Source organism: Littorina saxatilis, linkage group LG6 (assembly GCF_037325665.1).
Source record: "Littorina saxatilis isolate snail1 linkage group LG6, US_GU_Lsax_2.0, whole genome shotgun sequence".
Taxonomy (NCBI): Eukaryota; Metazoa; Mollusca; class Gastropoda; order Littorinimorpha; family Littorinidae; genus Littorina; species Littorina saxatilis.
This window is the reverse complement of record NC_090250.1, coordinates 34,437,805-34,509,893: the sequence shown is the minus strand read 5'-3', so window position 1 is coordinate 34,509,893 and position 72,089 is coordinate 34,437,805. Positions and strand designations below refer to the sequence as shown.

The window sequence follows — 72,089 nt, the reverse complement described above, 5'->3', positions numbered from 1 at the left end:
GTCATACGGTCCATTGAAACTCTGTCTTGATGAACCCAGTGTCCTTAACTTATTGTCTCCGTACCCACTCATATGGCTCTATCTGACCTGGTACGGATATATCCGTACACACAGTCACTTCAGTCGCTTCCTGTAACATCGATCTAACGCCTGCATTCCATCGTGTTGATACACAGTTTCTACACAGTTACTACAATTCTGAATGACCGGCTGCAGCACAGCTGGTCTCGGCTAAAAAAAACCTTGGTCAACATAGGTGGGCAGGGCCGGATCTGGGGGGGGGGGGGGGGGGGGGTCCTGGGGTTCCGGACCCCCCCCCCCCCTGGCCATCCAATGTACCTCTCAGAGAAAAAAAAAATGTGGACTTTGGACCCCTGCCTTCAGTTGGAACCCCCCCCCCCCCCCCTCAAACGAACTTGGTCCGGCCCTGGTGGGGTAGAAAGTGTTAAGGCAGTTTTCTCGTGATGTTCAGTGTTTGTCTGGCTTTTGCTTCCGCATTCATGATGTGGTGTTTCCGTGTCATGTGTTTGTCGTGGGTGACCCTTAGGTAGGAGTGCTTGTCTTCAAAGTTCAGTGGTGTGTTACTCAACGTTTTTTATTTTGCAAACATGAACATGTCTGTCTCATACTTTCTCTACTTCATTCATTCGTACTGTAGGGTTTTCCCTATTTACTGTCTCTCTCTACTCTTGCCGCTCGACCTGTCTCTCTGTATCTGTTTACCTCTTTTTACCCACCTTGCTATTTCGTCTGCTCCTCTTGCGTTATGCACTACTTAACCTGAGTTATCAGATACTGCCCTCTTGCTCTCCCAATTAACTAGATCTTCAGACACACATGCATACTCACCCTTGACAAACACGCACACATGCGCGCAGTCACTCGCTCAACATTCACACACTCACTGACTCAGACATGCGTGCACACAGAGAGACTCACACGTACATACAACAATAAGTTTGAATGATGATGATACTTCAGAAAAAAATCATTCCTCCATCTCCAACCGTAGACACAACAAGGTTAATGTGTCCTTACGTCAAATCAATGAAATGACAAACAATCTTGAAATTAAACTAAATCGCACTCCTGTCATTTTATAGAATTTTAATTGACAATATTAACAAAGAAAAAAATAATACATTTTCAAATTCATATTCTTTGCCTGTTGACCTAAGCTCAAGGACGCTTTTCTATGACCGTCAATGCCAAAGAAACGAGAAGCCGATCCATTTCCTTGGTGCTATTCTCACGGAGACTTTGGAGGAAAGGCTGAGAGGAGAGTAAAACGTTTGCCCTTAAAACAGATTTATAAAACGCTGGCTTTTCTAAATAATCGATGATTTATAATTTCAAGCCACCAGCGGCATTTAAGGCAGATACATCTTGTGTTGGCTAATAGCCTGAAGACATGCCCGAAGTAATTCGTTTCTGCCCCCGTTTTTTAAGCCATTGTTTTCCCACGACCAGTTCTTAGCAAAAGAGCCGTGAATTATGGTGGGATGTAACCTCTTGCATTCTCGAATATATTTAGCATCAGTGCTGTTTTAATGATAACGTATCTAATTACTGCTTATCTGTTTAACAAAAAGTACAGGGAAGAGAGAGAGTGAGAGTGAGAGTGTGTGAGAGAGAGAGAGAGACAGAGACAGACACAGAGACAGAGACAGAGACAGACGGACAGAGAAAGAGAGAAAGAGAGAAAGAGACAGACAGAGAGAGAAAGAGAGACACAGAGAGAAAGAGAGAAAGAGAGAAAGAGAGAAAGAGAGACAGACAGACAGACACACACAGAGAGAACTCAGAGTATTTATTGCTCCCAGGCTAAGTGCAAATTGCGCATTGGGGAGGGGGGTGTAGGAGATACAAAGTCAACGGCAGCAAAAATCCGACCGAACAAACAAACGTAGAGCTATTTTAGAGTTTTGTGTGTTCCAGAAGTTAAAAAAACAAAAAGATACAATGTTTTCACTGATTAGCTATTCCTGTAACATGTGTAACGTCTAATTGAAGAATGGCTATAGTCGGTTTTTGGTAGCTGTGTTTTAACGGCCCGGACTGTTTGATCACAACGACCGTGATATTCTCCGGCAATGTAATAGGGAGATTAATTAGCCATTTCGCATTATATATAGAAACCAGTACGTAATGCGTTTATTCGAGCAGAATGCAAGTAGGCTTTTTCTCGATTGATATATTCACCAAATGAAAAACAAGCTGTTTGCTAATTGGCACAATAATTTCATTTTACATCAGAATTAAATCTTCGGGTTACTAATTTGGTATACAGTTGGTATTTAGCGTTGGCGTTAGTGTTTAAAGGAAGTCATAAGTCATGAAGCAGCCCGCTAATTGTAGAGACTAAAAGGCACACTCCTTCTCGTGGGCTCACCGTCTCAGATCTGGTCAGTCTTTCCCACGGGATACGACCATCCCTCCACTTGGTCACATACCAAAAACCAACACCCTAACTGCTTGTTGTGGTGAGTGGATATTTTTATGACATTTTATTTTTACTGTAAAGCCACTGGTGGGGTTTAGGAAATTAATTCATAACAAATTTCCACTGTGCAAACAGGGCAACACGGCTGTTAATTTTTGGTATGTGACCAAGTTGTGGATGCTCATAACCCATGAAAAGGCCTGGCCAGACGTGACCCGGAGAGCCCAACTTCACGGAAAGGAGTGTGCCTTTAAAGCTGTGGTCTATTTATGACTATCCGGGGCTACGAGTTTGAAAAGATAGGGCTGAAAATCATGTACAGAATTCTGTACAGCAAACGCTACCCGAAACCCCATCTATACGGCGTGTATGACCTTGAGAGCTTCATTCAACGCTTGAATTTTGAAGTGGTAACATCCGGTTTGCTCACGTTTGCTGTTCAGAATTCTGTACTTGATTTTCATCCCTATCTTTTCACCCTCGTAGCCCCGGAAAGTCATAAATAGACCACAGCTTTAAGGCAGCTTGAGATGCCTTGATGGTGTTTAGGGGGCCAGTAGCTCAGTTGGTAAAGCACTGGACTTGTGATCGGAAGGTCGCAGGTTCGAATTCGGGCCGGGACGGACACGGGTCAACTTTATGTGTAGACCCAGAGACGGAAGCCATGTCCCACCCCCGTGTCACCACAATGGCACGTAAAAGACCTCGCTCAATCTGCCATAATTAGTGCAGACGGCTGATACCACCTAAGCGCGCATACACTTGTGTATCTAGTCAAAAGCCGTGACGGCGTAAAACTCGAATCATATAACCCATATCTTGTCCTTAAGAGGCGAAATATTTAGCCTGTAGGACATAAAGCATTCTCTCTTTCCAGATGGTGTTCGTCTGTCTTGAGACCTGCTCAGAGTCACCGTCCTTCTCGTGATCGTGTAGTCCACCACAAATGTGACCAGGATTTTACAATGCATACGAGCATCCTTCCATTTTCATATATACAGTCGAACCTGCCTTGAAAACCTATTGATGACGACCACCTGTCCATTACGGCCACAGCAAAGGATCTCCGACGAGTTTCCCACAATAATGTACCTTTCCACAACCAAAAACCAAGAATGGTAGGTAATGGGAACGTTTATTATAGACAAAACAAAAAACGCCGGTGTAACACGAAATTTTTACTCCACGAAAAATTTACTCCGGAGTAAATATTTCGTACGAAATTCTTACTCCGAGTACACTTTTTGTACGAGAAAAGAACTCCCCAAGGCACGAAAAAATGACTCCCTTCAGGAAATTTTTACTCCCCATTTTTTTCACTTCCAGTAAAAATCTCGTACACAAAAATGGGATGCGGGCGAAGGGATAATGCCAATAAGTGATCTCGCGCACACGAATGTCGCGCTACCCTCCTTCCACCCCTTCCACCACCAAGACTAACAGGGGACAAGGGAGTAAAAATTTCGTACACCGGGCATGGGAAGTTAATTGCTTGTGTTTGGGTGAAGTAATTTATTCGTTATTTATTCGTCAGGGGAGTAACATTTTTGTACGAAATGTTTACTCGGAACTCACCTGTCTTGGGGAGTCATTTTCTCGCGTAACGGGGGAGTGCTTTTTTCGTAAAGGGAGTAACTTTTTCGTACGAAATGTTTACTCCGGAGTAAAAATCTCGTGGGGGTAATTTTCTCGTGTTACACCGGCATTTTGCAAGCGAGTAGTGCTCAACACGATCTTGAGATAAGTTCATTATCTGTTTCATAAGTATCTGTCTGTCTGTCTGTCTGTCCGTCTGCTTCAAAGACCTTGGGTCGACGTGCTAGTGAATGTAACGTATTGTTTTGTCTATAATAGACGTTCCCATTACCTACCATTCTTGTGTTTTGATTGTGAATTTTGGAACGTTGGCAGCTCTATCTGTTTTTTAAAATTTTGTTGTACCTTTTTCACAGCAAACACCTGTCTATAGTTTTAACCACGTTTGGTTGGCCCCTTGGCTGGTCGTTATACACAGGTTTAACTGTACTACAAATCAACGGACTGACCGTTCAATGTGAAGAGTGACCTATATCCACTTGAAGATTAACTCGGTCAAAACATGATCGTCTACTGGGTGGGTGGCCGAGTGGTAACGCACTTGCGCTTGGAAGCGAGAGGTTGCGAGTTCGACCCTGGGTCAGGGCGTTAGCAATTTTCTCCCCCCTTTCCTAACCTAGGTGGTGGGTTCAAGTGCTAGTCTTTCGGATGAGACGAAAAACCGAGGTCCCTTCGTGTACACTACATTGGGGTGTGCACGTTAAAGATCCCACGATTGACAAAAGGGTCTTTCCTGGCAAAATTGTATAGGCATAGATAAAAAATGTCCACCAAAATACCCGTGTGACTTGGAATAATAGGCCGTGAAAAAGTAGGATATGCGCCGAAATGGCTGCGATCTGCTGGTCGATGTGAATGCGTGATGTATTGTGTAAAAGATTCCATCTCACACGGCATAAACAAATCCCTGCGCCTTGAATATGTGCGCGATATAAAATTGCATAAAAAAAATAAAAAAATAAAAATCCCTGCGCTTAGAACTGTACCCACGGAATACGCGCGATATAAGCCTCATGTTGATTGATTGATTGATATCCACTTGAAGATTAACTCGGTCAAAACATGATCGTCTCCTGTGCTAAAAACCAGGCTGTTGAATGTTTGTTATGTGCCCGAATAAAAGGATACCCAGTGGCGCATGTCAAACCAAAACTAGTCATACCTGAGATGACGTACAGGACTGGAATCGAGGGAGGCGGGCGTAGGGTATGGGGTGTTCCTTGGTTGCGGAAGCCCCCCCCCCCCACCCCCCTGCAAATGTACCTCTCTTCTCAAGGCGAGACCTGGAATACTCCTTTAACAGGCTCAATTTTGCAGCTTATGGAGGGTTTTGCCCCCCCCCCCCTATCTTAATCCCCCTTTGTCCCTGCACCCCAACAACAGGCTCCTCGGCAGCCCCTTTAGGCAGCCTCATTTGGGTATCCCCTTCCCTTCCTCCTTTGTCAGACACTCCTCCGAAAACGGCGTATGGCTGCCTAAATGGTGGGGTAAAAAACAGTCATACACGTAAAATTCCACTCGTGCAAAAAACACGAGTGTACGTGAGAGTTTCAGCCCACGAACGCAGAAGAAGAAGAAGAAGTCAGACACAAGGTCCACCCCTACTAAACGTACATGATGGCTAACACTGGTAGGACTGATCTTTGTGATCAATCGGAGTAAAAATGCCCTGAGAACGAGATCAGACCTGAAGCCTCAAAATAATTGGACGAAATCTACTTCGCGAAGTCTACTTGACGAAGCTGACTGCACAACGCTTTGACACTGAATTTTCGGTAACAAGACTTCAGAAAGTCGACTTCGGGCTCAGTTAAGTGCATCCTTAAATGTGTACTCATCTTCCCTACATGTGTGCTTTATCTTGGAGCTACCATAAAAATACACCGTTTTTCTCTTCAAGTCATTTGACCACAACATTCTTGAAACAGACTAACATGAACTAACATGATTCGATTCATCGCTTTGCTTATTTTTTATTTAATAAATTTTCACTAAGTCAATCTGAAAGCCATGTTTTATGTGATCATATACTATTATTCTACATACACTGATAAAGCAAATACACATTACATTTTAACACAAACAGGTCGGTTTTAAGAATGTTGTAGTCAAATGACCTGAAGAGAAAAACGGTGTATTTTCATGTTAGCTCTTGGCCTTAAATTAAGAACATCCTTAAAAGTGTATATTAATTCATCTTCCCTACAGGTGTACTTTACCTGCACGACTGCCCAGCCAAGGTCAACCTGCCCGTCTACCTGGTGGCACTGGGCGCCGTGCTGCTCGTGCGCGTGATGTGCTGCGCGTGGCGCTATGGTGTCGCGTACCGCACGTGCTGCGGACAAGAAGGTGAAGGTCACGATGAAGGTGAAGGTCACGATGAGAGGCGTTTCGCTGTGTCTTGGCTGGAAGGGGTGGAGCAAGTGCTGGAGGTGACTCTCGTGGTTCTGCTGATCCTGGGTGAGTCTTGAGTCACGTGCAGGATATACAGTGGAACCCCCCCCCCCAACCCCCCCCCCCCCATTAAGACCTCCAAAATCCTGCGGAAATCAGGAGGGAGTCCTAACACATGGTACATTTCCCGAAATTATTAACACAAAATCTCAGAAAGGGGGGGGGGGGGGGTATTCTTAATGTCAGAGGTCTTAAAACAGGGTGTTCCATTGTATTTCGATCACAAACATTGAGGCATGGGGGAACATGATGAATGATCGACATGTTTATTGATTTGACTGACCAACTGATGAATGATTGCCCTATTCGTTGGTTTGGCTGACTGACTGGTTACTGATTAATGTGTTGTTATTGACTGACTAATTAATGATTGATCTATTATTGTTGATTTGGCTGACTGACTGATGAATAGTTGACCTGTTCATTGATTCGACTGACTGACTGATAAAGACTTGACCTGTTCATTGGTTTGACTGACTGACTGACTGATACAGAATTGATCAGTTCATTGGTTTGACTGACTGACTGATGAGTGACTGTTTAATGACTGATCTGTTTGTTCATTTCCAGAAAGCATTCAGGTGTACAGTCTGTACGGACACTCGGACCTGGAAAACACCGCCTCGGCGTCCTACTGCCACCATCTTCTGTATCCCTTCTCCTTCTGGAGTCTGGCTGCTCTTTACTTCCTCCTCGCCGTTGCTATCGTCGTTGTCGTCGCCAGCAGCCTCTGCTGCCCAACAGCCTCCAGTAAGATTTGCTGCATGCAGCCTTAGAACGTAGGTGGAAGGATTTTAGTGGTGTTAGTGTTCGGGATGTTAGAAAGTTATTATGTTTTTCGTTCTCAGGAAGCACAGATGAAAATAACGTCCTCCTTGTTGCTATCGTTGTTGTCGTTTTCAACAACCTCTGCTGTCCCAAAGCCTCTTGTTAGACTTCCTGCCTGCAACCCTAGCACGTAGACCGGTGGATGTTTAGAAAGTTAACAGAGGTTTTTCATTCTCAGGAAGTTCAAATGAAAACAATGTCCTCCTCCTCGTTGCTGTCGTTGTGATCGTCGTTAGCAGCATCTGCTGCCCAAAAGCCTCTTGCAAAACTTGTTGCATGCAACCTTAGCACGGAGGTGTAAGGTTTTTAGGGATGTTAGTGTTCGGGATGTTACTCGTTGCTATCGTCGTTGTCGTCGTCAGCAGCCTCTGCTGTCTCAAAGTCTCTTGCACGACTTGCTGCCTGCATCCCTAGCACGTAGGTGGAAGGATTTTTGTGGTGTTAGTGTTCGGGATGGTAGAAAGTTAACAGATGTTTTTCAACAAATGAAAATAACGTCCTCCTCGTTGCTATCGTTGTTGTCGTTGTCAACAACCTCTGCTGTCCCAAAGCCTCTTGTTAGACTTCCTGCCTGCAACCCTAGCACGTAGACCGGTGGATTTTTAGAAAGTTAACTGATTTTTTTCTTTCTCGGGTAGCACACATGAAAATAACGTCCTCCTCCTCGTTGCTATCGTCGTTGTCGTCGTCAACAGTCTCGGCTGCCCCAAAGCCTCTTGCAAGACTTGGTGCATGCAACCTTAGCACGGAGGTGTAAGGTTTTTAGGGATGTTAGTGTTCGAGATGTTAGAACAGTTTTTCTTTCTTAGGTAGCACACATGAAAATAACGTCCTCCTCCTCGTTACTATCGTCGTTGTCGTCGTCAGCAGCCTCTGCTGTCTGAAAGCCTCTTGCAAGACTTGCCGCATGCATCCATAGCACGTAGCTGGAAGGTTTTTAGTGATGTTAGTGTTTGGGATGGTAGAAAGTTAACAGATGTTTTTCAACAAATGAAAATAACGTCCTCCTCGTTGCTATCGTTGTTGTCGTTGTCAACAACCTCTGTTGTCTGAAAGCCTCTTGCAAGATTTGCCGCATGCATCCCTAGCACGTAGGTGGAAGGGTTTTAGTGATGTTAGTGATCGGGATGGTAGAAAGTTAACTGAGGTGTTTTCTTGATATAAGTCTATAAGAGTTTAACACTACATTCCTTCCCATGAAGGTGATCTTTACATCAGTTCAGATCTGCCCGGAATTGCACATGGGAGAAGAACTTTCTTTGACTTGAACACATACCAAAAATTAAGAGTCTGACTGCTTGGTGTGCAGAGTGACATGTGATTGCTGAATTGTGTTGGTGATACCTATGCCATCTGATAAATCAATTCTGACAAAAATTCCTTCTCTGCACAATTGGCCGCCAGGGTGTAGGTTTTTCGTATGTGTCGAAGTGGATGAATGCATTTATACTATGTATAATCCTGGGCAGATGTGCAGTTAGCGGTGTTCATGTTTACCTGCACGAGCTGGATGGTTGATTGTAAATATCACGGTGCTGCCAAATGTTGTGTTTTTGCGAAGATGATTATGGTCGTATCAGGACGTAACTGTTTTGTGCAGGCAGGGCGACTCTACCTATTGTTGTCAGCTGACCCCCCCCCCACCTCCCCCCAACCCTTATTTTTTTTTGTTTAAAGCTCTTCAGTTATGTATTGGAACCGTCCTAGATGAATAAATATTTTCTTCTTGTATGTCAAACTGAGGTTACGCTTATGACATGCATCGTGTTACAGAGAGGCAGACACAGCAGACAGACAGACCGCGCGCACGCACGCACGCATGCACGCACGCACGCACGCACGCACGCACGCACGCACGCTCACACGCACACATACACACACACACACACACACACACACACACATACACACACACACATACATGATATATTTCGATCGGTTGGTGTTCGCATGCAGCTCATGTGTAAAGTTCGCACATCATTTAGCCTAATGTTTAGAGCTAACTACAATGTATCAGGGATTATGTGTTTTCGCCGTTTTGTGGTGTTGGACGCACATTTCATGACGCGTTGTATTATGGTACATGCGCATGAATAGGATACTGCGCTCATAAAAAGACCCCCCGCGGGTTAGGGGGAAGAATTTACCCGATGCTCCCCAGCATGTCGTAAGAGGCGACTAACGGATTCTGTTTCTCTTTTTACCCTTGTTAAGTGTTTCTTGTATAGAATATAGTCAATTTTTGTAAAGATTTTAGTCAAGCAGTATGTAAGAAATGTTAAGTCCTTTGTACTGGAAACTTGCATTCTCCCAGTAAGGTCATACATTGTACTACGTTGCAAGCCCCTGGAGCAAATTTTTGATTAGTGCTTGTGTGAACAAGAAACAATTGACAAGTGGCTCTATCCCATCTCCCCCCTTTCCCCGTCGCGATATAACCTTCGTGGTTGAAAACGACGTTAAACACCAAATAAAGAAAAGAAAGAAAGCTCATAAAAAGTGCGTAAAGGCCGAATACGCCACGCATAACACTAATACTTGTGTTAGATTGATCAAAAATAATGATCTCATTTATTTTATGTTTGTAATGTTATACTAGTATAAGATGCTTGCACACTTGGTTTGGGTGAGTAGAAAAATGGGTGTGCTTGTCAATACAAGAACTTTTGTGTTTGATCAGTTTTTGTCTTATTGAAAGTCCTAATACTTCTTAAAACCCCTTCACTGCCCAGCACGTACTAGGTACGTGGTCATGTTTGGTTTGTCATACGCCCATACACGTACTAGGTACATGGCATTTACATCAGCACTTTTCAGGACATTTGTGAAAACTAAATGGGAGGTAACCACTGTCCAACTTCTTGTAGGGGTTTAAACACAGTTCTTTCCCATTGACCGTTCAGATAAGTTAGTACCACGTGGTGAAATGGCGGCCGAAAGTCGGACATCAACTCGTAGACCTGTTTTCAAATGATACAGTGTTCTGGAAGCTCTACAAGAAGTGATTTATGGATTACCACACAGAAGAATACTTTTATGGGCTGTAATGTGAGTACCTGATGTTTGACACCAGTTTTAGCTGTGTTTTCTGCGGTTTTACATGCTGCAGTGTGTGTGAAAGTTTGGAAACTGTAATTTTTGACAAAAATGGTCATTATAACGATTTTTACTATAACAATCACAAACAATGTCCATTGATCATGTCATCACATAATAGCAAAGGGTGTAAGCAAACCACATGCCAAAGATCTAAGAGATATCTCAATAAATGATTGAGCAGTGAACAGATTAGTGAACCTACCAAAGAAAGCGAAACTTGCCCTGGCGCACAGCAATACCAAAATGCTGTTATACTGTGGCAGTGAAGGGGTACGATATATATGTTTTATGATGGGGGGCCCGGTAGCTCAGTTGGTAGAGCACTGGACTTGTGATCGGAAGATCGCAGGTTCGAATTCGTGCCGCAACGGACACGGGTCAACTTTTTGTGCGGACCCAGAGACGGAAGTCATGTCCCACCCCCGTGTCACCACAATGGCACGTTAAAGACCTTGGTCATTCTGCCATAAGTGCAGGTGGCTGAATACACCTAAACACGCAGACACCTGAGTCGCTGCTAGCTTTCCAATGGGAGGAAGCGACCCGAATGTCCCAGCGATGGGACAATAAAGTAATGAAAATGATGTTTAATTTTTTTATCGTTGATGGACAAGCTCGATGCGTCGAGGAAAGTTTTCCATTGTAAAAAGTGCACTACACTGGTCTATTTCCGTCATTGTTACATGCACAGCAAGCAACACTTTAAGCTCCCCATAATAATAATAATAAGGTGAGCTTGGCAGAAGCTAGTCCACGTCTCTACCTCGCAATGTGTGTGGTTGGGTGCAAATTCCATTCAAAAAGCAGCTTTGCGCGTGAGGTTTGGATTAGTGTCAGCAAAACTTTTCACGAAGTATTTTGAAATGCTTAAATACAGCAAAAAGAAGAATATATTAGGTACATATTATATGCCTACTGCAGTTACAGCAGGCAGTTTCGGAAGCTGTTCGTGTGATATTTCTAGAATTACCTCCCTTCATTTGCTAATGCGACCCGTATCTTTTGTGTTATGAGAACAGAAAACGCTGTATCACTTCACCCGGCGCAGGGGTGAACATTAAAGGGTTAATGTTCATTTTAGTAAGGTCAATTTTGGTCATTTGTTTTTGTCTGAGCAACAGCTGCTCTTAATGAAGTGGAGGACATGTTGTTATAAGTATTGAATTTATCTTGTTAACATTCATTGGTATTGTTTACATTATTGAATTCGCATTTGTTTTAATTGTATTTGACCTGCATGGACTCCATAAGTAATGATCAAGTGCATATGTTTTTTATGTATTGATGCCCGGTCAGGTCTCTCTCTCTCTCTCTCTCTCTCTCTCTCTCTCTCTCTCTCTCTCTCTCTCTCTCCCTTCAAGTCTCAATGATTGAAAGTGTGTGTGTGTGTGTTTGTGTGTGTGTGTGTGTGTGTGTGTGTGTGTGTGTGTGTGTTTGTTTGTGCAGGGCCGGACTACCAGGGGGGTTATGGGGGTTGCGCACCCCCCCCCCCCCTAGCCTAAACATGTACCTCACTTATTTAAAACATTTTTTATTATTGTTTATTTTATGCCGTTTCATGCAAGGAGCGACCATTTTGCTATCTCAGAATATGACCTACCCATCAGCTTCAGGGGGCTTCGCCCCCTGACCCCCACTGGCACACCCCCCTCCTCTTAGCCTAGTCCGGCCCTGTTGTGTGTCTATGCGTGCGTGCGCGCGCGCGTTTGTGTGTGTGTGTGTTTGTGTGTGTGTGTGTGTGTGTGTGTGTGTATGTGTGGGTGTGTGCCTGAAAATAGAATAAGTCAAATATCTTGATCATTAGAAAATACACGATATGTACAGAGAATCACGGAACTTGTGACAGTGCACTAGATACTAAACTTCCATACATTTTCCACTGCATCACACACGCTCACTCACGCTGAAAGATATACCGTAGTAACAAAGCCGCAAACCCCAATACAAAAAGTCAGACATGAAGTCTCATAACGTCGACACGATCAGAACAATTGTAAATTTTGTGCATGTTTTGCTTCTGTTACGAATAACACCTGTTCTTGTTTGCGTAGAAGACATTTTGTGATGAATGTTAAATCTTCACTTCTGAGGTAAATTTGATGTTGACGAATTCGTGTTAGCTAGAGCAACGTTTGCTCTTAATGATTTTGACGACTTGTTGTGATTTATGTAAAAAAATCTACCTTGTTAACATTCGTTGTTATTGTTAATTTGGATGAACTTTGATGAATTTTGATGTGTTTTTGGAATATATTAAAGGACACAAAAAAACTTCCGCTGTTAAATGCATTTGATTTACGTGTGTACTCAAAATGTATCGATGCCCGGCAAAACTTCCCCCCTCCTCTCTCTCTCTCTCCATCTCTCATTTTCTTGTTTGTGTCTGTCTGTCTGTCTGTCTGTCTGTATCGTTTTGTCCTATAACTCGTCCAACAGCCTCGTCATGGACCATTAAGCAGTTCCATATTTAATCTGACTGTCACAAGTTATCAAGCACATCGGGTGTTTTCCTCGGAGGGCCTGCGGTGTGAGGCAACAAGTAACATACAGACCAGTCAAAGTCCCGGTGGTTGTCCGAGAAGAATGGAACCGACTTTTGAGGAAAAAGCTCGAACGGCTGTGAGCAGACAAGATGCAGGTATTTCAACCTGCAGATACCAAAACTACATAATGAGTTCTGCCTTTCAGGGGAATTACCACCGCACTTACCCTTCTTGCGAGGGTGGAGAGGGGAAAAGGCTTCATATTGATGATGAAAAGGGAGGAAAAGGGGGGGAGGGGAGGGAGGGGAGGGTAGAAAGGGACTGTCCCAATTTTGTTGCTACCATCTGGGGCAAACACGACTTGATAGTCTAATAAACAGTGCAAGCGAAGCATAACATACACAGGAAATGATGAGGTCAGGCTGACTGGACCTGCCGTCAAGTTTCACAATACGGACACCGGTCTAATTTACCGTGTTTATATATTCAATTAAAACAGCCAACTTTTCGCAAGCACACACTAGCCATGTAGTAGCAGGGGTGTTGGTAGACATTTTCATGTTGGGACATTTGGCCGAAACTGTCAGAAAGCTTTAGGACATCTTGGACAATTTTCGGCTATTATTTTGGCTCATACAAAGTCACCGCAACATTGAAGCCAAGACTCTTCTTCTTCTTCTGCGTTCGTGGGCTGAAACTCCCACGTACACGTGTTTTTTGCACGAGTGGAATTTTTACGTGTATGACCGTTTTTTTCTCCGCCATTTAGGCAGCCATACGCCGTTTTCGGAGGAACAGCCAACACTCAAGAGGGGAACACCAATACATACAATCGTTGTCTTAGGAACACAGATTACAGGGGCAGAGCAGTTAAGCCAGAAGGGGGGTGGGGTACAACCTGGAGTCCAGGGTCCCGCCTGGGGGTCTGGGGGGCAAAGCCCCCCTGAAGCAGAAGAATTTTAGCTATTTTATAAACAATCTGTGGCTTATCCTTGATTTTAAACATGATCAACTGGTGTCAGCAGACACTCATTATTTTTTTAACGTTAGTATTAAATAATGGCAATTTATCTTCACTGATATCCGCTCCCGACATCATATAGTATGGTTAGAAGGAAGACATGTCGCATACTGTGACAACTAAACAATTAACGTTTCCCCCGGCTTTACAGACAGAAAAAGAAAAAACAATTTCACAGACAGAATTTTTTTTTTTTTTTTTTGGGGGGGGGGGACCCCTGTAACACCCCGTGGATTATATGTTGCTGATTTAACTACATCAGACACCAGTTCTCTGAAACTTTTTCAAACCTTTATCTTTAATTTCTTGAAAGTAAACCTCTTCCGATCTTGTGCAAACCTTGACAAGCCTTGGGAAACATGACTGGTAAAACACCAAAAAGACCGTGTAGGGTGAGCCATTTTGCTTGAAAACCACGATTTGGAGGACGCTTTTCATTCTCTGGCTCAGCAGATTTCGAATTCGCGGTGACTATCGTCTGCTATGTCGTCTGCTTCGATCGACTCGTCAACACTACTACCACTCACACTGACACTGTCCACATTCGCGGTGTTCCTGTCATTTTGTCCGGAATCACTTATTACCTTGGCGAAGGGTAGCAAACCTTGACCAATTTAGTTTTTTTCTTTTCTGGTTGCGACATGATGTTCAAATCCAAATCGAAAGCACTGACTGACTGATAAACTATCGCGAACCGGCGAACGCAAACGCTGAGAGTGTGGTTTCCCTTGGACCCACTCTGGCATAACAAAGAATGGCTACGGCAAACAACATTTGGCAACGCCTACAAGCTACCACCAACACTGTTGTTAGTGGTCAGACGATCCGAAACCGCTTACACAACTTTGGCTTGCGTACAAGGCGTCCAGTCCGAGGAACAACCCTGACTGCTAATCACCGAGCAGCTCGCCGAGCCTGGTGCACTCAACATGTGAGGTGGCAACGTCAGCAGTGGGCTCAGGTGTTGTTTACAGATGAGTCCCGCTTTTGCTTGGAACCTGCTGATGGTCGCATCCGAGTGTGGAGGCGTCGCGGAGAGCGCTTCGCAGAACGCGCTGTTCTGGAACGACAGCGTTTTGGCGGAGGCTCTGTGATGGTCTGGGGAGGGATCAGCACACGTCTAAGGACACCTCTGTACCATGTAGTGGGCAACTTGACCGGTGTCCGCTACCAGAATGAGATCCTGCAACCCCTGGTCGTTCCAGCCTTCCAAGCGATCGGCCCTCGTGCGATTCTTCAGGATGACAACGCACCTCCCCATCGCTCTGCAGCTGTAAACACCTTCATCCAGAATGCCAGGGTCAACAGGATGCTGTGGCCAGCCAACAGCCCGGACCTGAACCCCATAGAGCACATGTGGGACGTGCTTTGTCGTCGGGTACAGCGACATCACCCTCCTCCTGCCAATCTGGGTCAACTGCTGCAATGGCTCCAGCAGGAGTGGAATGGAGTTCCCAGAGCATTCATATGCAACCTGATCCACTCCATGCGCCAACGATGTGTTGAATGCCTGGCACACAACGTAGGGCGCACGCGTTATTGACACTGATTAACATTGTTGTGAATTCCATTTTCGAGGGTTGTCACGTTTGACACACTATAGCTAAATTGTCGCTGCCGCGTTCGATCTTTGCTTTGTTTGTCATTACTCCTTGGTTGTTCAATTATATAATTTTTTAAAAAATGAAAGAATTCGGTCTTGTCTGTTTTGTGTGGCGTGCTTGTAAAAAAGTGATCCTTAACTTTTTTTGAAGAGTGTATATAGAAGTAGTTAGCATTTTTATGGGTATCATTTTTTACCGGTCACCCTGTAATTAGTATACATGATTAATATACTTTTACAGTCGGTTCATCCTGTACTCAAAACAGTCAAATAATACCATATATATATTTCAACACCAGAAGCTACTGGTGCTGTTGGCGTATAAAGGTGTTTGCATTGGCATTTTTCTCACATTAATCATTCTGTCCATGTGCATAATTATGTTGATTTTGCTTGTGAGGACACACATATTGACATTTATCTGTCCAAAAGGACATTAACTAGTAGGTTCGTTTGGTTTTGAGACTGTTTGTTCGTTTGGTTGGTTGGTTGGTTGGTTTGGTAAGTTTGTCAGTTTGATTGTGTGTTATTGCTTAGTTGGTTGGCTGCTTGCTTGTACAACTCTTAAGCCAGGGCCGGACTACCGGGGGGTTATGGGGGTTGCGCAACCCCCCCCCCCTAGCCTAAACATGTACCTTACTTATTTAATTTTTTTTTATTATTGCTTATTTTATGCCGTTTCATGCAAGGAGCGACCATTTTCCTATCTCAGAATATGACCTACCCGTCAGCTTCAGGGGGCTTCGCCCCCTGACCCCCACAACGAGGGGGGGGGGTGGGTTCTAGGGTTTCCGGACCCCCCCCCAGCCCAAAAATAAAAATATTGAATGAGGTATGCATTTCTTTATTTTACATTGAGTTTCCATTTTTGGGGTATTAATCAGTGACAAAATCTGCTGCCTGAAACTGGTAATGATCATCCTCAGAATGCACCAGATTGCACCATTTTGCATCCTTTTTTTCAAAATTTTCCGGGGGGGCATGCCCCCGGACCCCCCTAGCAAGCTAGGCGCTTCGCGCCGTCGGCTCGGCGCTTCGCACCCATATCTTCACAATATACTTTTGAAAAAAACCAGTCATAAAATGAACTGATCCGCCCCTGCCGCCAGGGGGGACATCCCCCTGGGCCACCACTGGCAACCCCCCCCCTCCTCTTCGCCTAGTCCGGCCCTGTAAGCGCAATTGATATCTGAGTTTGTGATGGTTGTTGTTATTCTCTCAGAACTGTCAGGATAGAAACACTGTGTTCATATTTTAATAACAGCGAAATGGTGTAAATTGCATTCTTGTTCTGCAGTTATAGATCAACGCGTAAATGACTTTCGTGTTTGTAACCCTGCCACATAGACAAGCTTTCTTTTTTGTTTTTTTCAAAAATGTTTTCTTCAGGCAATTTTACAATTTGTCATGCAATGCATAGAAGTCAGATAGTAATAGAGTGGATATGACGGATAAAAACATATTCATTACAATATCAAATAAATCTACATCTGTTGACCGAACTACTTCATATTTGGGGTACATAAACTTCATCGTATGCATGACCAGTTCACCAAGTGGCAACTTTTGTGCTCTTTCAGGAAAAAAATCTGAATTCGGGAATCGACTTTACAATTCCTCCCACCGCCAAGTCGTTTTTTTGTGGTTTATTTCGTATTTAGGTCCCAGGTAATATTATGAAGTTTTAATACGATCAATCGGACCTATTATCAAGTTAGTATATCAACTTTTGAACGAGCTGCGCCCAGTAGTTTCCCAGCAATAAGCTGTTAAGTCGAGACACACACACAGACACACAATTAAAGTCTGCTGGACCCTTGTACTAGCGTACTCGGGGATAACCCAAGAGGTAACAATCTGGAAAGCTTAAATCGGGCTTGTTTGGCTGACGCTCAATTCCAAACCTCGTACTGTAAAGTCGATTCCCGAATTCAGATTTTTTTCCTGAAAGAGCACAAAAGTTGCCACTTGGTGAACTGGTCATGCATACGATGAAGTTTATGTACCCCAAATATGAAGTAGTTCGGTCAACAGATGTATATTTATTTGCAGTTTAGCATATTTGTGGCTTGCATTTTTGTTGGTTCACCATGTACCTTGCTTTATTTTTGGTGTGGTTTTGAAATACATTCACAAGTTAGAAAATCTTAATGAATAGATTCAGTGCACTTGACCAGACATTTGTTCTGTACTCCGTGTAATTAAAGTTGAAGTTTGTCTGTGCGAGAAGTGCTCGTATTTTATGAGTATGCTTGTATGCTTTGTGCAGATGTATGTGAGTTCATGTGTGTGTGTGTGTGTGTGTGTGTGTGTGTGTGTGTGTGTGTGTGTGTGTGTGTGTGTATGTGTGTATGTTAGTGTGTGTGTGTGTGTGAATGAGAGAGTGAATGTGGACGTTTGTGTGTGCGTGTGTGCTTGTGTTCGTGTGTGTGTGTGTGTGGTAAATTAAAGTTATACTTTTTTTTAACAGAAATGCAGTCCGCGTACGCACATACACACACAATGATACACACACAATCATAGACACTCAAACAGACCCTCACCCCACACACGCAAACACACGCATACAGACACACATACAGACACACATACAGACAGACAGGCAGACAGACACACAGACAGACAGAGACACAGACAGACACCGACAGACAGACACCGACACACACACACACACACACACAAACACACACACACACACACACACACACACACACACACGGAGGGAATACAATGCAAACGTTCATGAAAATCGCATGTAATTTTATTATGTGTGAGTCCGCACGTGAGTAACAAAGAAAATCCCAAATCAGCATTTCTTGATTTTTGTTTGTTTGTTTGTTTGCTTAACCCCCAGCCGACCACGAAGGGCCATATCAGGGCGGTGCTGCTTTGACATATAACGTGCGCCACACACAAGACAGAAGTCGCAGCACAGGCTTCATGTCTCACCCAGTCACATTATTCTGACACCGGACCAACCAGTCCTAGCACTAACCCCATAATGCCAGACGCCAGGCGGAGCAGCCACTAGATTGCCAATTTTAAAGTCTTATGTATGACCCGGCCGCGGTTCGAACCCACGACCTCCCGATTACGGGGCGGACGCCTTACCACTAGGCCAACCGTGCCGGTAGCATTTCTTGAACATTCTCCATGCACTCTAGAGTGCTCCTGGTAATAGTAAAGAAAGAACACAGAAACGACTGGATTTTTTAAAAATTTTACCCACATAGTAGGAATAGTTAACATGGGCGCTCGCCTCATTTTCATAGTACACAACATTCGAAAGTGCGAATCCATCAAAATTCCACTGTTACCAAGTGAAGGCAAAATTGTCAAGGAAGAAGCAAAGCTGAGGTGAAAGCGTGCGCAGCTAAATTTTGTGTGTGGCAACAATGGCAGTACGTTACTTCCAGTTGAGTGACTTTAATAATTCACCCCGAAAGAGAAAAAAAAACCACACAAAACCCAACTACATCACCAAAAATATAACCACCAAACACCAACAAAACCGCACCACCTCCCAAAACACACAAACTAAACCTGACAAACAACAACAGCAAAAAAGGCTTGCGCAACTTACAAAATAATTGTTTTGGCAACAATCGCAGTACGTTACTTAGAGTAACTGAGATTATAGGCACAGTAAGCCTCCCGTAAACCATCACAGATACTGTCAGGCTTTTACACACAGTACAAACACCCTTCCATTTGAACGCTCACCAAACGGGAACATCCTAGATGCTCTACGTAAAGAGCGGGCAATTTTCAAAGAATTGATTTTGCGGAGAGAGTGTCAGAGACAATCGGACCGTGGTGCGTTTTGGCGCTAGACTTAACTTTTAAAGTCTAAATAATAAATTGACAGCTTGTTAGAATGTTACACAAACATTCTTAAATCATAAAAGAATTCTTTTTTCATCAAGACAAGATCAGTACAATTCGAAGTTTTGAAAGTTTGAAAAAAGAAAAGCCCGGAAGCAGGGTCACGCAAGGTCTTGGTTCTCGTAGCAGACGACGGTTTATACCTATCGCCAGTTCATCTGAACAGTCAAAAGCCATCGCTAGAGTTCTTGTGAACCACAGCCGTTTGTTTCGTGCATAGTCAGAGGTACTTAATAATAACGTGCTATTGCAAATAAGCTCACAGCGAGTCGCATTCAAATTACTAACTGACGACTACATTGTGGAAAAGGGAAACTTGATCACAGGGGTTCACGATGGCTCAGGGGTAAGATAAACCACGCACGAATAAATTCTTTGAAAATTGCTCGCTCTTTACGGAGGGCACCTCGGATGTTCCCGTTTGGTGAGCGTTCAAATGGAAGGGTGTTTGTACTGTGTGTAAAAGCCTGACAGTATCTGTGATGGTTTACGGGAGGCTTACTGTGCCTTTAACAAACATGAGCTTTTTCCTTGAGTTCCTGCTAGAGTGACCTTATCAATTCACCCCGAAAAAAGAATAACATAAAACTTACTACATGTACATCAACAAAAAATCCACCACCAAACACCAACAGAGGCCACAAATCGACCTACCCCCGCCGCCTCCCAAAAACACACAAACAAAACCTGACAAACAACAGCAAAACAACAACAACAACCTAAAAACTGTCAGCCATGTTCCTCTTGCAAATTTGTTTGAAGACACCACCATAAGCCGTAGGCTTGTTGTTGTTTTCACCTTATGTCAAAGTACATTATTTTCATGAACATGTAAAATAAGAATAAACATTGTTTAAACCAACAACCCAAAACAACAACAACATAAAACCAAAAAGCAAACACACAAGCATGCAAAAACACTGACACCCAGTAAGAACCTGAGAAGTACGGATAGTTTGTTATTCTTATTAAAGTAAGATAGATTCAAATCCAATTCCTGTGTTACTGATCTGCCCTTACTGTTCAAAAGGCGTAGTGGTCTTTGCACAGTTCTGGTGTGTCGATGCCAAATCGTACACACAATCTTTCCAGTGTATTTCGGGCATCGGAAAAACTCTGACCTTTTACCGCCAGGACGCAAAATGGCAGCTCGTCGGCTTGATCTATAATCGCCGCCTCCAATCGTAAGAACAGCAACTCCCCCTCTGCATGTAGTCTGTGCAGAGTTTCGGGCCTTGCCGTGGTATTCAGGGCGGCTCCATGTTTACGGGGATAGAGAGTGTACCCGACGATGAAGCAGCATGGTGGTGGTACCTTGAAAACTGGCGGGGAGAGTGCGTTTTTCTGTAAAGGTTTACTCGAAAGTACTCCGTCAGCAGTGATTGCTTTCGACGTGGTCATCGAAGTTTTTCTTCTGTTCGCGTCAGACCGTTCGAAGGTTGCTCCGTTGACAGTCTTTTCTTCCATTGCTCCAGTCAAGTTGCTTTTCCCAAATCGTCCCTGAGGGAACCAACTGATTTGGGTCTTTTTGCCGGACGTCAGGTCTGCTGAGGTGCTTTCTTCAGAGGTGGTGTTGTTTGAGATACCTCCCCAAGAGGTTGTGAGATCTGTAGTTGTCTGGTGTAATTCGGTTCGCATGGGGTAGTTCTTTGCAGGAGCTGGAACGTCGGATTCACACGTGGCCGGGGATGTGGACACGTCCATTTCTACAGGAGAAAAGGCGTCTGCGAACTGTGGTTTAATGCCAGACGCTGTCATGCAGGCAAGAGTGAAGAAATCCAGACAGTAGCAATGACGTGCAAAGTCCCGTTGGCAGTATCCTCCCATCCTGGCGTTGATCTCGATCAGCTTTGGCCCTGATGACGTCAGCATGATGTCCACGTCAAAGACACCGTGACGTAGCCCTAGAGCCTGACAGCAGTCCCAGGCGGCTGTGATGACATCGTTCTGCCTGTTTGGGCTGAGCAGCGACGGCATGATGGTGACGGTGTGGAAAGTGTCGGGCAGACACTGAGGTCCTTTGTCTGTCACCACAGCAAGCAGCAGTTCACCGTGGAAAGCCACCAGGTCCACGCAGTGCTCGGAGCCCTTGAGGAACTCCATCAGGACACAGTGGGTCTTGAAGCCCATGCCCATTGTGAGCTTCTGCATGCTGTCTACGCTGTTTGCACAAAGCTCCTGCAGGTATTGGAAGTGGTCCTCGCTTTCTTGTAAATCGTGCACCAACTTTGTGCCCCGGGCTCCCCCTCCGTACTCCATCTTCATGACAGCTGGGAATTTAACTGCCGATGAAGCTTCTTTCACATCGTCAACGCTTGCAACTCTCACGCATCGACTTGCGTACCTCGTCAGGTCAGTATGTTTTGTTTGTAAACGTATGTTGTCATTCAGCTCTGCTTCATTTTGTAGCGAATCAGTTTCAAGAGTTTTCATCGTCCGGCCATTGCCTGCGGTGCATAGTTCTCCGTTTTCGCCGAGTTTGGTGCAATCCGCTAAGTATAGTACTTCGTTTGCATCGGGTTTGGGTCTTTCCCATCGGGATGCAACATTAGGGACTTTCTCCTGCTGGCGTATTGCAGCCTTTTCTCTTCTTTCGTTGTTGTTTACGGGCTCTGGCTCGTTGCGATGGCCGTTTACCACGGCTCGGTCATTCTGGTAAATGTTGTCTTTGATTTCACCGGCATGGGGAAATTGTAATACTGCCGGCGAGTCATGTCCTTGATGACATTCAGTTCCATGAACCCGCATCATGTCGGGAGCAACATTTGTGCTGGAAGGCTTCGTTTCAGTCGTTTGCATTTCTTGGCTGATGCCATTGCTGACAGTGCTAAAGAAATCGCAGTTTTTTTAATGTTTCGAAAGTTAGACTCTTCTGCTTTGCAGCCATGGCCGCAGAGAATGGTATGCCAACTTTTTGCAGGCGTGTACAGATTAGCGCCGTGAGAGGGACGCAGTCATCATACATCGTAAGACAGCCGTCTATGTCTCCTATTTCTGACGTCACTAACCCGGCGATGGCGTCACAGTGTGTTTCATCTTTCGTGTGATCGACAAGGTCGTAGCAGATGTATTCAGCTATTCGGTCTTGTGCAGGTTCCTTCGGCACAGGCCCCACCACATAGCACTGGAACAAAACAGCCTGCTGAATAATTTTCACATGGTTAAAGCCGAGCATCTGCCTTCATGAGACAAAGCCTTGCTATAGTAGAAGGCCACAGAGATAAATGTAGCGTTGCCAGCGATACTGGATGTATTAGGGGCAAGTTATACCTGCGCAGAGTCAGCGGCACAGACGGCGCACTGCTGATTATTGATGCTGCGATAGGGATTATGACGAGTACTTGGCCTGTTTTCTTTTCACGCAGAGTGTCATAATCCCTATCGCAGCATCAATAATCTGCAGTGCCTCGTCTGTGCCGCTGACTCTGCGCAGGTATAACTTGCCCCTTACAGGCACGAAAAAACAGCTACATCTGTCGCGCCCGCGATATTGGCCTTTCAGGGGAGGAGCTACCTTAATATATTTTATAATTTGTACTAATTCAATCTAAATTTTTTTGTTTTGTTGATCATATACTATTATTCTACATACATTGAAGCAAATGCACACCACATTTTAACACACACGTAATGTAATGTTTCATGAATGTTGTGGTGAAATGACTTGAAGAGAAAAACGGTGTATTTTAAGGTAGCTCCTCCCAAGACTGTCCAAAGGAGTTCTTTCTTACACAACTCATATTCTGCCAAATTTTAAATAGTGGATTTCACAATCATCACAAAGACCTCGCTAGGGCACGTAATATAAGCGTTCGCTTGCGTTCGTGTCCCTATTGTTTCTCCTTTTATTACTGTACCATGTTCAACTGAATAAAACCTTGTTTAAACCAAAGACCTAGCTGCATACTTAAAGTTAATTTGATACATTGTTTTCTCTAATTTGCAATTCCGTGATTTCCAGGTAAACACGCACAGATGCGCACGTAAGCCGCAACAACTTCGCCCACAGCTAACACAAAGGCTAATAGAATGAGAATAGCTGCTATGCAAACAACAAACAGTCAACAAAAACCCCCCAAAAAACCACAAAACGGCAATCCAACCAGTCGGTCGACATATTGGCATGACGCACACACGCACACGCACACACACACACACACTCGCACGCACGCACACACACGCACACACGCACGAACGCAACACACCAGTCTCTCTCTCTCACACACACACACACACACACACATGTACACACACACAATACGCACGGAGAGAGAGAGAGAGAGAGAGAGAGAGAGAGAGAGAGAGAGAGAGAGAGAGAGAGAGAGAGAGAGAGAGAGAGAGAGAGAGAGAGAGAGATCAAATCAAATCAAATCAAATCAAATTTTATTTTTCGAGGGTTGTAGAGAGAGAGAGAGAGAGAACCTTCAATCCTAAATCCGACGCAAGCTTCCAAACATTTTTCCTAAAGTCAATATGTCCAATGAAAAGCAGCTTTCTCCCTCTGAGTTGACTGATGTTAACCAATCCAGGGGGTTTATGAAGACTTCTCAAAGCGGTTTCCATGGCTGATCCTGTGTCAAAAAGAATCAGAACGAAGCGATACAAAGCAATTCTGTTGTACGCATAACTAGTAAATGCCGGGCGTATTCCGACATGGGTAGGGGCGACTTACCTTTTGGGAGTAACCATCAACTTGAATTATTATACACGAATTATTACACTCAAAATCACGGTGATCGCGTAACAGCATCTCGCTTGTGGAGCCAAATAAGGTCCAATACAACCATCTTGCGTAGGCCTGATTAAGTGCAACTGAATTTCTTGAAGTAAACTACTGAAGAAGGAAGGAACTCTCGTGCTAGCCGAAACTAATCGACCATCAGGAGAAGCAATGCATTTTGCCTACAAATGGCTAACCGGATATATTTGCAGCAGAATGTTTGAAAACGCTATCACGCGAGATCTTACAACTACTACTACTTATTCTTTCAAAGCACTATTCACAACCAGACGGTAGTCTCGAGCTCATGGCGCTTACACCAATGCATTGGGCATTAAAATACAACATAACAAGTCGCGTAAGGCGAAAATACAATATTTAGAGGGCCCCAAAGGGGGGGTATCATCACGATCACGGGAAGGGACATTTTAGCTTTCACGATCACAGTTACCTTGATTTTTGTTTTCACGATCACGAACACCAGTGGCAAATCACGGTCACGGTAAAAGTTGCATGTACAGAAAGCACGTGTCAAAGTAAACACAACCACACAGTAATTCGCCCCTCTGCATCTATTGTTTATTCAACACAAAGTGAGATCTGTTGCACTTTCTTATTATTATTTTTTGAATTCTCTTTCATACACACATAGAAATACATATCATGATTTGTACTATGATCAGTAACAAGAATGAAGAATGTTGTTTTCATTGTTTTCTCTCTCTCTCTCTCTCTCTCTCTCTCTCTCTCTCTCTCTCTCTCTCTCTCTCTCTCTCTCTCTCTCTCTCTCTCTCTCTCTCTCTCTCTCCACTCATACACTGACATTCAACTCCCACACCCTCACCGTCTCACACACATGAATATATACTTGCACAATTTCACATTTCCAGAGCTAAATCTTGTAAACCTATTTTCTCAAAAACTATTGGGTGGATTGAAATTAAAGTACATGTATGTGTGATGGGTTCTTTATTTTCAACTTTGCCATACAATTTGAGGTACACCATCGCCTGGTTTCATGGCCTTGAAAAACAAACAGGAATGCTACAGGCCAAAAATGGTTTTACCCGAAAGAAGCGCGCAGTGCCAGTGGCGAAGCCACAAGCCTGAGCCTGCGAAGCAGGCGAGCCAACTAGGGGGGTCCGGGGGCATGCCCCCCCGAATTTTTTTTCAAAAAACGGTTAAAATCTGTGCAATCTGGTGCATTCTGGGCATCATTTTCAGGGCTGTAATAGTGTTGTGATCTTGTTAAAAATCCCATTTTAGCCTCCCCCCACCACCATTCAACACACCTCCAAACTGGTGAAAACAACACTACTGTGCGCTGGCTTCATTCAGACCGGCGCCCGGTCGCGTTGCGCGATATTCACACGGATCGTTTTTGCGGAAATTTTTCAACTTCACCGGAATAAATTTGACTTTACCGGATTTTGAAAACGGCTTTATCGAATTTCCGGCAATTACCGGAAAAGTAGCATGCCTGACAAAATCCCCAACGAACATGACTTTGATCGTCTTTGACATGACTGAGGATCAAGTGACCCAAACTGGCACGTCTCCCCGCCATTGTTTCTGAATTTAACCCATTGTTGATATTAAAGTTTACAGGCGCTAAAATAAATCCAAGCTTAATGCAAAGAAGCGACAATTAGAATCTATGCCAAGCGTGTCCACGTTGCTGGGATGAAAAAACACATTTCTAGTTTCGGTTTTGGCTACACGCAGACTCGATCTCGAGCCAGTCGAGGTCACACTGAGCGAGTGACAGCCGGACGTGGCAATGTCGACAATGTCAATGATCTCACTCAAACTCAAAGATCTTGAACAAATTTCAAGATCTTTGCCTATATTCAGAACAGTCATAGAGCAACATAAATCAACATACCTTGATATTTCGTCTTCGGAAAGACCGACCCGTAGAAGGAAGGCATTCTCGCCGCCTGCTTTGGTCTGGCTTGAATCCACAAAATATAACAGAAGTTCGATGACAGTACCGCTGCACGCCATTTTTGATCTTCGAATTCGAATTTGACTGAATGCACTCAAAACTTTTGCACGAAGCCCTTCCATTGGATGAAGTTTGGCAGACTTTTGCAATTTGCCTTCTGATTGGATCTCTGTCAAAATCATATTTCTGAATGTGTTGTTGCTTCCCTTCAATCGGGATTGGCTCCTTGACGAATAGAGGATCATAGAGTGATACAGCTGTGAAAAATGTACGTTGAAAATAAAATGCTTTGCAATAATGCCCATCACGATCACGAAAACAAATGACGATCACGATCACGAGACTTGATTTTTTTGTCATCACGGATCACGGGCAAAGTCCCATCACGATCACAGAAATGGAAATTTCGGCAATCACGGTCACAGAAAGGTCAAAAAACGCCAATCACGATCACGGTTTTAAACCCTTTGGGGCCCTCAATATTTAGTCAAGTAGCTGCCATTTTTCAGCAAGACCGTATACTCGTAGCATCGTCAGTCCACCGCTCATGGCAAAGGCAGTGAAATTGACAAGAAGAGCGGGGTAGTAGTTGCGCTAAGAAGGATAGCACGCTTTTCTGTACCTCTTTTTGTTTTAACTTTCTGAGCGTGTTTTTAATCCAAACATATCATATCTATATGTTTTTGGAATCAGGAACCGACAAGGAATAAGATGAAAGTGTTTTTAAATTGATTTGGACAATTTAATTTTGATAATAATTTTTATATATTTAATTTTCAGAGCTTGTTTTTAATCCGAATATAACATATTTATATGTGTTTGGAATCAGCAAATGATGGAGAATAAGATAAATGTAAATTTGGATCGTTTTATAAATTTTTATTTTTTTTTACAATTTTCAGATTTTTAATGACCAAAGTCATTAATTAATTTTTAAGCCATCACGCTGAAATGCAATACCGAAGTCCGGGCTTCGTCGAAGACTACTTGACCAAAATTTCAACCAATTTGGTTGAAAAATGAGAGCGTGACAGTGCCGCCTCAACTTTCACGAAAAGCCGGATATGACGTCATCAAAGACATTTATCGAAAAAAGGAGAAAAACGTTCGGGGATATCAATCCCAGGAACTCTCATGTAAAATTTCATAAAGATCGGCCCAGTAGTTTGGTCTGAATCGCTCTACACGCACGCACGCACGCACGCACGCACGCACACACACACACACACACATACACCACGACCCTCGTTTCGATTCCCCCTCGATGTTAAAACATTTGGTCAAAACTTGACTAAATGTAAAAATGTCATGCAATCACATGGCACTGATCATAAAGTCTAAATAAACATCACTCACGTAGGCCCTAAAACATTCAACTTTTGTATATTTCTTTTGGGCCGTTCGGCGAGGCAGGCGTAACTGCGTTTGGGGATACCAGAGACTCACACTAAATGATAAGCATAGGTACTATTCAAAGCTGAAATCTAGCTAAACTTTTCTCGAACAAGAAATACAGCCTGTTTCTATTACAGAACTTCCGCTGAGTGGTCAATGCCTCTGGCACAAGGGCAACGGTTCAACCTGAAGTCAGGGCAGGCAGAGAAGTTTCACGGAATTGACACACACTTTGCACGGTAGATAATTTACTGACCACATGTCATAATGTCGCGAACACAGCATTCACAAAGATCTCCGCATGATGAAATGATGTTCATTTCTTGACATGCAGAACTAGGCCCGAAGGCCACTGATTTTGAAACAGCTTTAAATTAAGGGAAGAAGAAGGCGTGTTCACGTGGCAGGGTTACAAACACGAAAGTCATTTCTTGTTGATCTATAACAACAGAACAAGAATGCAATTTACACCATTTTGTTGTTATTAAAAATTGAACAAATGATTTCAACCCTGCCAGTTCTGAATAAAATAACAACATAAACAAGTCGCGTAAGGCGAAATTACTACATTTAGTCAAGCTGTGGCACTCACAGAATGAAACTGAACGCACTGCATTGTTTCACAATGACCGCAGTCCGTAGAAGGCAGTGAAACTGACGAGCCTGTTTAGCGCGGTAGCGGTTGCGCTGTACAGACAGACAGACAGACAGACAGACAGACAGACAGACAGACAGACAGACAGACAGACAGACAGACAGACAGACACACACACACACACACACACACACACACACACACCACGACCCTCGTCTCGATTCCCCCTCTATGTTAAAACATTTAGTCAAAACTTGACTAAATGTAAAAACACACGTATCAATTGCGTTTAAGAATTTAACAAGCAAGCAAGCAAGCAAGCGAGCAAACAAGCAGCCAACCACCAACACAACACACCAACACACGGACAAACTTACCTAACCAATCAAGCAACCGAACGATCAAACGAACCTACTCGTTATTGCCCTTCAGGCAAGAGAAGAAGTAGGAGTATTTGTGTCCTCACCATCGAAATTGCCGCAGCAAACACCTTTATACGCCAACTGTTACAGTCCCAATTGCGTCTGCTGTTTATAAATTATATGCATATATACAGAAGGGTGACAAAAGTAATGCATACTCAGTCGAAGTCGACATAATACAATCTGAAATTTGGAGCGTCGCGCGAAACTTCGCTTCATCGAAACTAAACAGCGGAGCGTCACAACATTTCACATGGTGAATGTACATGATGTGACCTTTTTTGTCTGAGAATTGAATAACTGTTGTCTGTCAGCTTTCGCTGCGTGCTTGTGGAGTTATGAACATGACCAGGCAAAGTAAAACGCTGACTGTAAGGTGAAAACTACTTACTGTACTGGTGAGAAAAGTGAAATAATCTTAATCATAAACAGCAACAATATCTGAGAGAAACCAAGGGAATATTTCGTAACTGTTCAAACGACAAGAGTTGTGAAAAAGATTAAATAACAGCCTTAGATAAGTCTCAGTGAGAGCGTCAATTTTCGTCCATCGAGGTAGACTGTCGACTATGATTTCAAGCTTTGTGATCCAATTTTGAGTCGGACTTTTGAATAGTATGGATGGAAACGTGATCGGTAAATACAAAAACAGAAGTTTTTTCCCCTGTGCTAGTTAAACTAATTAAAAATTGATGACTGTTTGTTCATATCTGCTGTGCTCACTACCATGTCTATCAACACAGTCGTGACCAGAAGGCAGTTGTAAACAGAGGTAGAGTAGGCTACTTTTTGACCACCCCAGCCCCGACATTGCAATGTTATTGAAAATGTATGGCTTTACCTTCAAAATCGATTTTTCCAGCATTTCAAGCACCTGTAAGTCAAAAGCAGATAGCTGTCGGTCGTCGCTGTGTAGCATTGCAAATCCACTTCTTAAAGACTTATTATTAAAGCTCCTATCTTTCCATCTGCAGTAATGCGAGTCAAGCTCATTTTGAGCTGAATAGAATCTCTCCTTTCAAACTGTTACCGCAGGATGTAGAGCAGACTCTTATCAACGAGGGGTCTCGCAAAAGCAAGATGTCTTATGGGTGCACTGATAATTACGTATGTATACGACATTGCTTGGTAGACCATATCAAGAAAAGCCACCAGTTTTCTGTACACTTCTTCATATGCTAGGAAGCAATAAGCAGTTTTCAATCACACAAGGAAAACCCAGAGATTCTGACAAATGTGTTCTGTTAGTTGAATGAAGATACATTCACGACTTGATACTAAGCATCAGTTTCAATCACAATGTTGCAAGAAATGCACTGCATACCTCGATTTCACAATGAAAATTTGTCTCCATCAAAATGATATCTGGCAGGCACAACATGTACGGGTCTGTTTGCATCCTTTGCAATTAAGCCATACCTTTCTTGTTCTTGGGCGCATTAGACGTACTGCAAAGATGACGGGAACTTGATATTTTGAGGAAATATGATAAAGAGAGAGAGAGAGAGAGAGAGAGAGAGAGAGAGAGAGAGAGAGAGAGAGAGAGAGAGGAAGAGAGAGAGAGAGAGTTATTATTTAACTAATAAATACGTACCATTGCTTATATACTTTTGGAAATGTGAACAGCTCAGATCATGGGTAATTTTAACACCTTCACATGTAAAAGCTTATTTTATAGCCATCCATTGAATTGAGAAGAAAACAAAGCATACTAAACTGCTAAGCATGAATCAAACAATAAGAAAATAAAAAGAACCAACAACATCGTTTTGTATACTTATGTGTGGGTAGTAAACACGTTTTATTTACAAAACACGGCGGAAAATGGCGACAAATTTGTTGCACAGCGACAGGTCACTTTCTTCAACCAAGGCCAGTACTTTCATACATGACAAAGGAAAGCAAATATGGCCTGAATAATAAAGTTATAGTGTTCCTTTGCGTGTCTGAGTGATAAACTGTTTTAACCAACTCTCTTCTGAAACGTAATTGCACTCAGCAGATTTGTCTTCCGCTCATAACTTTCGTGTCACACGGTCTTTGCGACAAACAGATAGATCGCATTCTCGCAGAAAATCATTGACAACACAGACCAGTCATTTTTAGCATTGCATTTGGGAAGGGCTACTATTATAGTGTGTTTTAAGAAAGAAAAACATTATAGTATCGGCAGAACACGACCAAATGAGTTTTCGTGTCACAGCGTTATGGGCGTGAGATTTGTTAGACTTTTTGTTCTCACACTGTAGCAAAATCATTGACAACATAGACAAGTCAGTTTTAGCATAGACATTGGGAAGGGCTACTATTATAGTGTGTTTTAGGAAAGAAAAACATTATAGTATCGGCAGAACACGACCAAATGAGTTTGCGTTATGGGCGTGAGATTGGTTTTTTTTCACACTGCAGATCATATCTCAAAAACTACTGAGTGGATCTTTATGAAATTTGATATGGATATTTTTGACTGGATTTTCTCATAGAAGGTTTTTCCGTTTATTGATAGGACAGTTTGATGACGTCATATTTTACCGTTTGCCAAAAGGTCGAGGCAGCACTTTCACAGTTACAGTTTTTCATCAATTTGATCGAATTTCTTATCACACAATCTCAGATCTAGGCCGAACTATGGGATTGCATTTCAGCTTGGTCACTTAAAGTTTTGTTATTGAAATGTTTGTTCGAAATATGTCATTTTTTCAAATTTTTAAAAACTAATATTTGAAACAGAAAATTTATATTGGTGTATTCCCTATTGTGTCCTGTATCTAAAACTATTTAGTTTTGTTGTTTTGTATTGATAATTATGCTTTAAAATGAAGAAAACCGATAAATAACCATTATCTTTATTTATGAAAAAAGACACTTAAAAACAACTTCTATCTATTTCTTATCATTTTCTGATTCCAAATATATATAGTTGCATGGTGTTTGACGTTGAAAATAAGCTCAAACTTAACAAACTCGGATCGTTGAATGGAAATTATACTTCCAAGCTCCGTGCAGCTGACAACATGATAAAAGCACGTCATTTCAAGTGTGGAACACGCTCATGACGTCATACTGAAAGGTGATGAATTATGGCTTCACCTTGCGATGTTTCATTTCAAACATGGTAACATTTTTAAAGGGGTTTCTTTCTCAGATTTTTGTGTTTGCCCTTTGTCTGTATCTCTATGTCTCCGTCTGTCTGACTGATTCAATTAAATGTGTAATTACTTAGTTTTGCAAAAGTCAAACTAAGTATGATATACCTAATTGTTGTAAAATTGTGAGTTTTATTCAAAACAAATTTAATTGGTGTTTTAAACTCAATAATGGGGCATGCTGTGATGAGCAGAAGAATGTGTGTTTACGAGCAGAAAAAGCCCATCAAAGTCAAGAATCGTGTTTTTCTTTTTCTATTTTCACCTTGTAGCTTCATACAGACACTAAGCAACAGTGTAGTACCACTTCCAGTGCAATATCTTGTACTTTAATTTGCTGTTCACAAATGCATTGCATTATAATGCCCGCAGGCAGGTGCATGAATATGTATGTGATAATGAATGTTTATGTTTGTAATTTTATGTCGTTGGGATAAGTACGTGCGTGCGAATTAATATGTGTATTTTAATGTGTTATTCCCGACTTGTAGAAATAAAAGGGTTTGGGACATAGCACATGACATGGTGGCCACTATTATTAGTCTAGGCTTTCCTATGTGTGTGTGGAGCCTCAAACCTACTGTTAGAAAACACGTGGAAAAAACACTTTTGGACAAGAATTAAGACAAGAGGCGAAGCCTTCAAGGCTCACGTAAGAAATCGACAAACAGTAACACAAACTCAATCACTCCGTCACACACACACACACACAGTACACACACACACAAACACACACACACACACACACGCACACACGCACGCACGCACGCACATACACACACAAACAAACATACACAAACACACACACACACACACCACACACACACACACACACACACACACACAGAAAGAGCATAGGTGAAACTGTGCAAGAAAGCGAGACACTAGATCTAGATCTGTCTGTCTGCATGTAGCCTACTTACATGGACACGACTGCCAAATAGTCTCGGCCCGCTCAAAATAACAATCACCGAGACTTTCAGTAATTCCATCGCGTGACGTCTAACCCTCGTACGTCATAATGTGACGTCAATGTAATATGACGTCTTCAAATGTTAAAGTTTCTACCACAGACATACATACATACATACATACATACATACGCACGCACGCACAGACAGACAAAAGTTAGCATCGCATAGGCTACACTTCGTGAGCCAAAAAGTGTCGTCGCAGTCGCGTCAAATGTATCATTACGTCATGTATTTTAAACAAAGGGACGTAATCACTTCTCGTTTTTTTCCCAAGCTGAACTGAGTGACTGTGAGTCTGTCGCTGTTTCTGCGGGAAAAATAATCAGAAGTAGTGAAAAATTTTTCCCGCGCGTTTTAGCATGTGAGAATTATATGCGAGGACGTTTAACTGAGAAAATACTTTTGCAAATTGAGTGGCTGTAGATGGGTTACGGTGTACATAGTCTAACATGGGTTCTGTGTGTTGATCAGTGTACAGTTCCGCGTGTTTTTCCCACGTGTTTTTTAACCGGAAGTTCTGGTCCCCCCACAAATCCCCCCCACAAACCGAATGGCCTTTACCTTGGGTCTGTCAACTATGCCGGTCACGCGGTCCTGCAAGTCGTGAATCGAGAGATTAAGAGAAAAAAAACTTAAAAAATCTAACAGGAGGCTGAATTGCTCATGAATGTAAAACAAAGAACCATGCACGCACAGGGACGAGCACAGACACCCGAACATGCACGCATTGGGAAGGCAATTAGGGGCCTACTTTGGAATATATTTTCGTGTATGCATTTAAGCAGCCAGCGAAGCACCCTCCCTCCTTCCTCCCAAAACATTCCTTGACTCAGTCCGGGCTATGGTATTGATTGCAGCTTTAACATTTATTAATTTAATTAAAATTTGGATTAAAATGGAATAAATAGCTGCATCGTATGCCTTATCATCTCCTCAAACCATAAATATATAGGTCTACTTATGTTGTGTTTGAACTGAAAACAAGCTCAGAAGTCAAGAAAAAACGTTTTATTTAAATTTGGTTTACTTAGCTTGTGTTACCAAGACAAAGTCTCCGCGCTGTCTTGACCGCAGGGTTTCGGCCAACCTATACTTAACTTGTCTGGGTAAAAACAACAACCATGCGTTCAGTTTCATACTGTGAGTTCCGCAGATTTCCTTAATGTTTTAATTTCGCTTTTCGGGACTTGTTTACTTTTACAAATGTCAAGTGTATCAGGTTTGCGTTGAAGCGGAGTATTTCACGGTAATGTATATTATCCTTTCAACACCTACATGCGACTGACGTGTAAATGTGCGAATTATCAAATCACTTAGGGTGAATTACAAAAGAATGCATATTGTATGGAGTAATTTAAATCGTGCTGGCTGACAGATGGTGCATAATGCTTCCATAGTCACTAAACTGAAAGGGGATATAATACAACAATAACACGTGCATAACGTAGCCATGACCTTACGAGAGCATTGTCGTTCGTGTAATTTCACATGGACGCTGAGATCAAATTCATTCTAATCATATGACTTCTTGTTATTGTCAGATAACAAACGGTGTGTGTGTGTGTGTGTGTGTGTGTGTGTGTGTGTGTGTGTGTGTGTGTGTGTGTATGTGTGTGTGTGTGTCACAGTGTGTGAGTGTGTGTGTGTGTGTCAGTTTGGTGTTATGTGGTGTGTGTGTTTGTGTTGTGTGTGGTATGTGTGTTTGGTGTGTGTGTGTGTGTGTGTGTGTGTGTGTGTGCGTGTGTTTGTGTGTGGTGTGTGGCATGTGTGTGTGTGCGCACGTGCGTGTGTGTGTGTGTGTGTGTGTGTGTGAGGGAGAGGGAGAGAGAGAGAGGGGGTGGTGGTGGTGGAGGAGATTGCAAAACAAATGGCAATTAAAGGAGGGATAAGTAACAATTCTAGTAAGTAAAGAAAGTAAAGACGGAAGATCTCACTGATTTTACCAAGCAGTCCTACAAACCCAACCTTCACCAGTTTTGAAAACAGAAAACAGTATTTCAAGTTCATTCCTGTCACAAATTTACCATTTTCACACCTTCTTTCCCTATCTCCATCCCTTTCTAGGGATGCTGCCGTTTTTTTATTTAGTCAAGTTTTGACTAAATGTTTTAACGTAGAGGGGGGAATCGAGACGAGGGTCGTGGTGTATGTGTGTGTGTGTGTGTGTGTGTGTGTGTGTGTGTGTGTGTGTGTGTCTGTGTGTGTGTGTAGAGCGATTCAGACTAAACTACTGGACCGATCTTTATGAAATTTGACATGAGAGTTCCTGGGTATGAAATCCCCGAACGTTTTTTTCATTTTTTTGATAAATGTCTTTGATGACGTCATATCCGGCTTTTCGTGAAAGTTGAGGCGGCACTGTCACGCCCTCATTTTTAAACCAAATTGGTTCAAATTTTGGTCAAGTAATCTCCGACGAAGCCCGGACTTCGGTATTGCATTTCAGCGTGGTGGCATAAAAATTAATTAATGACTTTGGTCATTAAAATTCTGAAAATTGTAAAAAAAAAAAACAAATTATAAAACGATCCAAATTTACGTTTATCTTATTCTCCATCATTTGCTGATTCCAAAAACATATAAATATGTTATATTTGGATTAAAAACAAGCTCTGAAAATTAAATATATAAAAATTATTATCAAAATTAAATTGTCCAAATCAATTTAAAAACACTTTCATCTTATTCCTTGTCGGTTCCTGATTCCAAAAACATATAGATATGATATGTTTGGATTAAAAACACGCTCAGAAAGTTAAAACAAAGAGAGGTACAGAAAAGCGTGCTATCCTTCTTAGCGCAACTACTACCCCGCTCTTCTTGTCAATTTCACTGCCTTTGCCATGAGCGGTGGCCTGACGATGCTACGAGTAAAATGGCATTGCGTTCAGTTTCATTCTGTGAGTTCGACAGCTACTTGACTAAATATTGTATTTTCGCCTTACGCGACTTGTTTCCTTCTTTATTTTTCTCTATGTTTTCTTTTCACCTTGTTTTGTTGTTGTTTTGGTTTCTTACATGAAATCGATGCGAAGAACGTTTTCTTTCTCTTTAAAAATAATACACACCGAACAGATATTCTATTCCAGGAGTTTTTCACATTCTCTCTAATTTGACATTTCTTGCAAGGCATACAGTTTCAGCTCACAGCTGCTTCTGCCCTTGGTTGTCACAGACGATCAAACTGGAGTGAGTGAGAGAGAGAGAGAGAGAGAGAGAGAGAGAGAGAGAGAGAGAGAGAGAGAGAGAGAGAGAGAGAGAGAGAAAGAGAGAGAGTGTGTGTGATTGTGTGTGTGCGTTTGTGTGTGTGCGTGTGTTTGTGTGTGAGTTTGTGAGTTTGTGTGTATGTGTGTCTGAGAGAGAAAAAGAGTGAGAAAAAAATAGAGAGAGAGACAGAGAAAGAGAGAGAGAACGAGAGACTGGGAGAGGCAATGACAGAAAAGAGACACAAATAGAAAGACAAACGAATTCCGCGGTGTAAAGGTCGACTGAAACTCTCACGCATCGACTTGCGTACCTCGTCAGGTCAGTATGTTTTGTTTGTATACGCATGTTGTCATTCAGCTCTGCTTCATTTTGTAGCGAATCAGTTTCAAGAGTTTTCATCTTCCGGCCATTACCTGCGGTGCATAGTTCTCCGTTTTCGCCGAGTTTGGTGCAATCCGCTAAGTATAGTACTTCGTTTGCATCGGGTTTGGGTCTTTCCCATCGGGATGCAACATTAGGGACTTTCTCCTGCTGGCGTATTGCAGCCTTTTCTCTTCTTTCGTTGTTGTTTACTGGCTCTGGCTCGTTGCGATGGCCGTTTACCACGGCTCGGTCTTTCTTGTAAATGTTGTCTTTGATTTCACCGGCATGGGGAAATTGTAATACTGCCGGCGAGTCTTGTCCTTGATGGCATTCAGTTCTATGAACCCGCATCATGTCGGGAGCAACATTTGTGCTGGAAGGCTTCGTTTCTGTCGTTTGCATTTCTTGGCGAATGCTATTGCTGACAGTGCTGAAGAAATCGCAGTTTTTTTTAATGTTTCGAAAGTTAGACTCTTCTGCTTTGCAGCCATGGCCGCAGAGAATGGTATGCCAACTTTTTGCAGGCGTGTACAGATTAGCGCCGTGAGAGGGACGCAGTCATCATACATCGTAAGACAGCCGTCAATGTCTCCTATTTCTGACGTCACTAACCCGGCGATGGCGTCACAGTGTGTTTCATCTTTCGTGTGATCGACAAGGTCGTAGCAGATGTATTCAGCTATTCGGTCTTGTGCAGGTTCCTTCGGTACAGGCCCCACCACATAGCACTGGAACAAAACAGCCTGCTGAATAATTTTCACATGGTTAAAGCCGAGCATCTGCCTTCAGGAGACAAAGCCTTGCTATAGTAGAAGGCCACAGAGATAAATGTAGCGTTGCCAGCGATACTGGATGTATTAGGGGCAAGTTATACCTGCGCAGAGTCCTCGGCACCGACGGCGCACTGCAGATTATTGATGCTGCGATAGGGTTTATGACGAGTACTTGGCCTGTTTTCTTTTCACGCAGAGTGTCATAATCCCTATCGCAGCATCAATAATCTGCAGTGCCTCGTCTGTGCCGCTGACTCTGCGCAGGTACAACTTGCCCCTTACAGGCACGAAAAAACAGCTACATCTGTCGCGCCCGCGATATTGGCCTTTCAGGGGAGGAGCTACCTTAATATATTTTATAATTTGTACCAATTCAATCTAATTTTTTTTGTTTTGTTGATCATATACTATTATTCTACATACATTGAAGCAAATGCACACCACATTTTAACACAAACAGTAATGTTTCATGAATGTTGTGGTGAAATGACTTGAAGAGAAAAACGGTGTATTTTAAGGTAGCTCCTCCCAAGACTGTCCAAAGGAGTTCTTTCTTACACAACTCATATTCTGCCAAATTTTAAATAGTGGATTTCACAATCATCACAAAGACCTCGCTAGGGCATGTAATATAAGCGTTCGCTTGCGTTCGTGTCCCTATTGTTTCTCCTTTTATTACTGTATCATGTTTAACTGAATAAAACCTTGTTTAAACCAAAGACCTCGCTGCATACTTAAAGTTAATTAGATACATTGTTTTCTCTAATTTGCAATTCCGTGATCTCCAGGTAAACACGCACAGATGCGCACGTAAGCCGCAACAACTTCGCCCACAGCTAACACAAAGGCTAATAGAATGAGAATAGCTGCTATGCAAACAACAAACAGAAAAAAAACCCACACCGGCAATCCAACCAGTCGGTCGACAAATTGGCATGACACACACACACACACACACACGCACGCACACACGCACGCAACAAACACACACACACACACACACACAGACACACACACACACACACACACACACACACACACACACACACACACACACACACACACACACACACACACACACACACAATATACGCACGGAGAGAGACAATGACAATGACAATGACAAATTCTTTATTTACGAGGGTAATGGCATAAGCAAACAGGTGCTTTTTTACATCCAGCCCTCGCCCATGGGAGGGTTTAATCTAATGATAATACGTTTTAACAAGTCGCGTAAGGCGAAAATACAACATTTAGTCAAGTAGCTGTCGAACTCACAGAATGAAACTGAACGCAATGCGACGCAGCAAGACCGTATACTCGTAGCATCGTCAGTCCACCGCTCATGGCAAAGGCAGTGAAATTGACAAGAAGAGCGGGGTAGTAGTTGCGCTGAGAAGGATAGCACGCTTTTCTGTACCTCTCTTCGTTTTAAATTTCTGAGCGTGTTTTCAATCCAAACATATCATATCTATATGTTTTTTGGAATCAGGAACCGACAAGGAATAAGATGAAAGTGTTTTTAAATTGATTTCGAAAATTTAATTTTGATAATAATTTTTATATATTTAATTTTCAGAGCTTGTTTTTAATCCAAATATAACATATTTATATGTTTTTGGAATCAGCAAATGATGGAGAATAAGATGAACGTAAATTTGGATAGTTTTATAAAACAATTTTTTTTTTACAATTTTCAGATTTTTAATGACCAAAGTCATCAATTAAATTTTAAGCCACCAAGCTGAAATGCAATACCGAAGTCCGGGCTTCGTCGAACATTACTTGACCAAAATTTCAACCAATTTGGTTAAAAAATGAGGGCGTGACAGTGCCGCCTCAACTTTCACGAAAAGCCGGATATGACGTCATCAAAGACATTTATCAAAAAAATGAAAAAAACGTATGGGGATATCATACCCAGGAACTCTCATGTCAAATTTCATAAAGATCGGTCCAGTAGTTTACTATGAATCGCTCTACACACACACACGCACAGACAGACAGACAGACAGACAGACAGACAGACAGACAGACAGACAGACAGACACACACACACACACACGCACACCACGACCCTCGTCTCGATTCCCTCTCTATGTTAAAACATTTAGTCAAAACTTGACTAAATGTAAAAACACACGTATCAATTGCGTTTAAGAATTTAACAAGCAAGCAAGCAAGCGAGCAAACAAGCAGCCAACCACCAACACAACACACCAACACACGGACAAACTTACCTAACCAATCAAGCAACCGAACGATCAAACGAACCTACTCGTTATTGCCCTTCTGGCAAGAGAAGAAGTATGCTGCTTGAACGCTGTTTTCACGTGTGTCCATGTTGTTGAATTTGTATGTATATATGTGACCCTCCACCACGGAATGAGTCGCATGTCACCTTTGCATGATTTTCATATTTTTACATTTTCATAAATATTTTTTTATGCACTATCCAGTGGTGAAAACCGTGTTAGAAAAGAGCGAGTTACAAGCCTGTGACTAAGGTGACCCTCACACTGTTACCAGACACTCCCCGGACTTATATTAAGCCTAGCGCAGAACCGCGCGAGGTGACATGCGACTCATTTCGAGGTGGAAGGTCACATAATATTATATGGCTTTTTCTCATTCCGTTGCTTTGTCATGTTTTTGAGTTTTGAGTATTGTTTGCATGGAGTTCGGTATTAATTTTTCTTGTATGGCTTTGCTTGTATGACTTTGTTTTGTCTTTACCCTGTTTGCTTGGTCTTGCGTGCTTGGAGTGTGTTAAGCTTTTGTGTTTGCTTGCATGGAGTATGCTGAGTATGCTCTGTTATGTAGATTGTGGGTCTTGTTCATTGTGTATGGTTTTATTATTAGTTATGTTAATTCTAGTTATTGTAAAGCGCATTGAGCATATATATGATTATGCGCTATAGCAAATGTCCATTATTATTATTATTATTGTATGAGTATTTGTGTCCTCACCATCGAAATTGCCGCAGCAAACACCTTTATACGCCAACTGTTACAGTCCCAATTGCGTCTGCTGTTTATATATACAGAAGGGTGACAAAAGTAATGCATACTCGAAGTCGACATAATACAATCTGAAATTTGGAGCGTCGCGCAAAACTTCGCTTCATTGAAACTAAACAGCGGAGCGTCACAACATTTCACATGGTGATAGTACATGATGTGACCTTTTTTGTCTGAGAATTGAATAACTGTTGTCTGTCAGCTTTCGCTGCGTGCTTGTGAAGTTATGAACATGACCAGGCAAAGTAAAACGCTGACTGTAAGGTGAAAACTACTTACTGTACTGGTGAGAAAAGTTAAATAATCTCAATCATAAACAGCAAGAGAGAGAAACCAAGGGAATATTTCGTAACTGTTCAAACGACAAGAGTTGCGAGAAAGATTAAATAACAGCCTTAGATGTAGAAAGTCTCAGTGAGAGCGTCAATTTTCGTCCATCGAGGTAGACTATCGACTATATGATTTCGGGCTTTGTGATCCAATTTTGAGTCGGACTTTTTGAATATTATGGATGGAAACGTGATCGGTAAATACAAAAACAGAAGTTTTTATCCCTGTGCTAGTTAAACTAATTAAAAATTGATGACTGTTTGTTTAAATCTGTTGTGCTCACTACCATGTCTATCAACACAGTCGTGACCAGAAGGCAGTTGTAAACAGAGGAAGAGTAGGCTACTGTTTGACCACCCCAGCCCCGACATTGCAATGTTATTGAAAATATATGGTTTTACCTTCAAATTCGACTTTTCCAGCATTTCAAGCACCTGTAAGTCAAAAGCAGATAGCTGTCAGTCGTCGCTGTGTAGCATTGCAAATCCACTTCTTAAAGACTTATTATCAAAGCTCCTATCTTTCCATCTGCAGTAATGCGAGTCAAGCTCATTTTGAGCTGAATAGAATCTCTCCTTTCAAACTGTTACCGCAGGATGTAGAGCAGACTCTTATCAACGAGGGGTCTCGCAAAAGAACGTTGTCTTATGTGTGCACTGACAATTACGTATGTATACGACATTGCTTGGTAGACCTTATCAAGAAAAGCCACCAAGGAAAACCCAGAGATTCCGACCAATGTGTTCTGTTAGTTGAATGAAGATACATTCACGACTTGATACTAAGCATCAGTTTCAATCACAATGTTGCAAGAAATGCACTGCATACCTCGATTTCACAATGAAAATTTGTCTCCATCAAAATGATATCTGGCAGGCACAGCATGTACGGGTCTGTTTGCATCCCTTGCAATTAAGCCATACCTTTCTTGTTCTTGGGCGCATTAGACGTACTGCAAAGATGATGGGAACTTGATATTTTGAGGAAATATGATAAAGAGAGAGAGAGAGAGAGAGAGAGAGAGAGAGAGAGAGAGAGAGAGAGAGAGAGAGAGAGAGAGAGAGAGAGAGAGAGAGAGAGAGAGAGAGTTATTATTTAACTAATAAATACGTACCATTGCTTATATATTTTTGGAAATGCATTGCAAGTTATATGCCCGCAGGCAGGTGCATGAATGTGTATGTGATAATGAATGCTTATGTTTGTAATTTTATGTCGTTGGGATAAGTACGTGCGTGCGAATTAATATGTGTATTTTAATGTGTTATTCCCGACTTGTAGAAATAAAAAGGTTTGGGACATAGCACATGATAATAATGGTGGCCACTATTATTAGTCTCGGCTTTCCCATGTGTGTGTGGAGCCTCAAACCTACTGTTAGAAAACACGTGGAAAAAACACTTTTGGACAAGAATTAAGAAAAGTGTCGTCGCAGTCGCGTCAAATGTATCATTACGTCATGTATTTTAAACAAAGGGACGTAATCACTTCTCGTTTTTTTAGTCTAACTCCTCTGTCGCAACTCATAACTGGAATTGATCAGATTGCTTAACATTTATGAAACTTGGCATAATTAATAATAAAGTAGTTGTTATTGATTTCTGATACAGAGCCATTGCAAACATTCGATATGTTTGAAGAAAATAATACTTTAAAACCAACACTTGAGCAGACGAACTCGGATCAACAGCATCAGCAGCAAATGGTTTGCAAAAATAAAAGAAAGGGAAAAAAATATTTATCTGCTTTGAAACATTAGCAGCAAATGTACATATATCTATATATATATATTTGTCATGTTTACCGCTTCGTTTCTTTTATAATTACTCCAAAGCATGATCAATACCGCAGTTAAGCAAATTTCAAAATGGCCGCCTTCGCACGAAGCAAAGCAACTTGAAATCGCCCAAATGAGTTTGCAAGGTAAGTTCCAGGCTTAGTTTGAAAGTGTTTATCGTTGTTTAAGTAGGTGACATGTCGTTTCACTCCGAGTGTGCCAGCACCGGCCAGGGCAAGTTCGAGTTTGCTCGCTAAAATTGCTGCTAGTGCTGCCTTGTCTAGATCTGGAACTTTTGGATTTTTTCTCTCTATTAGTATTATACTGGAATAAGTGGGTGCTTTTCTAGATCTAAGCATCGACCGAATTAGATAATGATGTTCCTTGCATTGCATTCTCCTAAATCTGTTATTCTAACCAGTTTGTTTAAGAATATAATTGTTCGTTTTTTGTTGATAAGCTTACAAGATTTTTTCTTTTTTGAGTAAGTGGTTTCACACGTACAACATGAGACCCACATGCGCTAGACAATGGAAGTTGAGGTCCTCGTTCAATACCACAAATGCCAGTATTATACTTCAGACTCCTTTTGGAGGAATGTGTGGGGTTTGGGTGTTGAACTTGAAGTGGCAGATTGTTTGCACAGGTATGAATGTTCGTACGTTCGTACGTGCACGCATGTATGCAGGCATTTGTTTGTCAAGTAGGAACATGCAACATTTTGTTGACCGTATGTGAGTGCATGTGTAATAAAACCAACGACAAACAATACAAAAAGCTCCAGCTCTGCTTCTTCACCAGTCACAGACGCATTGCGTTGTTCAGCTTTCCAGAAATATATTAACTCAGTCAGAACCGGCTTCATGAATATTTCATTTCAGGTAAAAGTCAATCGAATCTACACAAAAAAAGGTTATTGCGTTGTTCTGTCTTTGCGTTGTTCTGTCAATCTGTTTTTTGTCTTGCGAGGAAATAAAATAACATTCTTTTCGTTTAAAAAGAAATGGACGAAATCGGACAAAAATTTACCAAACAACACAAAAAAATAAAATAAAAATCTGACTGACCGACCGACCCTTTTTTTTCGGCCATGTTACCCTTACCACAACTTTTTTTTTTTTTGGGGGGGGGGGGACTTACACATCTGGCACCCATGAACTGAGCTCTACAGTTATGTGCAGAATCTTCACATCATGGAGTGCAGCCAGCAGAACAGTTCAACGACTTGTGCAGCATCAACCAATTGGGACCTTTGTGCACTGTGTCAGGAGAAAAAGAAGGAAAGCCTGCAGTGTCCAGCAAATGCCAAACAAAAGGGACAAGGTTCGACATATGTTACTCTGGCAGAAAACTTGATTAAATTTAATAAACTTGGGTCTTTACCACCTGGTTTACTGAAGAGACTCGACGAGGGGCATGGGGTTGAAGAAACGTTCAAAACAAGGCAAGCCTGTTTTCATGTAACATGTCGCCTGAAGTACAATTCCACAAAACTAAAGAGAAAAGCAGAAACATCCACCATTGACGGTACTAATAATTTACACTTGAGTGCAGGTGTCGATGAACCTCAAAAGAAATTCACACGGCGAGAGTCCTTTGACGGATCATGTTCTAATGTTGGAATAGAACAAGAACTTACATGTTTTGTGTGTGATGAAGCTGCTGATGCTAAAGATCTCAGGAATGCTTCGACTTTTCAGTTGGACGAGAGACTCCGGGAATGTGCTTTGACACTGCAAGACAGCAAATTGCTGGCCAAATTGAGTGCAGGAGATGTCATTTCTCAAGAAGTAAAATATCACCCACATTGCCTTTGCAGCTTATACATGAAAGCAAAACCACATTTAAAATCAGATGAGCCCACAACAGATCAAATGCGACATGGCCTTGTTTTTGCGGAACTGGCAGAGTTCATTCAGGAAGTCAACGATTCATCATCGTCATTGGTCGTTTTAAAACTAGCTGACCTGACAAAAATGTACTCAACTCGACTGAAAGATTATGGTGTTGTGTCTGGCCGAGCACATAGTGGAAGACTGAAAAACAGATTGCTTGCTCATTTCCCTGCGCTCCAGGCACACACAAGTGGAAGAGATGTTCTTCTTACTTTCACTGATGGTTTGAACAGTGCACTGAAGGAGGCATATACTGACAACTGGGATGACGAAGGTGTTCATCTTGCCAAAGCAGCCAGGATTGTTCGGAGGGACTTGTTTCAATTTAAATCTCAGTTTTCTGGTTCCTTTGATGAGTGCTGCCAGGAAAACAGTATCCCAGAAACTCTCCTTGCTCTGATTCAGATGATTTTGCAGGGCCCAAGTATAGAGAATGCTACCAACAGAGGAAACTGTCAAACATCGCTGTCAATTGCTCAACTTGTTGGCTTCAATGCTGTGAAAACTGTCAGCCACAGATCAAGACAGAACACTTTGTCAACAAAACATTCTAAGAGCAGAGAGACACCTGTTACTGCATACATTGGAATGAAAATCCATGCAGTCACTCGCAAGAAAGAACTTGTCGATACCATGTACACTCTAGGTTTAAGTGTATCTTATTCACGGGTCCTGGAGATATCAACCGAGCTGGCTAGCAAGGCATGTCAACAGTATTTGAAAGACAGAGTTGTTTGCCCCATGAAATTGCGATTTAATATCTTCACAAGTGGTGCAATTGACAATCTTGACCACAACCCAAGTTCCACAACGTCTAAAGACTCTTTTCATGGTACCGCCATCTCCGTTTTTCAACATCCGACCAACGACTGCAAGGGAACAGAAAGAATATGGTCATTTGAAGAAGGAGAACCATCAAGCAATAGCGGACTGAAAGTGCCGGAACTACCAGAATTTTACGCTAATGTTCCACCTTTTACCTTGAAAATGCCTGTTGACCCTCCCCCCAGCCATGTCCAGAATGACAATAACAGCAATCTCCACAACAGTGCTGTTGAAGAAGAAACAAGCTGGATGAAAACAGTGCAATCTGCTGTCATTGGAGATGATACACCTTCAGCGTCAATTTCCTGGGGAGCATACCATGCCGCTAAACAGGAAACAGAAGATGCGGTTGATCGTACCCCAGGGATATCCAGTCTGTTGCCACTGTTTCATGAACCATCAAAGTCGCCTGCCATGATCAAGCATGCCATTGATGTTTTGATGAATGCAATCAACTTTCTAAACCCTGGACAAATTCCAGTGGTTGCTCTTGACCAGCCATTGTTCGCCATTGGCAAGCAAATTCAATGGAAGTGCCCTCTGCAGTACGGCGAAAACAAACTGACTTTAATGTTGGGTGGACTACATACGGAAATGGCGTTTTTGAAGGCGATTGGAAGTATTGTTCGTGACAGTGGGTGGACAGATGTCCTGGTAGATGCAAACATCGCTACAAGTGGTGTTGCAGACTCATTTCTGTCAGCCAGTCATGTAACAAAAACAAGATATGCGCATCAGGTGACAGTCTGTGCGCTCTTCAACCAGATGAACACGGCATATGAACAGTACCAGCTCTCATGTGCAGCTTACGGAGAAAGCCCCTTATCACTTGACGACTGGAAAGAGTTTTTGGCTGAAGAAAGTCCAACATTCCACTTCTGGTTGTTGATCATGCAGCTGGAGGTATTGCTACTAGTCTTCCTTGCCTCATTGAGAGAGGGAAACTTTTCTCTGTATGTGCAGTCACTGACAAAGTTGGTACCATGGTTCTTTGCTCTTGATCAACAAAACTATGCCAGGTGGTTGTCTGTTCACATACGAGACATGAAGGTGTTGCAGGCCGCTCAATCATCTTGCCACAAGGAGTTTGAAAATGGCCATTTTGTTCTTCAGAAAACTGGACGTCCTTTTTCGAAAATATCTTTGGACCAAGCCCATGAGCAAAACAATGCCATTGTCAAAGGGGATGGTGGGGCAGTGGGGCTAACTGACAACCCTTCTGCACTGAGGCGCTGGATGGTTGGTGGTCCTGAAATTTCACGTATCATCCAAGAGTTTGAGGCATCGCTTGACGACAAAAAGATACACCCAGAGGAACATCACCACGAACAAAGCAAGTCTTTCCAAGAAAACTTCAAGAGTGATGTGTCAAAACTGACAACTGTGGTTCAAGCAGCAGGCAATCCCTTTATGGAGAGAAGCACAGATTTTGTCACTATCCACAGCAAAAACATCGTCGATCCTGCTGCTCATGATGCAATGAAAAAGCTTCGTAATATCGGCGAAGAACAGTATGAAGCATTTGTCAATGATAGATTTTCTAATCAAACGAAGAAGCTGTCAGATCCCATCAAACGCAACAATATGATGATGATTTCTGGAACAAAACGGAAGAGAAAATCAGGACAATCGCAGCAGATTTCAAGACTGAAAAGTGACTGTTATCTCTTCTCCCGGCTCTACATTGCTTGCCAGACTCGCAGCGGTGGGCTTGATGATTTCTTCAAGTACGAGAATCACCCCTTTCCTCCATCACTGGCCTGTAATGGAAAAATGAGATCAACAACAAAAGCAAGCCTTCTGGAGTGCCTCGAGCCACTTTTGCAGACTACTGATATGGTACCTGACATTCCAGTCATGATCCTGGATGGAGCAGTGGTAGTAAACATGCTCACACCTGGAACAGCAAGAACCTTTGGATCATATTCAGAGGATGTCTTCCTTCCATTTATCGCACGTTCACTTCAAGCTGTTTCTCGTCTTGATGTTGTATGGGATATCTACAAACCAGATAGCTTGAAAAGCAGCACAAGAGAAAGTAGGGGATTTGGAAAAAGGAAAAGAGTTACTCCTGTCACAGCGATCCCGCAAAACTGGAGCAGTTTCCTTCGTGTTGATGCCAACAAAACAGAGCTGTTCAACTATCTTGCTCAATGCGTCATGACAGTGGAGACAGAAAAAAGTATCATCACCACTCAAGGTCCCATCGCTCTCTCCAACCAACCGATGGATTTGACTGGCATATCGCCATGCAGTCATGAAGAAGCGGACACGCGGATGATGGTCCACCTTGCCCATGCAGCACAGGTTAGCAATCGTGTGTTGCTTCGTACTGTGGACACAGATGTGGTCGTCCTTGCTGTAGCAGCTGTGACAGAACATCCTGGACTGGAAGTGTGGATTGCCATGGGAGTTGGCAAACATTTCCGGTACATCGCTGCTCATGACATCGCAAAGGCAGTTGGGATAGACAAAGCACGTTGTCTGCCTTTCTTTCACAGCATGACCGGCTGCGACACCGTTTCCTCGTTCAACAATGTTGGGAAGAAGAAGGCATGGGATACATGGCACAACTTCAAAGATATAACAGAAACTTTCTGCCGTCTCTGCACATATCCATTCAGCCTCACTGCAGTCGACATGGTGGCTCTTGAACGATTTGTTGTGCTCCTGTATGACAAAACAAGCAATTGTGTGGATGTGAACAATGCCAGAAAGCATCTCTTCACCAAGACTGGGCGTCAGATTGACCACATCCCACCATCCAAGGAGGCTTTAATACAACATTGCAAACGTGCAGTCTACCAAGGAGCACATATCTGGAGCCAAGCATCCAATCCAACCCCACCCCTTCCTGATCCATCTGACTGGGGGTGGCAGTTTGTGAAAGGAAACTGGCATCCATTGTGGACAACCCTTCCACAGGCTTCAGAAACCTGCCAGGAACTCTTGAAATGTGGTTGCAAGACGGGCTGCAGCAGCAAACGTTGCAAATGCTTCAAGACTGGACTAAAGTGCACCGCTCTCTGCATATGCAATGGTTGCTCCTCGACTTGTCAGAATTAAGGTAGGAAACCTTGCTATTTGTTGAAACCGTTGCTGCTGATGTTTGTTTTTAGTTTTGTTGTTGTTATTTCATTTGACTCTCCACCCCCCCTCTCTCTCTCTCTCTGTCTCTCTCCCTCTCTCTCTCTCTCTCTCTCTCTCTCTCTTCTCTCTCTCTCTCTCTCTCTCTCTCTCTCTCTCTCTCTCTCTCTCTCTCTTATGCGGTCTGCTGCACCGCCTCCCTTCCAAAAAAGCACCTTCCGCGGTGTTCGTCATTGTTGCCATTTCCAACATTGCAAATGAATTGTTGCCATGGCAACCATGACATCCAGTCATAACACACCCCATGCCTCAAACTGTCTACACATCAAATTTTGATCGATTTGGAGCAAAATAATGCCTTCGGTGTTGCCAAAGGCACTCTTTGCCAGTGTTGCCATGGCAACTGGGGTAAATGTAATCCGGCCCCATGTCTCAAACTACCTCAACCAAAAATGTGGTGCAATTTGGAGCATAAATGTGGATTTTAATTCTGTACATAGAGGCAGACACCTGAGGGAACCATAGCCAATATGTGACGTTATGGCTGGGGGGGGGGGGGGGGGGGGTAGGGTTAAATAATAATATTTCACAATGGCTCTGTATCAGGATTTGTTCAGAACACAAAACTCTCTTACTGTGCCAAATTTGGTATTTGTTAAAAGAAATGATCAATTTTGCGACAGAGGAGTTAGACTATTTCCCCAAGCTGAACTGAGTGACTGTGAGTCTGTCGCTGTTTCTGCGGGAAAAATAATCAGAAGTAGTGAAACATGTTTCCCACGCGTTTTAGCATGTGAGAATTAAATGCGAGGACGTTTAACTGAGAACATACTTTTGCAAATTGAGTGGCTGTAGATGGGTTACGGTGTACATAGTCTAACATGGGTTCTGTGTGTTGATCAGTGTACACGTGTTTTCTAACCGGAAGTTCTGGTTCCCCCCCCCCCCCCCCCCCCCCCCCACAAATCCCCCCCACAAACCAAATGGCCTTTACCTTGGGTCTGTCAACTATGCCGGTCACGCGGTCCTGCAAGTCGTGAATCGAGAGATTAAGAGAAAAAAAACTTAAAAAATCTAACAGGAGGCTGAATTGCTCATGAATGTAAAACAAAGAACCATGCACGCACAGGGACGACCACAGACACCCCAACATGCACGCATTGGGAAGGCAATTAGGGGCCTACTTTGGAATATATTTTCGTGTATGCATTTAAGCAGCCAGCAAAGCACCCTCCCTCCTTCCTCCCAAAACATTCCTTGACTCAGTCCGGGCTATGGTATTGATTGCAGCTTTAACATTTATCCAAGCGGAGCGCGGGCGGAGCCCGCGCGTAGCGAGGTAGTTTTTTTTTTCATCTCCCAGCACTGAAAATTTTTTTGCCAAGTGGTGTCTGTCTGGACATTGTTCTAGAATTCATCTTTTAGCACAATATTAGCGACACTGTTTGGACAATTCTATTAAAATTAGGCGTACAAACTGATTTTGTTTCGGGGAATCCTCTCAGAGGATCAGAATTTTCATATAATATCATCGGAAGCTGTTACAACGGGAAAATGTGAAACTTTTGTCACTTTTTAACATGGAATTTCATCTTTGAGCGTTTCAAGCGGACTTTAATAAAATAGTTATTTGCGAATTAAGCAGCGGAAGACACTCACCGGTTCAACATGTGTATGGTCATTAAACCTCAAAACATTTCAGTAAGTGGTTTAGACAAACACCTCGGACATGTGAGGGTGACTGGTTTGTAGCTGAAGAGTTTTTTTTTCTAAAGTGTGCTCTAAATACAAATGACGTACTGGTAATGATGTAATGAGTTGTTCTAATCTTGTTCTTGGAACTCTTGCTGTTCCAAGCTTGTTCTTAGCAAGTCTTGGTGACGAGAACAAAGACTATCAATGAAATCTTTAGAAATAACCTCTGACAACGACGACGATGACGACGACGACGACGATAACAACAACAACAACAAATGACATCGACGACGACGACAACAACAACAACAACAACAACAACAACAACAACAACAACAACAAAAACAACAACACGAGAACAACAACAATCACGACAACGAACATGACAACAACAACACCAACAACTACGACGACAACTACAACGACTGGGTTATGATGACATCACCAATGATTTAAAGGCCGTTAAAAAATCGTTAAATCCTATTTCTTCACTGATTCTTATGAAATTTTAAAGGTAGGTTTGTTGTCCCCAACTTATTTTCACTCCATACTTTTCCAGAAGAAAAACATAATTTTGGCAGTTAAAAACCGTTAAATTTCAATTCTTCACCGATATTTATGAAATTTTGTGGGTAGGTTCGTTGTCCCCAACTGATTTTCACTCTATACTTTTCCAGAAGAAAGACATAATTTTGGCAGTTAAAAAACGTTAAATTTCAATTCTTCACCTATCTTTATGAAATTTAGTGGGTGGGTCCGTTGTCCCAAACTGAATTTTAAGACATACTTTTCCAGACAAAAAACCTTATTTTTGGCAGTTAAAAACCGTTAAATCTCAATTCTTCATCGATATTTATGAAATTTTGTGGGTAGGTTCGTTGTCCCCAACTGATTTTCACTCCATACTTTTCCAGAAGAAAAACATAATTTTGGCAGTTAAAAACCGTTAAATTCCATTTCCTTACCGATCTTTGTGAAATTTTGTGAACATGTCCGTTGTACTTTAAAACTGAATCTCATGACCCACATGTCAAGAAAAAACCCATACATGTCGGCAGTTAAAAACAGTTAAATGGCATTTCTTCACCAATCTTTATGAAAGATTGTGGGTCGATCCGTTGTCCTGTACTGAATTTCATAGAATATATGTCATCACTATTCACCTCTAATAATCAGATAATCTTGGTTCACAGTGAATCTCTTTACGTCCAATAAACTTTTAATCTTGGTGCACAGTGAAACTCGTGGCATGAGATGTTGGACGACACTTCATGCTGTACTCCAATTGTAACATTTTAAGAGACTGTCAGGGCGCCGAGACTATTTGACAATATTGTTCCATGACGTAAATGATGTCATCGTGTTTGCTCATAATGACGTAATACTACATCAATTCAGTGAATGGGTAGGAAGTATCACAGGCCCAATCTTCATGTGGAGTCGCTTTTTACTTATAATACCCCAAGGTAGGACACAGGACAAAGCGTCGCCATTTTGTATTAATAAGTAAAAAGCAACTCCACATGAAGATTGTGGGCTTGTGGGAAGGATGAACACAGTTGTGTTGTGCATTTTACACATCTACATTTGCTTAAAGGCATATGTACGCGCTCCCGTGTTTACAAAGTGTAGTTTGCCCATAATCGATGTCAAACGCACCATAAGACCATATAATGACGATATGTCACCATGCGCGGACCATAATACATGCATTACAGCTTGTTCTAGCCTCTGAAAAGGTGAGGATGTCAACAAAGCCGCGGTGTTAGCTCCCTTGCATCAACGTTACATGTGTTGCCAAATCTATAAATAGGACGATCCAGATCAAAATGAAAATTAACATATCTCAACATTGAAGGGGTCCTAGACCACAATATTTTGCAGGGAACTTAATTTAGCATGTCTCCAGCTGTTGGTAAAGCAATTAACGTGTATAGTCATCGAGTACATATGCCTTTAATCCTTCACATTGCCCTATTAGAGAGAGAGAGAGAGAGAGAGAGAGAGAGAGAGAGAGAGAGAGAGAGAGAGAGAGAGAGAGAGAGAGAGAGAGAGAGAGAGAGAGAGAGAGAGAGAGAGAGAGAGAGAGAGAGAGAGAGAGAGAGAGAGAGAATCATGTACACACAGATGGACGACTTCGCTTGGGGTATGTACTGCCCGGCAGTACACATCTACTTTATTAATTTAATTAAAATTTGGATTAAAATGGAATTTTCGCGAACATATTTATAAATAGCTGCATCGTATGTCTTATCATCTCCTCAAACCATAAATATATAGGTCTACTTATGTTGTGTTTGAACTGAAAACAAGCTCAGAAGTCAAGAAAAAACGTTTTATTTAAATTTGGTTTACTTAGCTTGTGTTACCAAGACAAAGTCTCCGCGCTGTCTTGACCGCAGGGTTTCGGCCAACCTATACTTAACTTGTCTGGGTAAAAACAACAACCGTGCGTTCAGTTTCATACTGTGAGTTCCGCAGATTTCCTTAATGTTTTAATTTCGCTTTTCGGGACTTGTTTACTTTTACAAATGTCAAAGTGTATCAGGTTTGCGTTGAAGCGGAGTATTTCACGGTAATGTATATTATCCTTTCAACACCTACATGCGACTGCCGTGTAAATGTGCGAATTATCAAATCACTTGGGGTGAATTACAAAAGAATGCATATTGTATGGAGTAATGTAAATCGTGCTGGCTGACAGATGGTGCATAATGCTTCCATAGTCACTAAACTGAAAGGGGTTATAATACAACAATAGCACGTGCATAACGTAGCCATGACCTTACGAGGGCATTGTCGTTCGTGTAATTTCACATGGACGCTGAGATCAAATTCATTCTAATCATATGACTTCTTGTTATTGTCAGATAACAAACGGTGTGTGTGTGTGTGTGTGTGTGTGTGTGTGTGTGTGTGTGTGTGTGTGTGTGTGTGTGTAGTGTGTGTGACAGTGTGTGAGTGTGTGTGTGTGTCAGTTTGGTGTTATGTGGTGTGTGTGTTTGTGTTGTGTGTGGTATGTGTGTTTGGTGTGTGTGTGTGTGTGTGTGTGTGTGTGTGTGTGCGTGTGTTTGTGTGTGTGGTGTGTGGCATGTGTGTGTGTGTGTGTGCGCACGTGTGTGTGTGTGTGTGTGTGTGTGTGAGGGAGAGGGAGAGAGAGAGAGGGGGTGGTGGTGGTGGAGGAGATTGCAAAACAAATGGCAATTAAAGGAGGGATAAGTAACAATTCTAGTAAGTAAAGAAAGTAAAGACGGAAGATCTCACTGATTTTACCAAGCAGTCCTACAAACCCAACCTTCACCAGTTTTGAAAACAGAAAACAGTATTTCAAGTTCATTCCTGTCACAAATTTACCATTTTCACACCTTCTTTCCCTATCTCCATCCCTTTCTAGGGATGCTGCCGTTTTTCCCTTCTTTATTTTTCTCTATGTTTTCTTTTCACCTTGTTTTGTTGTTGTTTTGGTTTCTTACATGAAATCGATGCGAAGAACGTTTTCTTTCTCTTTAAAAATAATACACACCGAACAAGTGTTCTATTCCAGGAGTTTTTCACATTCTCTCTAATTTGACATTTCTTGCAAGGCACACAGTTTCAGCTCACAGCTGCTTCTGCCCTTGGTTGTCACAGACGATCAAACTGGAGAGAGAGAGAGAGAGAGAGAGAGAGAGAGAGAGAGAGAGAGAGAGAGAGAGAGAGAGAGAGAGAGAGAGAGAGTGTGTGTGATTGTGTGTGTGATTGTGTGTGTGTGTGTGTGTGTGTGTGTGTGTGTGTGTGTTTGTGTGTGAGTTTGTGAGTTTGTGTGTATGTGTGTCTGAGAGAGAAAAAGAGTGAGAAAAAATAGAGAGAGAGAGACAGAGAAAGAGAGAGAGAACGAGAGACTGGGAGAGGCAATGACAGAAAAGAGACAAAAAAAGAAAGACAAACGAATTCCGCGGTGTAAAGGTCGACTGAAACTTCGTTATTCTTGAATTTGTAAGCACAAAATAACCTCCAGAGCAGCTAACCGCAAAGGAATTGCAAATTGAAGAACCTTGAAAACAAACAAACAGTAAACTGTCCCCTCGAAAACATAACCTGAGCTTTCTTGAGTGATTGTTTTGTATGTGACAAAAATGACATGTCTTTCACGCATTTAAATGCTCAAACGGAATACAATTATGTGTAGGAAAGCATCGATTTTTATAATGTCATTAAGGACCCCTGTTTGCTTTTTTAAACATAAGCATCCGAACTCACAAGCAATTCATTTTGGAAAAAAAATGAAGGAAAATGTTGGTTAGTTTTTCGAAATTCAGAACCTTTCTGCTGGGCAAAGTGTACGTACGTATCGCTCGCGAACAGCTGGATGACTATGTCTTCATCGCCGTGGACCTGCAGGTCAATCCATAAATCTACAAACGCTCCTTCTGCTGCTGCTACTACTACTATTACTACTCTTACTACTACTACTACTACTACTCTTACTACTACTACTACTACTACTACTACCATTACCAATGATAACAGCAAGCAGGGCCTAGAGATTTTTGAACATGGTTTGTAGCACATCACTCAGTCTCTCAATTCTGTATTTAATCCAACCTCTAACACCACCACCACCGCCACCATCACCACCACCAACAACAACAAAAACAACGACGACGACTTCGACGACAACAAAACCATTTGGTGCTGGCGACAACTATACTGCACACATACAGACGAGAGGGATACACACCACACGATACGCACTGTCTTGCAAGTGACTACCCTGACTCTCACCCCCCCAACGCCCACCCCCCCCCACCCCCCCTGCCCGCATTATGTCGACATTGATGATATTTTGTAGCGCAGCAAGGCGGAAAATTGGCTGCCTCTTCTCTCACAAATGTTGCGTTAAGACCCGTGGTAAGTGCGTTCGCGTGTGAGAGAGGAGACTATGCTTTTCTCTCTCTTGACCTGTCTGTGTCGCTGCGGTCGTGTGTGCAGCTGTCCTTCGCTCTGTTTTTCTGTCAGTCAGCCTTTTTGCTTTTCGACACATTTCATGTAACCTTTTCTATTAATGAAATAAGCGAAGGGAGAGAACCGCTCACAACGCGAAGAAACAGTGAGCCAGAGTTCTGCGAAACCAATCTCCCAGCACTTGATGAAATAAGAGGCATGTGGAGAAAAGGCAGCTCTTGTCCTCAAAAAGTTTAGTTTTCTGTTTTGCTGAAGTGTGTGTGTATGTGTGTGTGTGTGTGTGTGTGTGTGTGTGTGTGTGTGTGTGTGAGTATGTGTGTGTGTGTGTGTGTGTCAGTCTGTGTGTCTGGGTATTTGTGTGTGTGTGTGTGTGTGTGTGTGTGTGTGTGTGTGTGTGTATGTGTGTATGTGTGTGTGTGTGTGGTGTTTCTCCCACTCATGTTTCTGTATGCATTATAATATGCCGTTTACATTTAAAGTCTACATGTCTCACTGCCTCGCACTGCTTGTCTTAGACGTTCCGAGGAATTTTGCTTGATCCGTCGACTTAATTTCCATGCTTCAATGTGTTTTGTTTCCGCTGCATAATTATTAGATTACCGTATTGCCTAATGTTGTTTTCCCGGGTGTGGTTAGTTCTAATTTCAGTAGTTTAGAATTGAAACGACCACGTGTGACAGTGAACCATCATCTTTCATGTTTGAAAGCAACTCCCATCCACTCGTTCATAAATGTCTTTGATGACGTCATATCCGGCTTTTTGTAAAAGTTGAGGCCGCACTGTCACGCCCTCATTTTTCAGTCAGATGGATTAACATTTTGGCCAAGCAATCTTTGACGAAAGCCGGACTATGGTATTGCATTTCAGCTTGAAGGCTTAACAATTAATTAATTAATTAAAAATCTGAAATTTTATTATTTTTTATAAAGCGATCAAACAATAATGTCATCTTATTCTTCATTATTTTCTGATTCCAAAATCATATAAATATGTCATATTTGAATTAAAAATCAGCTCTGAAAATTAAATATATGAAAATTATGATAAAAATTGAATGTCCGTAATCCCTTTAAAAACAATTGCATCTTATTCCTTGTCGGTTCCCGATTCCAAAAACCTATAGATATGATATATTTGAATTAAAAACAAGCTCAGAAAGTTAAAAAGAACAGAGATACAGAAAAACGTGCTAACCTGCTCAGCGCAACCACTACCGCGCTATTCTGGCTGGTCAATTTCACTGCCTTTGCCACAAGCGGTGGCCTGACGATGCTACGAGTATATATGTTACAGTTAATCTGTGAAACCAGGGAATACGTGTATTAACTAGGTAATACATGAATTAACTGACGGAAAAAACCAGTTAATTCATGTATTACCTAAAATAGTTTAGTTAATACACGTATTCCCTGGTTTCACAGATTAACTGTAACATATATATATATATATATACGGTCTCGGTGAGAAAAAAAATGCAGTGCGTTCAGTTTCATTCTGTCAGTACGACAGCTTGACTAAATGTTGTATTTTCGCCTTACGCGACTTGTTTTTGATTATTTTGTTTTACGCTATTGCGAAGTCTCTACATTCGCCTCTGTTCATTTCTGCCACCTCTTTCGCCAGAATGGTTGCTGTTGATTTTTCATGTCTCTTCAACCTATACTGTTCAAAAAAAGAAACGCATAGTTGCTACTTGCCAAATTTGTTTTATTTTTCGAAAAAATTAACAGAAAATCCAATATTTAGATTATTTGTTTGAAATTTGGTATGGACACAGTTGAATGCACACACAGTTCATTTGCATCTTCAAATCAATCAGTCAATCAATACGATTGGGTGCCGAGGCTGTCAAGTCAGTAGGGGGTGTGACTGCCTTGAGCAGCAACAACTGCCCGGCACCTTCTGGGCATGGACTGGATCAGATGCCGGATATCTTGCTGTGGGATGGTGTCCCACTCCTCCTGAAGTGCCTGCAATAGATCGCGGTGATTTGCCGGCGCTTCTTCTCGCCTGCGCACACGTCTGTCCAATTCATCCCAGAGGTGTTCTATCGGGTTCATGTCTGGCGACATGGATGGCCAGGGAAGCACCTGGACATGGTGGTCGGTGAGGAACTGGGTGGTGAGTCGTGCTGTGTGCGGGCGAGCGTTGTCCTGCTGGAATATGGCATCCTGGTCAGCCAGAAGAGGAAGGGCGTGTGGGCGCAGAATTTCCTCCACGTATCGCTGGGCAGTTATGCGCCCTTGGACGTGCACCAGGGTGCTCCTTCCAGCGGTATTGATCGCCCCCCACACCATGACGCCTCCACCACCATGAACGGGTGCCTCATCCACACAGTTGGGCGCGTAACGTTCGTTTACTCTCCGGTAGACCCTCCTCCGACCATCATGTCGCTGGAGCAGGAAGTAGGACTCGTCGCTGAACCACACGTGTCTCCAGTGATTCCGGACGGTCCAGCGAAGGTGCTGGTTGCCCCACTGCACTCGGTTCTGGCGATGGCGGCGGGTGAGGACAGCTCCTCTGTGAGGTCTGCGAGCTCTCAAACCAGCTTCATGCAGGCGGTTCCGCACGGTCTGGTCCGATAATCGGTGTGGCCCGGGGAGAGCCTGGACAGAAGATGAGGCCGACAGGAAACGATTCCGGAGGTGGCGGAGCCGTATGAAGCGGTCGTGAGCAGCAGTTGTCGCCCTTGGTCTTCCCGCTCGTGGCAAGTCAGCAACGGAGCCAGTGGCTTGAAACCTGACCCACAGTCTACTGATGGTGCTCTGGGACACGTGGAAGTGCCTGGCGATTGCACTTTGACTTTGGCCTGCTTGTAAACGACCCAATGCAATTTGGCGGTCTTCTCTGCTCAATCGGGCCATCTTTCGTCGCTGAATTGTCGTCTGATTTCTTTGTGGCGAACAATCCGCTTTTATGGGTTTTGGAAGACATGGTGAGAGCTCAATATTCCCCGAGTTTCACGAGATTACACTGAAGCATGACGAGTAGTCATGCCAAATGAGCAATTTTGACATTGTAGCCACTGATAACGCATGCGTCACGTGCAGAGCTCACTTGTGGCAATGGACGAAAGGTCGACGACCAGATAAACATTTTCTGCAGTTTGGTGGATATCCTTGTAGCCATATAACTAAATTAACCAAATATTACAAGCTATGCGTTTCTTTTTTTGAACAGTATATTTGGCTATTCAGAACTCTCGCTAGAAGACGTTTTCGCGGCGGATTGGACAGCAGAACTCACTCTTCAACCTCTTTGTGTCATTGGCATGTTTGCCCGGCGATCTGTTCTCCTTGCCTGACACTCTAGCATGTCATTTTTCGGATGGTTTGACGCAATTATGACATTATTGTCCATATCTACAATTGTTCGGTCATTATTTTAACACAGAACAATCACTTCTACGGGTCTATTTCCATGGTGAGTTATTTTACCTAAGGGCTTTTTCTTTGATCTGAGTTCTTCGTACTTTCACACACACAAAATCCTCCTCCCACGTTTTACATGAACTGATAGCCTTTCTTATTTTTCAGCTCCCGACGTTCAATACTGCACCTCCTTGAAAACTCGGCACACATTTGGAAACGACCCCGCTTGAAGAAAGAGAGGTTTTGAAGAAACTTACAAGTACACTCCAACCACCAGGATGCCGTTGCTAATGAGGAGTTGTGTGTCTACGACTCCATTCTGCCAGTTACAGTTTAAAGGAGTGGACAGGAGACGTATGATTACTGCTGTCGTTGACAGCAGACATTACGACAAGAAGAAGAAGAAGAAGAAGAAGAAGAAGAAGAAGAAGAAGAAGAAGAAGAAGAAGAAGAAGAAGAAGAAGAAGAAGAAGAAGAAGAAGAAGAAGAAGAAGAAGAAGAAGAAAAAGAAGAAGAAGACGATGAAAGAGAGAGAGAGAGAGAGAGAGAGAGAGAGAGAGAGAGAGAGAGAGCACTACCTCGAGAGAGAGAGAGAGAGAGAGAGAGAGAGAGAGAGAGAGAGACATATATATATATATATATATATATAGGGAGAGAGGATCTTGAGAATGCAGAGAGAAAGACAAGGCTTCATAAAACATTTTCTAAAGAAAGAAGCAAACCTACTCAATAAAAAAAAAAGACTGGTGGCAAAATAATCACAACTCTTCTCATTACCGGAAGTTAAGCGAACCGAACCAGACGGTCTCCGCGAGGGGTTCTTTGCGCATGCGCGAGCTGGGAGACGGGACGTGATTGGCGGATAAAACCAGAGCGCAAAGCACCGGAAATGTGAAGTGGCATCATGATGGCGGCTCCGAACTTCCTGTGTGGTGTGTACTGCAATGCGTTCTACGTTTTTTTTTTCTGCATATAGTTTCCTCTTTCTCTCGTGTGCTTGTACGGGAACAGCCCCCCCTCTTCTTTTCTATGTGTGTGTTGGTCATGTGTGTGCTGCGAACGTATTGTGTTTTGGTCAGTGTGTGTATTTTAGCTGTTTCGAATAACGTGGACAGTTTGCAGATTTTTTGTTTTTCATTGTTCATGATTTACTACGGTGTATCGCAGCCTCCGGGGGGTTTGCAGAAGTAAACAAGATTTAGAAGAGACTGGGGGTTTTCAGAAAAAGAAAAACAAAGAGAGTTTTTTTTATATTCTGGCAACAGATTAAAAAGTCCTGTGTTTTATGATTGTGGCCTCCAAAAACATACACGAGACTGTGGTTAACTCTGCGTACTCGGAATTTCTTTGTTTTACGAGTTGAAATTTGTAGGAAATGTCATATTTAGGTCAAATCTACAAATAACATTTATGTTTTGAACCCTTTTAGTTGGAATTCTTTTCATTTTGTATACGACTGAACGCATCATCTCGGCCAGCCGACTAAGTATGAGTTTTAGCCAGACTCTGACGTCACTTAATTGGCTCTCAAGAAAGGGAAATCCCATGTTTTATAGATACATACATTTATAAAAAAAACACACGCTAACAAACCTATTCAACCACATTAGATATCTGATAGATATTATTTCTGGGTAGGATTTGTGTTTTTAACGCCCCTTCAACCGACATGGCTATATGCGGGTCCGATGAAAGTTTGTTTTATTTCTTCTGTGTAGGAAGTAGTTAATGGAGTTCTCACCAGTCTGCTCAGTTGCTTAAAAACAATCTAAAAGTGGACTCAACTATTTGTATTACACACCTGCTGTGATATTGTTAGGTTCCAAGTGTCCAAGCTAAGTGAACAAGTTAGAAATAATGTGTCTAGACAACTGCTATTTCACATGCCCCTGACTTTTGTCGGTCGCAGTAAGTAGGATGGATAATCTTGTTGTTGGGACAGTTATTGAGATGCTCTAATTTGATTTTCTATTGCTTTGTTTTAGGTTTTAAATCAGTCTCGCCTCCCCAAGTAAAATTGCTATGCATTGCATTTTAAAGTCCTGACAAAACACGATTAAGAAGAAGCAGAAGAAGCATTATTGGAGTAAATTTGTTACATGCATCCTTGGCATTCATTTAATTTTTTTTCTTCGAGATAGCAAAAAAGCAACAGCACTTTGGACTAAAAGTGCAAGTCTAAATACCCTCCCTTCCCCCCTCTCCCCAAGACCCAACATGAAGAAAAAACAAACTAAGTTTTAGATTAAGGAAACACATTTGCTTCCAATGATTGCACACACCACCAGTATATATAAGGTAAAAGGTAACACTATGGTGTTTTCAGAATTTATGGTTATTTCATTGCATATTTATCTGGCCAAAACGCACTCTCGCTGATAAATCGAATGCCATATTTGCTGCACAAACATGAAAAGCCGTATCTTGATTTAAGGTGTTGTGTTCCAATGAATTATGAAACAAGTTTTGCCTGGACGAGAGAAATGACAGAGTGTTAATGTAATCTTGAGCCAAACAAGGTTTGTAGTGTTAGATATTATAGCCATTGAAATGATGTAGTCATTCAAAATGTATGACATTTCCAAAAGGTTTGATGAAAAAGGTATTTAAAATGCAAACGGCATCGTCAGGCCATTAATCAATTCTTCAGACAGAAAGAAAGAAGAAAAGGAAACAGTATTTCTGCGATTAATTCATGTTCTTGGATGGAATGCTATTTTTGTTCAACCCTTCATCCAAAAGCTTTTGTTGGTGCCGGTAGATATTTTGAGAAAACCTTTCCCCCACCCTTTTCCTTGACGTATTTATTCCCATGGTTGTTAAATTGCGTGTAAACAATTTAAGAGATTCCATTTACTTTCGCCTTGAGGCATTCGCTCACACACATTTTCTAATTCAAAAAACCATGATATTTGGTAAAAGCATTGAACTGTGTATAAGAACGCCTTTAAAAGTTATGGAATGATGCGCAAAATCACAGGTTACCCTACTTTTTTTTCGATTTGCGAGTTGTTCAAGTTTAAAATTAATTTTGTAACCAAAAATCAGAAACAAAAACACCGCAAACGTACACACTTACCCCGTACAAAATCTCTATAAACTTCATGTTCTGTGAGTGGTATTTCTTCAGTCACCTTCGTAGAATGCTCTGTGAGTGGCATTTTTTCAGTCTTGCTGTAAGTGGCAATTTCGTCAATCTCTATTGTATAATGTTCTGTGAGTGGCATTTCTCCATTCGTATCATAGAATGTTCTGTGAGTGGTATTTTCTTTCATTATTAGCGTAGAATGCTCTGTGAGCGGCATTTCTTTCATTCTTATCGAAGAATATTCTGTGAGTGGCATTTTCTTCAGACTTATCGTGGATTGTTATGCGAGTGAAGGGCATTTCTTCAATCTTATTGTGGAATGTTCTGTGAGTGGCATTTCGTTCAGTCGTATCGTAGAATGTAGTGTGAGTGGCATGTCTTCAATCTCACAGCAAAATATTCTGTGAGTGGCATTTTGTTCAGTCTTATTGTAGAATGTTCTGTGAATGGCATTTCTTCAGTCTTATTGTAGAATGTTCTGTGAAGGGCATTTCTTCAGTCTTGTAATAGAAAGTTATTTTAGTGGTATTTCTTAAGTCTTATTTGGGAATGCTCTGTGTTCCGTTCCGCTCGATGAGGTCGAGCATAACGCTATATAGGACTTATGACTGTGGTAATATGTCTTTGTGGCAGCTGTCTTAGCCCACTAAGAAAGAACGTTCCTCTCACTTCATGCAAAACGGAGGGAGTCGGTAAGCGTGTAGCTTTCTGTGGAACCCATGTACTATTTACATGCCCTTCAGACATGACATGTGATTGGAGGGGGTGGTGTGTCGGGATGTCATATACGTTTTCCTTGCAATTTGTATCCATGTATTCATGCCCATAATGGCTTTGCCGTGAAGGTGTAAAACTTAAATTTCTCAGTCTTGTATCCATGTTTGTACATGTATATAATGTCAGCGTGTATTTGGCAAACAAGAGTTCAGGGCGACATCATTATAAGCTCAACAGTGAAAATGCGTGTGGACATCTAAAACAAACAAACGCGTGTCCGTACGTACGTACGTGTTGTTATGAGCATGTGTGCACGTGCCTTCTTCAGTGTTGATGAATGCGTATGTCTGTATCTTGATGCGTTCACACGAGTGTGTGTGCATGGATTACTACAACCTGATCCGTGTCAGTTTTCACAATGCTCAATTCCCAGAGTGTTTGGCGTTGCACCCTGTCACCCTGTTAAAATGGAACGCTTTCTCGAAGCTGGCAGTCTTGTTCATTTCTTTCTTCCTTTTCTTTTTTCGGCCTTTCTTCATTGATGTGATGGAAACACGCAAACAGCAAATTACAAAATTCTACTTCAGGCATTGTGCTTTTAACGCATGGAGGTTAAATGTAGAAGCAGGATTCGTTTACTGAATAACCGCGATGCAAGCAACTGATCTTATTGATTGCATGGTATATAAATGTATAAACATGGACACATCAGAGAGAGAGAGAGAGAGAGAGAGAGAGAGAGAGAGAGAGAGAGAGAGAGAGAGAGAGAGAGAGAGAGAGAGAGAGAGAGAGAGAGAGAGAGAGAGAGAGAGAGAGAGAGAGAGAGAGAGAGAGAGAGAGAGAGAGAGAGAGAGAGGCAGATAGACAGAGACAAAGACAGATAGAAGCTCATATTCTCGCTCATTGTATTTGACCTCGCATTGCTGAGGACAAAGCTCTTTAGGACTTTGAATGATTACCGAAATCCAAATCACAGTGGGTTGTCCTCTGCACTACTGCAGCTTCAGAAGTGAAACGTCTGCCGCAAGCAATTTTCAGAAACCATATCAAATTAAAATTTTCTGTGAGAGTTGGAGTGCAGATTTGTTGCAAGTATTTTGACTGGGAGTTTTCACAATAAAAACATTGACAAAAAACAACAACATGATTTTGCTTTAAACATTTTTTTCCTTCTTCTTTCTTTAGTTTTAGAAACCCACCGAGGCAAGAAACGGTTGCGTTTAAATGATCCAAGTTGGAAACTGAAACAGATGTGGAAATGGTTGCAGAGAAAGAGAAATAATACTTTTGAAAACAAGAGGGTGACTGTCCGAGACAGAACAAGAGTGAACACGTGAAATTCCAATCAAATGAAGAGAGGGAGGAGGTAGACGACCGACGCAAACTCTCCCTCTCACCCCCCTCCCGTTCCCATCCAACAGACATTTCTCAGAGAAAATAACGGCCCACATTTTTTTGCCTTAATAGAAACAACTTTAAAGCGGTTACACTCGGTGAGGTTTTCCTTCAGTTGCAACACCTCCCAGTGGATGTTTGGAGACAGATTTCCATCGCACCAGGAGGCATTATTTTTGTACTAGGGACTGCTTTGTTTGTCCCGATGATTAAGCCGAAGGAACGTTTCACAGATCGTTGACAATTTTACGTAGACCATCTTTTCAGTTCTATATCTTGTCTCCTATTTCATGTATTTTTTCCCTCAAACATATGTGTTTGTCTGGGGCGTACATGTTTTGGATAAGATGGCATCACGTAGTCAATTAGCTGTTCATTGTCTAAAATATCCCTTTTTCGATGCATGATTAATACCCATTAAAGAAACGGCATTAAATAGCGTTTTCACCAGCAAGGCATAACAGACCAAAGGTTGGTGATTCTTCTGCCTCCTCGACTCTCGCGGCCTTCTCCAGCTCTAGAACGTGACCGTTCTAACATCATGTTATGATGGGTTTCATTTTGAAATCTTTGGAATCCTCAACATACCGTCACGCTCATAAGAAAAATACCTATCTCAGTGTTAGGCATTTCTGTAGTGAAACTACAGGGGAAGCTACTGGAAGGGTATCTATTATGTGTTAGAGAGTACAAACTCTCAGACCGTCGGAAACCATTGCCACGGTAACGTAAGTAAAACTGCCGATCTCGTTTCTTGAGTTAGGCACTTTTTTATGATACAGGAAGACTTGTTTTGAGAAGTGAAAGTATGCAAAAGCTCTTTGTGGGTTGTTATACAGATTTGCTGATTGAAAATGTTGCTGTCAGCTCTTTATCTCATGTTTATCCAGCTGTCACCGCTCGAGATAGGCAGTTTGAAACTTATAACTAAAATGAGATAGGCAGATTGTTCAGAAACCAAAGATAGTTTTTTTGTGTTTTTCTCAAAACATAAAAAATGACATAGGCAATTATCTTATGAGCGTGACGATACTATGTCTTAATTAACATAAGACATCCCAAAGAGATTTTTTGAAAGGTTAAGAAAAAAATGAATGAAAGGAAAAAGCACAAAACAACAAACACACGAACACAAAAATAACAGCAGAAAAAGACAGAAATAAATGGGAACAGAAAATAGAAAAGAAAAGAAAAAGAAGAAAAGAAGAGACGAGAAAAAAAAAGAATAGAAAAAAAATGAAAAGAAAGGAATTGAAAAAGAATAACTTGTTGAGAAATGTATTCGCACGATTTGACCAGAGGCGGAGATTTTTCATTGTCCAACATTCTTTGTCGCTCAAGCACTCTGTGTGTGCTCTTCTTACCACTGTGCGGATAATCAGCTGGAAAGACACAAGGTACATCTTTTTTTAATGATTAAGTTTTGGTAACCAAGTCTCCTTTGTGGTGAATAATAACGGGAACTGCCCAAGAGTCTTCAAAGTGTGGAATGGGGGAGGGGGTGGGGAGACGGACTGGGGATGGGGGTTGAGGGGGTAGGGGGCTGCTAGAAGTAGGAGGGAGGGGGGGGGGAGGTTGGTATTTGATCTGCTGTTGTGCGCAGTCAGTTTGGTTTTCGTATTTTCTTGTGTCTGCGATACAACTTTCGTATCTAATTGAGTGACAGTTTTGCTGCAACAAATAGTGGATCGAGCTTGTGTTGCTGCAACAAATAGTGGATCGAGCTTGTGTTGCTGCAACAAATAGTGGATCGAGCTTGTGTTGCTGCAACAAATAGTGGATCGAGCTTGTGTTGCTGCAACAAATAGTGGATCGAGCGTGTGTTGCTGCAACAAACAGTGGATCGAGCGTGTGTTGCTGCAACAAATAGTGGATCGAGCGTGTGTTGCTGCAACAAACAGTGGATCGAGCTTGTGTTGCTGCAACAAATAGTGGATCGAGCTTGTGTTGCTGCAACAAATAGTGGATCGAGTGTGTGTTGCTGCAACAAACAGTGGATCGAGCGTGTGTTGCTGCAACAAACAGTGGATCGAGCTTGTGTTGCTGCAACAAATAGTGGATCGAGCTTGTGTTGCTGCAACAAATAGTGGATCGAGCTTGTGTTGCTGCAACAAATAGTGGATCGAGCTTGTGTTGCTGCAACAAATAGTGGATCGAGCTTGTGTTGCTGCAACAAATAGTGGATCGAGCTTGTGTTGCTGCAACAAATAGTGGATCGAGCTTGTGTTGCTGCAACAAATAGTGGATCGAGCTTGTGCTGCTGTTGAAGGGTTGACTTTCAATCAGCTTCTTTAACATCTGTGTTTGGACTAATTTCGCACAGACAGTACCTTCTTCTTTTCCTTCGTCCTCTGCTTCTGCGTTCATGAGCTGAAGCTCCCAAGTGCACTAGTGTTTTTGCACGAGTTGGTTTTTAAGTGTATGAATGGCCCCCCTCCCCCCACAGCCATACTCCATTTTGGGGGATGCATTCTTGATATTTTCGGGTTTCTATGATCGACGAATCTCTGTCAAAGATTGCATGATCTGTCCGTGTCTTCTTGGTCTTGTGCTTGCGTATACACACGAAGGGGGATAAGGCTAGGAGGTCTGCACATAAGTTGACCTGGGAGTTCGGAACAATCAACCCCCTTTATTTATGAGGTGCAACCGGGGTTCAAACGCTCTACGTTCACACTTTTGTGCCCGGTGTAGCAGCCTATTTTGACACAGCCCAGTTTGACCGGGAGGTCATTCTGGGCTAGCTGATTTTGACCGGCTAGCCCAGAATGACCTCCCGGTCAAAATCAGCTAGCCCAGAATGACCTCCCGGTCAAAACTGACTATGTGTCAAAATGGCCTGTTACACCGGGCTTACCTCTTTGTAAGACTGGTGTCAAGTCTGGTGTTGGCTGACTCCCTAAAAACACCAGGCGCGGCCGGGATTCGAACACTCACCTTCGACGTCTTATCCCCTACTGCGCCCGTCACAACCAGTACCGTCGACCAACACCATCCAAAAGCAACTCAGATTAAATCTGGGGAAACTATGAGAGAGAGAGAGAGAGAGAGAGAGAGACAGAGAGACAGAGAGGGACATAAATACAGAGAGATAGAGAGAGAGAGAGAGAGAACGAGAGAGAGAGAGAGAGAGAGAAATGTTCTCGTACTGTGCAGCAACAACTTTTGAGAGAGAGAGAGAGAGAGAGAGAGAGAGAGAGAGAGAGAGAGAGAGAGAGAGAGATAGAGATAAATGTTCTCGTACTGTGCAACAACAACTTTTGAGAGAGAGAGAGAGAGAGAGAGAGAGAGAGAGAGAGAGAGAGAGAGAGAGAGAGAGAGAGAGAGAGAGAGAAATCTTACTGTGCAACAACAACTTTTGAGAGAGAGAGAGATAGAGAGAGAGAGAGAGAGAGAGAGAGAGAGAGAGAGAGAGAGAGAGAGAGAGAGAGAGAGAGAGAGGAGAGAGATAGAGATAAATGTTCTCGTACTGTGCAACAACAACTTTTGAGAGAGAGAGAGAGAGAGAGAGAGAGAGAGAGAGAGAGAGAGAGAGAGAGAGAGAGAGAGAGAGAGAGAGAGAGAGAGAGAGAAATGTTCTCGTACTGTGCAACAACAACTTTTGAGAGAGAGAGAGAGATAGAGAGAGAGAGAGAGAGAAGAGAGAGAGAGAGAGAGAGAGAGAGAGAGAGAGAGAGAGAGAGAGAGAGAGAGAAATGTTCTCGTACTGTGCAACAACAACTTTTGAGAGAGAGAGAGAGAGAGAGAGAGAGAGAGAGAGAGAGAGAGAGAGAGAGAGAGAGAGAAATCTTACTGTGCAACAACAACTTTTGAGAGAGAGAGAGAGATAGAGAGAGAGAGAGAGATAGAGAGAGAGAGAGAGAGAGAGAGAGAGAGAGAGAGAGAGAGAGAGAGAAATGTTCTCGTACTGTGCAGAGAGAGAGAGAGAAAGAGAGAGCGAGAGACAGACAGAGAGAGAGAGACTGAGAGAGACAGAGAGAGCGAGAGACAGAGAGAGAGAGAGAGAGAGAGAGAGAGAGAGAGAGAGAGAGAGAGAGAGAAATGTTCTCGTACTGTGCAACAACAACTTTTGAGATTTTCTTGTCATGTGTCGTCTGATATAAGTTTAAATTGGCAGTGACAGACATCTTCCTTTCCAGGGGAGACAAAAAGGTCTGTGCACACATAATGATTCTTTCTGGTGTGTGCACAACATCTTTTTGTTCTCCCTTGTAAAAGAAGATGTCTTTTCAGCATCTGATATTGAAAAGCATTATGTAGACATCATGTTGAAGAAAATTCAGCTAGACCCTGGGAGGCAGACTTCGTATATAATTATAATAATACATTCTTCCACTTCCTTCTTCTACTTAATATGGGACAAGCGAGTCCTTTCACACTCCAACAAAATAGGCACCCTGGAATTCCACTTTCTTATAGCCTACATTAAAAAGTAAGTATGCTCAAAGGCCCTAGAGCAGAACATAATTAGTCAGATTTTCCAGACATCACGTCCGAGATCAAAACTGATTTCCCGCATGGTCTGACCTTTAATGCTTTGCGGTCCTCAAGTCTTTTCATCTGTCGATGTTTAAGCAGCTACCGTCTTTAATCTAGTTGAGAACGAAAGAAGAGGATCAGAACTAATGACACTCATTCTATTTGCAAATTGGCAGTTATGACAGGCTAAGATCTTAGAAAAGTAAAAATGAAAATGACATGTTTTGCTGATGACAAGGGAAAATCCACTAGAAGGAAACAGTAGGATGAAAATAATCCCACATGAATTGAAAAACTATCTGGTGACACACATGGACATCTTAGTATTTCAGAGAGAGAAAGAAAACAGAAAGAGACAGAGAGAGTAAAAGTAACAATTGATAAAGGAAGCAAAGAAAGAAAGAAAGATAGAAAGAAAGAATTTAAGAGATAAGACGAAAAGTAATAAGAAAGAATCCAAAAGAGGAAGATGGAAATTGAGAAAGAGATGTTTTTATCCTCATAGACTAAAAAGAAAACAAAAAGAAAAATGACTTTCGTTGAAATGAGATAGTAATAATAAAAAAAATGATTTAAACTACTTCTGATATTTTTGGAATAAGTTCAAATCTTTTGAAAGCATTCTTTACAGGGACAGAAGAAGAAGAAGAAGAAGAAGAAGAAGAAGAAGAAGAAGAAGAAGAAGAAGAAGAAGAAGAAGAAGAAGAAGAAGAAGAAGAAGAAGAAGAAGAAGAAGAAGAAGAAGAAGAAGAAGAAGAAGAAGAAGAAGAAGAAGAAGAACAAGAAGAACAAGAAGAACAAGAAGAACAAGAAGGAGAACAAGAAAAAGGAAGAAGACACCAGAAGACACCAGAAGAAGAAGAAGAAGAAGAGGATGGAGGAGGGGGCGGACGAGGAGGAGGAGGAGAAGGAAGTAAGGCACAGTCTATAAACTACACAAACAAGAAGAATATCAAGAAGAAAAAGAAAAAGAAAAAGAAGAAAAAGAAGAACAAGAAGAATATCAAGAAGAAGAAGAAACAAGAAGAACAAGAAGAAGAAACAAGAGGAACAAGAAGAAGATTATCTAAGACATGAATAAAGGAATGTAACTTGTCGTTAGAAGTGTTAGCATGCAGCCTGCAAGCATTTGGACAAGCTTCCCTGGTGGGTTGAGTCAGCACGCACATCTCGCACAGCGTCATGAGACGTCACGCTACTTCCGGTTCCTTTGTCCAAAATACGTCTGACAGTAACCTGGTAGAGAGAGCAACCGAGCCACGATCTTGCTCGCCAAAATAACTCAATGAGAAGGTAAAACCACAGCCAGAGACGACACTGTGGGATAAGGATTTGAATGGGAAGGGGGAGTACAAAAGTGGGAGGGCAGGAAAGGGAGGCTGTGCATGCGCATTGGCCACTTCCGTTGAAAGGAATTCTCAGCATTTCTGTTCCCTCAGGCCAAATTCTATCCCTCACTCCCCTCCTTTTTTCTTGTAGTGTATAACAGGAGTTCTGTTGATATGTTGAAGACAACGCAGATGCTATCAAAACAAAATGTATGTGTAAATTCAAAGTTAAGACATTTCTGAAATACTTTTTGAGGAGAAGAACAAGTAGAAAAAGAAATGAAATATAACGCCGACGACGCAAAAGAGGAAAAGGAAGATCAGAAGAAGAAGATGAATAGGCTCTAAAAGAAGAGGAACGACGACAACAACGACAAAACCACAAAGAAAACTTAAACGATATGAGCTTCCTTTACCAAGGAAAAAATAAACTTGACTATGGCGAGCACAAGAAGAACACAATGAACAAAAAGAAGCGAGTAATGAGAAGAAAATGCTACCCCGCGAAAGAGACCGGATTCCTGTAAAATAATGACCAAAAAGGCAGACCCAGAGGCCAAAATGGACACAATGAGAGCGGTCTGTCGAGCGCTGATAAAAAGACAAGGATGAATTCCCCCTGTGTCACTGACGGACTTAGAAGAGATCAAGGAGTTGGTGGAATTAAAGTAAGGTGAACACATAAGGTCAGTTTGTTACAGCAGACTGGTCAATTACTGAATGTTTTTGGGACAAAACCCTCTGACTTATTCATGATGACAGAAATGAAAACGAAGTATCTACGATTCCAACTAATGCTGCTTTACACTCTCTCACTGCCTGTAATCTTCGCTCTAGTAGTACTTGTAGTATATTTTCCTTTCTGAATGGCAACTGTTAATGATGACTTCGTCTTCTTTTTTGTCCATGGGCTTAGACTCCCACGTTCACTCATGTTTTTAGCACGAGTGGATTTTTACGTGTATGACCGTTTTTACCCCGCCATACAGGCAGCATACGCCGATTTTGGGGGAGGAATGCTGGGTATTTTCGCGTTTCTATAACCCACCGAACTCTGACATGGATTACAGGATCTTTTCCGTGCGCACTTGGTCTTGTGCTTGCGTGTACACACGAAGGGGGTTAATTCACCAGCAGGTCTGCACATAAGTTGACCTGGGAGATCGGAAAAATCTCCACCCTTAACCCACCAGGCGGCAGCGACCGGGATTCGAACTCCCGACCTCCCGATTAGGAGGCCGACGTCTTACCACCACGCGTCTGCGCCTGTCGTTAATGATGACTGATAGTACTACTACTACTACTACAACTACTACTGCTTCTGCTGCTGCTACTACTACTACTACTACTACTACTAGTAGTAGTACTACTACTACTACAGCAACAACTACTACCACTACTACTACTATCACGGCGGAAACGACAACGACGACATCTACTGTAACTACGAATATTACTACTATTTTGACTACTACTGTTGCTATTCTGAGATACATTTTAAGTAACGACGACATCTACTGTAACTACTAATATTACTACTATTTTGACTACAACTGCTGCTATTCTGAGATACATTTTAAGTAACGAAGATACATCTTCAAAGATCAAGAGGGAACAATAGCACATGCACTGGCACTACCACTGCTGCTGCTGCTGTTGCCGCTGCTGCTGCCCCCTCCCGCTCCCCTTCCCCCTCTTCCTCCTCCTCCCACACACAGTTTGTGCTTCTTAATCAAAACCGGACATCGAACTCGAGACTAATGGACACTGAGGTATTTAATCTGGAAATAGCAAAGAGGAGAGTCGTGGTGGTGCATGGTAGACTGTCGATAACCCGTTAAACAAATCCGTGGCTTGCACTGCCGGACACTGATAGGCACGGGTCAGCTTCTAACCAGGACGTGGGAGACCTGAAGTGACTCGTAAAGTAGATCTATGTCTTCCATTATTGAATGCTGCTTGTGCATGCTGGCTTGCGATAGGGTAATTACAGGTGGAGGCACAATGACTGGTAAGCACACTTTCAGCTTGTACAGACAAACATAGTAGATAAAAAAAAATAAAAAAATTAAACAAATGAGGCAGAGCGCTGGTTAAAGATCTAACAAACAAAGGGAAGTAAGCGCTTTAAATGCATACGACATTATGTATTAGAGTAAGTGAGAGTTATCCAAATTTCAATTTTTTTCATTTCAATGCTTGTTACTCTCTCAGATGCCAGGAGAGTGTCAGGCTCCCACAATGTATTTTTGCCAGATCAAAAAGTGAAGTTGATTCTGGCTTTTAACAGCAGCCAGTCAGGTTTACATGAACAGACAGGCCTGGTAGGCAGACAGACACACGACATCCTGAACTCAGGTAAAATGAGTTACTTTCCTTCGGGTCTCATTTATCCCTGACAGGATGCCTTTGTTTTCCTTCTCTGGAGAGGAAATCGATTTTTGTATTTTTTTTTTAAACATATTTAGAGCTTTTCGTAATGTGTTATTGATATCAGCAGATTCGCGATCGTCGATAATGATTTTTCAGGGTGTTGTGTAATTTTTAAATTACAAAGGAATTGTTATGTAAGACAGTTTCAAGCGAGCTATCTTTCGCGGATGTATTTACTGTGCAAACAACTCTAAATATGGCAAAAGTGTCACGTGATAATCAACTTTGTCACGTGATCATAACAAAATGGCTACGGAGCGGACGAAACTTTTTCCGTAACCAGTTGGGAGTGATGCAACAATATCACGGTCTCCTTCCCACAGCAGTCTCAAAATTTCGACTTGTTTTGACCTTAGAACGATGTCTTTATCATAACTGTGAAGAACAGAACGGAGATCACTGTCGAAGTCGGCCATTCTACAATCACGTTCGTCTTTCGTCTTTTATCAGAAACATTAGCGAAAAAACATATGGGAGATAACTCTGTATTCTTGTTTTGATAGATTTCCGCTTTTAGTCACTTTCTTTCCCTGCACTCTGCGTAGCAATTTTCCATCCTGTCAGAGAGACATGAGCGATAGCGTGGACCGATGATTATCAGAATGGACACACGAGGCAAACTCACACCTCTAGAAGTGCGACGGAAATGTAGTATGCGGCTCTGGTCATATGTTCCACAGACTATCGTGGAATCGTTTCGTCTGATCTTCTAACTTCCCTGTAGCCTGAGGGGCGACTACCTAAGTGA

General features: G+C 42.3%; 1 protein-coding gene across 1 annotated transcript; it reads right to left on the bottom strand.

The window, feature by feature from the left end:
* Positions 1-18,281: 18,281 nt before the first annotated feature.
* On the bottom strand, positions 18,282-22,521 carry LOC138969076 (uncharacterized). Its single transcript, XM_070341778.1, has one exon. It carries the CDS (start codon positions 22,209-22,211, stop codon positions 20,436-20,438), a length of 1,776 nt encoding a protein of 591 aa, XP_070197879.1. The 5' UTR covers positions 22,212-22,521; the 3' UTR covers positions 18,282-20,435.
* Between the last annotated feature and the right edge of the window lie 49,568 nt (positions 22,522-72,089).

Excerpts from the sequence above, each read along its gene's own strand:
- LOC138969076 (XM_070341778.1), bottom strand. The coding sequence starts at position 22,211 with ATGCAAACGACTGAAACGAAGCCTTCCAGCACAAATGTTGCTCCCGAC.